General features: G+C 45.8%; 1 pseudogene; it reads left to right on the top strand.

Moving 5' to 3' along the window:
* The first annotated feature begins 30,192 nt into the window (after positions 1 to 30,192).
* On the top strand, positions 30,193 to 30,302 carry LOC130363331 (U2 spliceosomal RNA; annotated as a pseudogene).
* Positions 30,303 to 72,089: the final 41,787 nt, after the last annotated feature.

The raw sequence follows: 72,089 nt of genomic DNA, 5'->3' as shown, positions 1-72,089 counted from the left end.
TTCTTCCCCACCGTTCAATCTCTGGAGAGTGAATCCAGTGGGAATAGTGTCGGGAAAGTTTTCCAATAAAAAAAAAAAAAAAAAGGTTCATTTACAACCTCTCTGTGCCTCATTCTTGTCACATCCCTAGCATTAATTCACTGATACCATCGGAGGAGTTCTCCATAAAGTATTCCTCCATGGATGAGGCCATAGAGGTAATTATCCATTTAGGGAAAGGTTCCTACTTGTCTAAGGCCAACATTACAGACAACTTCAAGTTACTCCCCATCAAACCCAGTCTATGGCAGTGGCACGGCATCAAGTGGGAGGGTCAGTATTATTCGCTAGCAAACTGACATTTGGCTCCAAAAGTAGCCCCTGGATATTTGACCAGTTTGCTCAGCACTTAGATTACCTTTTTGGGGTTATGCTTAGATACAGTGAAGATGCAAGCTAGCCTCCCGCAAGATAAACTGATCAGGACTGCCATCCACAAGGCAGTAGTCTCCCAGTTGTCCACCAAGGTCGAGCTGCAGTCGCTCCTCGGCATGCTCAAATTTGCTGTTAGGATAATTCCTCAAGGTAGATCATTCGTGTCTGACTACTGCAAGTACTACCCTCAGCCCCTGATCAAGACAGCACGGTGCAACTAGATAGAGTAGCGCTAGCTGACTTAGCCATGTGGGACAATTTCTTGTCCCATTGGAATAGGATATCACTATTCACACCCAGGGCCTCACAACAGTCTCTGTGTGTTCACACCGACGCGGCTTCCACCACAAGCTTGACGGCGATCTATCACTCTCACTGGATGGACAGTGCCTGGCCTAGGGAGGTAGGTTATTTTCTTTACCAATAATGCTGCCGTTGCAGATATCTTGAATAGCGGACGGTCCACCTCCAGAGAGATCATGTCCTTTGTCAGACGATTCATTTGGTTGTCTTTGATTCATAAATTTCATTTTTTCGTTAGTGGGCACAACAATGTAGGGGCAGACGCTTTATCTTGGCTTAACATTGATCATTTCTTCCAGGTGTGTCCAGAGTCCGATACCGTTTCCACTCCCACTCCTCAACTCAGTTCCTTGATGATGGATTGACGCGACACATAACCAGTGCCAAATCGCTCATCTCACAGTCACTTTCAGTTAACACTCTCAAGACATACAATACAGCATGGAGGTTGTTTACAAAATTCCAACAGTCACACCCCCAGCAGAAACTTGGCAACATGAAATACCTACTCGCCTTTGTTGCTTTCTGCCATTCAAACCTCAGACTCTCTCACAATATGATAAAACTGTATCTCTCAGGTATCCAGCTCTTTCAGTCCCTAGAGTGCCCAGATAATCCTTCATTATTCTCCTTTCCTCCCATTCGGGCTAACCTCAAAGGAATTAGCAAAACCAACAAAGCTACAAGCACCACACGTCAACCAGTATCCAGGCAGCTGTTCAAATCCCTGTCACAGGCTTTGTCGGGCTTGCCCTTTGGCCTCATGCTCAGCCTACTGTTAAAAACGGACATGTATTTAGCATACTATGGCTTTCACAGGCTATGGCTTGTTGGCCTTCTTACGGAAATCACAGATCGTGTGGCACAATACCTTTTACATCTTAACACTGTATTCTTCTAAAACGCTCACACCAGGGAATGTTGACCAGGTTAAATATTTCCCCACTGGCAACGCCTGGTGTCCTGTTGTCGTAATTAGAGAATGGTTGGACGTCATTGACAATATGGTACCTAATTCTCCTTTGTTTTCTGTGTCAGGAGTACCATGGAGTACTGCAGTGTTTATGAAACATATCCGCGTGTTGTTGAAAAATATGGGGGTCAATCCGATGTCCATCTCCGGCCACTCCTTTAGAATCAGAGCAGCATCAGCAGCTTCTAAAAATAACACACCAGTTCACATCATCAAGAAATATGGCAGGTGGAGATCCTCATGTTACTCCTGATACATTACAGACCCCCATTACGAAATGTCGTTGGCTTTTAAACTTTTGGTCACATGATTTTATGCTACTCATGTAATAAAACTCCCTGGTTCACAACTTAATGTTGTCTTTGCCTTCTTTTAAGGTATATCTGTCGCACCAGTTATGGCACAACTCAAGCTGCTTAGTTTAGGTAAGGTAGGCTCAAGCTTCAGTTCTGATAGTTGTCCTGACTATATATATATATATATATATATATATATATATATATATATATATATATATATGTATATCTTATAACATTGGTTACAAATGTGCATATTTTTTGGTGAAAAATGCTTTATTCTTCTTACCACTAGGGGTCCGTCCACTGTTCAGAACACTATCTGGTCCTCTTGGCTGAGACAAAATACAGGTTTTGTGGACCGGACAAGCAGGGCTCTGTACACTGAGGACAAGCAGGGCTCTGTGTGGTGGCCCAGTATGGGAGCTGTTACCCTGTATCCTTGCTGCCCTGTCTGGCAGCCTCCCTGCAGTGTCTCCTGGGCCCCCTTACACCTCTCCCCTCATGTACATATGTTTTGCCATTTATTATGCTGTAAAGTGTGTAGAGAAGTGTTAAAACTTTAAGAAATGTTCCTTGATCTTCAGTTGTCATGTGAGTTATCATGTGATTGTTACCCAGGAGGTATCAGTGACCAGGTAACTTAAGGGTGACCAATGGGATCCCACCAGAGTCTCCCCCATAAAAGCCCTGGGAGAAGTCTCTTCTCTCTCTTTCTGCTAAGCTGAGGTCCAGTGAAGTCGAGTCTAGAAGTGTGTCTGGAGTCATAGGAGGCCTCAAGTCAAGTCTGCAGCCACAAGCTACAAATCTACAAGTAAGCCAAAGTCACAGCATTGTCGGTCACAAGTCAAGTCATCTGTCAAGTCAGCATGGCCTGCACTAAATTGTTCCGTTCTACTAAAAGTCCCAGCAAGCCCTTAATGTCTCTGAAGTCACTGGTCACCTCCGTGGGACTGGCTACACTGTATAGTCTGTACTATCTGTCACTCAGTAAAGCTACCGTTGAATGTAAGTTGGTGTCGGAGTCATTATTGCCCCCGTGCCTAGCCCAGGATCCAGCGGTATACCTTCGGGTTGTATTGAGGATAAACCACGCCCTGGCGTCACAAATACAATGGGTTAATGCCATCTGCCCCTAGGGTAATTCAATCTGCCCTGCATCACACCCCATACCACAACTTTTGGCGTCACAAACAGGTTGCGGGTGTGCGTCTTATGCGACAAGTCCTCCCCCAGTCTGAACTGTGTCCAGTCTTGTCAGAAAATCGCATGCCGATGTGAATAAAATTTGCACCAGAAAAGTATGCAGGACTTTACCAGTGAAAAGTGTTTTACCCAAGGAGCTTGTTAAATAGAGGGGGAGGTGAAGAAAAGACTGTTATCTGCTACTGTGAACTGTGTGAATTGTATAGAGGTGGTACCTGAAATGGTTAATTTGGTTCGGTGTTTCCCTCAAGCCCGAGTGGTCGCAGCTTCACCCCGTCAGTCTCCAGTGGTGTTGCCTCTTCAGTGCTGCGAGGAGGAACCAAAGAGCCGACCCTGTGTTGCACCAGGGAAGATTTTGCCGACCGAACCAAAAGTTCCCTGGGCGCAGCCATATTGGAAGCTCCGGCTGCTGCACTCATCTCTGCTGTTATCTGTCAAGCACCCGCTGCAGGGCAGACTCTGCAAACATCAACGACTGTCAGTATCAAGTCTCCGGTGCCAGTAGCTATCAGTATTAAACCATTAGTGCCCTCAAGTCTGGTCACGAGATGAATTACAACCGGGTACCTGCAAAGTAGAGGGGGAGCATCCATTACAGTACCCCCATCAGTCAAGTCAAAGCCGCTGTCGTGCTACAGTAAGCATCTTAAAGGAGAACGCACCTTATTTCCCTTAAGGCGACAACGCACACAAAGTTAAACAGGATGTCAGATGCCCGCCCTGCCTGCAGTCAACATCAACAGTCCTGGTGTACCAGCATCTGCACCAGTATTCATGGGGAACCCTGTACTCCCCACGTACGATGGAGACCCCTTCACCTTGAGGGATTTCAAAAAAAGGATCCAGAGTTTGTTTGTCTTTTACTCTTTCCCTCCTAACCAACAGGTGCAATTGCTCACAGAACCACTCCAGAGACCAGCGTTAGAGGAAGTCTGCACCTGGCCAGCCTCCGAGAAGGTGACTGTAGAGCAGATCTTTGAAGGACTGTATCAGGTATTTGAGTCACAGTCTCCTTCAGAGGTACGTCTCCGGCTGTATGAAAGGTGACATAAGCCAGGTGAGACCTTGAGATAGTATGTCGTAGCCCTGCAGAATGCCATAGAGACTGTCCAAAAATTAGATGGTATAACTCCTGAGCAGGGCAGCAAGGTGTTAATGGACAGATTCATTGATGGGGTCCTTAATAAGTGGGGCAAAACCCAGCTAAGGATGTTAGCAGTCCAAAACCCCAACATGTCATTCCCCGATTTCAAGACACTGGCTATCCAAGGGGTGGTAGCCAGACCTATACCACCACCGTCACCTGTCCCCGCCATAGTGTCATCTACTTTGCCAGTCGCTGCAGCCTCAGACTTACAGACTGTTAGGCAGGACATTGAACAACTGACTAAGGCTGTAAAGGAGCTCGCCACCCGGCCTGCTCCCTCTGACCGTGGACCGCCATTGCCTAGAAAATCTGCCCCTGCTCCTACCCCCCGCAATCACAGCTACTGCAATCTTCCACTCAATAGAGCCTCAGGGACTCAAAGGCCCTTTTGCCCTTTTTGTAACAAGTCAGGACATTGGAAAATGCAGTGCTGGGATTTAAACGGATTTCCCCTCAGGAAAACAGTCATCAGGTCCAATCCCAGAACGACCTAAATCAGGACTCTCACTTTATGTCGCCTCCTGCCCCTATGTAAAAGTCATTGTAGAAGGTGTACCTTTGGAGGCATTGATAGATACAGGGTCGTAAGTGTCTACCATACCTAAAAAGTGAGTAGTTGCGGGTAATGGGCAACCAGTCCCCAGACATGGATACTGGGAGCCAACCATTCAGTTGGGAAAGCATGTACTTACCGGGCAGGGAGTAACTAATGTGACAGATAAGGGGTCTGCTGAGTTTATATTGGGGATGAACATTATGAGGAATTGTTTCACTGAAATATTAGATGCCTTATATGCCTTTCTTCTCCATGTGTCCCCTTCAGGCCAGCGGGCTGCACAGAACCACTTGAAAGTTCTACAAGTGGAGCGGAAGTTAGGCAACAAGTAAGGTGAAATCTGTACGAGTTCAAGACATAAGGTCGGTGACCTTACAATCCAACACAGTGAACATCATCTGGTGTCGTGCATGTCCCAAAGTCAAGAATAGAGACTATCAGGCCCTGATGGAACCTATGCAACAAGAAGATTATCCTCTTGTATGAGCTGCGAGAAGCCTTGTCACTGTCACCAACGGGAGAGTCCCGGTGCGGTTAGTCAACCTGTCTGATGCTGCTACTGTCTTACCCAAGTACACCCCAGTTGTTCCTCATGGAGTGACATTTTGACAGAATGTTTAGTGACTCGACAGCTGGCAGCCCAAGTGGATGAAGGATCCAGTGAGAGTCCTCCAGAGCCCTGGTGGGCGCAACTCCAAGTTGGAGAAGATACTACCCCGAGGGACCAAGTCAATGGAGTCATAAATGTTGCCAAAAGGTACCATGAAGCTTTTAGCAAACACCCAACAGACTTCGGACATACGTCAATGATTCAGCACAGAATCAAGGAAAGACAGCCCACCTATCAAGGAAATACACCATCCAGTCGCGCCAGGCATATACCAGACTGTGAAGAAGATGCTGGCTGACATGAAAGAGGCGGAAATCATTCAAGAGAGTCAGAGCCCCTGGGCGGCACCACTTGTCCTGGTCAAGAAGAAATACAGAACCATCTGCTTCTGTGTTGACTACAGGAAACTGAACAATGTCACACACAAGAACGCTTATCCTCTGCTAAGGATCAAGAAGTCACTCATGGCCCTCGGGTTGGCTGCCAACTTCTCCACCCTGATATTGGCAAGTGGCCATGGCTGTGGAGGACCGGGAAAAGACTGCCTTCGTGACACCCATGGGACTTTTCGAGTTTAAATGTATGCTGTTTGGGCTATCCAATGTCCCTGCTATGTTCCAGGATTTGAATTTCCAAAGTGTCTTGTTGTACCTGGAAAATATCATTGTGCATTCCAATTCTTACCAGGAACACCTCAGTCATCTGTCAGACGTCTTCCAAGTCCTGATCAAGCATGGGCCAAAGATCAAACTGGCCCTCATGGACGGTGAACCCAGGTCCGAAAAGGTTAAAGAAGACCTATACACCTGGAAGACTCTTGAAGACGAAAGTCAAATCATAGGGGATCTGTTGAACTACCTTCTGGCGAAAAAGGTTCCAACCCGTCTACGCCGGGCCCAGTGTGACTATGAGCTAAAACGGCAAGGAAGTGACTGTTTGTGCACAAAGGACTGTTGTACCGAAATTCTTTGGATCCGGTCTCTGGTGATTGATTTCATCAGATTCTGGTTCCCCGAAGAGACGCGGCAATGGTCCTCAACGCATACCATGATCAGTCGGGACAGTTTGGAGTCCACAAGACCGAAGCTACTGTCAGGTGAAGATTCTATTGGATCAGAATGCGGAGCGACATTGAGAAATGGTGCAGTGAATGTGCAGTCTGTAACGTCATCAAGAATGTGCGCAAGGACACAAGAGCACCCCTCCATTCCATCCAGAGTGAAAGGCCTAACCTGTTGGTAGCGTTAGACCATGTCAAATTGTCTCCTATCCGGTACGGGTATACTTATGTTCTCACCATGGTGGATCACTACTCCAATGGGTTGTCATTATACCTGTTAATAGTGATGAGCGCCATATGCCATATTCGAATTTGCGATATTTTGCGAATATATGGATGAATATTCGTCCTATATTCACGAAATTCTTGGTTATTTTCGCTTTGTGTAAATGCACATGTGGGTATGCGCAAGCGGATAACTATCTACCTATCTATTTATATTATCTATCCATCTATCTATCTCCTAATATTCTTGGTCTATACAGAAGTGATAATGGGTCTATGACATTTTTCATTTTGAATGTCATATTCGTGAATATCATCACTATCTACCTATCTAATTTTAGTGACAATATTCACCGAATATGAGGATATTTGCGAATATTCGCATATTCTCATATTTGTGAATATTCTCTCTCCATTCTAGTCTAGTATAGGAGCCTTCTTTAGACCACAAGCTGGAAGCAGGGAGGGATGAGATCACTGTGATGTGTTTTGTGGGGAAAAAAATTAAGAATATTCGTAATTGCAAATATAGAGCTATATTCGCCATATTCGCGAATATGCGAAATTTGCAATAAATATTCGAATTGCGAATATTCACTCTCAGCACTACCTGTTAAAGATCTCACAGCCAAGATAGCGGCCCAGATGTTCTACTCCAATTGGGTGCAAACCCTTGGGTGTCCTAACGGACCGCGGAACGGCCGTTGAGGCCCAAATCTTCCAAGAGCTGTGTCAATTCCATGCCTGCAAGAAACTCTGGACTACTGCTTACCATCCCCAGGGGAACGGGCTCTGTGAACGCATCAATCAAGTCTTTAAACACATGTTACAAGCAGCTTCTGTGTCAAGACAAGAAGAGTGGCCCCGACTGTTGCCCAAACTATTGGAGATCTATAATAACACAGTCCATTGTTCTACGGGTACACCCCTTTCTACTTGATGATGGGGCGTCATGGGCAGCTGCCTTAAGATCAGACATTTGGGCTCCAAGCTCCATTCAACAACTTTCCGCAAGCCTCCCTGTAATAGGTCTCTGACCACCAGAGAAGAATCCAAGAAGCCAAAGAAATTGTCAGCAAGAAGATGGGCGAGGCTCAACAGAGATAACAAGAGGACTACAACCTTCATGCCTCTGCAAAAAAAAGCCTGGGTATGAGCCACAAGTTCACCGAAATCGAATTAAGCCAAAGGCTGTCTGGACATGCTGGGAGGGGTAGTTTTGCAACAGCTGGAGGCACCCTGGTTGGGAAACACTGACGTAATCTATCATCCATTCATCATCCTTTTTTAAATTGTCACCTACATTTATTTACTTTTCAGAGACAGATTTTTCTAATATATTTTTATTTTCTGTTTTTAGTTCACTATTTTGGGGGCTGACATCTTGCCTGAGCTACTTTCAGCAGCCTTTAGAGATATGCTTTACAGCAAGCTTCCTTGGCATAGGCACAATAGACTGAAGCTGACCCTATTAACTTTTATAGGAGAGTTTTCTAGACATGTTCTGTGACCTGTGCAAAAGTCTTTATGCTGATGAACTGTAACCTTTACCTATTGTGAATGGTTTTATCCCATCTTATCTATAAACTGCTGCCATTTTTACTATAATCCTGCCTGAGGTAAGGAGGAAAAATGTTTACTCTACATAACAAGCTGTATCAGGTTAAAACAAGGCATTGTGGCCAGAATGAAAAATGCGAGATTTAAGGATTAGTTTATCATATAGAGTAGATCAAAGGTCTCCAACCAAGTCCTCAAAGCTCCACCAAATATAAGGATTAGATTTTTTTACATGTTCTATTCAAATGGAGTAACTAAAAAAAAAAAAAATTATTAAAAAAACAGAATGTTGTTGGGCTTTGAGGACTGAGCTGAGGACCACTGATAGTAAATAGTAAAGTGGTAAATTAAAAAAAATATATATATGATTTATTTAAAAAAAAAAAAAGTCATTTTCTTATGACAAAGTCTCTTAAAATCAGGTTGTGAATGTTATTTTTTTTAAAACAGTCTGATGGCTACCCACTATATATTTAAAAAAACAATGTTGCACACAAGTTTCAGCTTGTGCTGTGTACGGCGGGGCATCTCTCCACTATTCATAACATGACAGGGATAATTCCTGCTCTCTGCATAGTGACGTCATATCACAGATCATTCAATACCATTTCTCTTAGACGTCTCTATGTCCAGATATTTGATTTTATAGCAAATCTCTTTAGTTATTGTTGTGGCAATTCAACCAACGTAGGTGCCCTCATAATTTTAAAAAATAGAAGAAAAATAAAGTTAGAAAATAAAAACTGTTCAGAAAATAAGAGCTTTGTTCAGTACTGTATGTAACTTAAAAATAGTAAAAAACAAACAAACAAACAAACAATAAAGGGGTTTCATTACCTTCAAAAAACATTGACCACCTTAAGGGTCTATTCACACGTACAGTATTCTGCGCAGATTTGATGCGCAGGTTTTTCTGCTGCTGATGTAAACTCAATGACTGAACACAGCTTCAAATCCCGGGTATCAAATCTGCGCAGAATACTGTATGTGTGAATAGACCCTAAAGGGGTATTCTGGCTTTATACATCTTATCCCCTATCCAAAGGATAGAGGATAAGATGTATGATCGCAGGGGTCCCGCCGCTGGGGACCCCCGTGATCTCGGTGCAGCCCTTGGCATTCTATGCCAGGCGTTACCTCCGGGACAGAGATGTGACATCATGGCCATGCTCCTAGTGATGTCACGTCCCCTCCATTCATGTCTATGGGAAGGGGCATGACGGACGTCAGGTCCCCTCCCATAGATATGAATGGAGGGAGCGTGGCGTGACATAACTAGGGGTGTAGCTGTGACATCACGTCCCCGTCTTGGAGGCAGCGCCCGGCACAGAATGCCAGGGGCTGCACCGAGATCATGGGGGGCCCCAGCAGTTGATAGGGTATAAGACGTATAAAGCCGGAATACCCCTTTAACTGCTAACTTCTTTATGGTCGGGTAAGGGAAAGAAACTCTTACAACTCTTAGAAAATACCCAGGATAGGAGATTTAATGGTTAAGAGACATTGAAAGCTTATGGACCCATACAGTTCTGTTATGCTAAGTATGAAAGATGTTGTGTGCTTTTTACAATCTCTTTCTGTGCCTCAAAATCAAATAGTCTGTACATTTCCAACAAACTTTGCATAAATCAATAGTACAAGCTAATGTAAGAAGTTTTAAAATATATCTTAGAAGAGAAAAAGGCATCCTTCTGCATTCCCAGCTACTTTCCTCCTCCTATTCCTTAACCCTTTATTCAAAAACTGGTAAAATCTGTCTGAGGGCGAATCAGCTCATTGAAAAATCAAGTGACAGCTACCCATGGAAGTCTATGGAAAGAGGAGGGAGAAGGGGTGGAAAGAGACAAAGATACAGAGACCGGACTGTAGTTTGTAGTGGGTGATTTATCTTACCCCAGTGCTGGATTCACAGCTTACACTGCTAATTTCTGCTCCATATTGTCCTCCATGCTGTAGTTGCTGATTTTAAGGGAGCACTATAAAGATATAAAGGAGTAAGATCTTCTGTGTCTGTGTGCAGTGTATGGGAGACATCTGAGCAGCTAGTATACACACAGTAGCTCAGGGATAACTGACAATGACACACAACAGGGTAATCTGCAGTGGATCCGGACAGCAAGCTTTCAATTCCAATGCAATGCTACTACAGGTAAAATGAAGAATTACACAATTTCTGTATACATCAGTCTAAACCAAAAATATTTACAGAATGGTAACTGTAATATAAATAAATTATATAGTGGGAGATTAGCTCTGCAGAACCAGTGAAATAGTGGCAAAGATAGCAGCCAGAGTCAGGGACACAGATGTAATGTTTAAACAGGGCTTCTCCGTCTCTTTTAGTAACAAAACACATACAGCCTTCATGCTTTAAATAAATCGCGCTCGTCCAGTGCTAACTACACAGAACACTTCCATATCTGTAAAGATGACTTTCTACCAGCTCCCAACACAACAATCAACAAAAGTGCTACTCTCACAGGTTATAAAGGTCCCTATTCGAGGCTGCAAACCCCTGGATTCAAACTCTCATCAGTTGTGTAAGTTCCTCACAGCTTAGCAACTATATAACCCCGAGGGGTTAGTTAGAACCTCTGTAGTACATGTGTCACAAATAAAACATAACTTTTAATGTGTATTTTTCTAACAAATAAATAAAAGGTGAGAAACACATGTTTAAAAGCACATTCCATTTGTTTCACTACCGCTTTCTTAGAAATATCAATCCCGGGTCTTCTCGGATTATACCACCAATGGTTAATATGGTATAATCCAAGAAGACCCGGGATTGATATTTCTAAGTGGTAGTGACACAAATGGAATGTGCTTTTAAACATGTGTTTCTTACCTTTTATTTATTTGTTAGAAAAATACACATTAAAAGTTATGTTTTATTTGTGACACATGAACTACAGAGGTTCTATCTAACCCCTCGGGATATATTGTTGCTAGGTTATATACCTCTATGTGTCATTTGGGCTATTATAGTAGCATGGTTCCTCACAGCCTCACCTGCAGACTGACTCTCACCTAGTTTCAAAGCCCAGTGTCAAGCTGTCTTCAGCACCTGTGATGATCTGAACTAGTCTGAAAACTTGGAGTGACCCAGGATAGGAATGAATGACCCGCTACCAAACCAACCTTTCATCCCTTAAAAATTCAAGTCCAATAACAGGACTTACTAAAGTCCCTTCCAAGTTGCGTCTCCCCAGGGATTGTAACTCTTTCTAGATTTACCACATCTCACCCAGCTTTGTCTGGCTTAGTTATGGACTTCCTGAACCCTGGCATCCTCATTGACAGGTACCTTGGGGAAATATAGAGATCACCATTGACCATTCCTGTCACTTATATGATATGTATATATATATATATATATATATATATATATATATATATATATATATATATATATATATATATATATATATATATATACAGTGGGGGGGGGGGGGGAAGTATTTAGTCAGCCACCAATTGTGCAAGTTCTCCCACTTAAAAAGATGAGCGAGGCCTGTCATTTTCATCATAAGTATACCTCAACTATGAGAGACATAATGAGAAAAGAAAATCCACAAGGTTTTCATACACTGTTGCTGGTATTTTGGCCCATTCCTCCATGCAGATCTCCTCTAGAGCAGTGATGTTTTGGGGCTGTCACTGGGCAACACGGACTTTCAACTCTCTCCAAAGGTTTTCTATAGGGTTGAGATCTGGAGACTGGCTAGGCCACTCCAGGACCTTGAAATGCTTCTTATGAAGCCACTCCTTTGTTGCCCGGGTGGTGTATTTGGGATCATTGTCATGCTGAAAGACCCAGCCACGTTTCATCTTCAATGCCCTTGCTGATGGAAGGAGGTTTTCCCTCAAAATCTCACGATACATTGCCTCATTCATTTTTTTCCTTTACACGGATCAGTCGTCCTGGTCCCTTAGCAGAAAAACAGCCCCAAAGCATGATGTTTCCACCCCCATGCTTCACAGTAGGTATGGTGTTTTTTGGATGCAACTCAGCATTCTTTCTCCTCCAAACACGACGACTTGAGTTTTTACCAAAAAGTTCTACTTTGGTTTTATCTGACCATATGTCATTCTTCCAATCCTCTTCTGGATCATCCAAATGTTCTCTAGCAAACTTCAGACGGGCCCAGACATGTACTGGCTTAAGCAGGGGGACACGCCCGACACTGCATGATTTGAGTGTCTGATGGCGTAGTGTTTTACTGATGGTAGCCTTTGTCCCAGCTCTCTGCAGGTCATTCACTAGGACTCCCGTGTGGGTCTAGGATTTTTGCTCGCCGTTCTTGTGATCATTTTGACACCACGGGGTGAGATCTTGCGTGGAGCCCCAGATCGAGGGAGATTATCAGTGGTGTTGTATGTCTTCCATTTTCTAATAATTGCTCCCACAGTTGATTTCTTCACACCAAGCTGCTTGCCTATTGCAGATTCATGCTTCCCAGCCTGGGGCAGTTCTACAATTTTGTTTCTGGTGTCCTTCGACAGCTCTTTGCTCTTGGCCATAGTAGAGTTTGGAGTGTGACTGTTTGAGGTTGTGGACAGGTGTCTTTTATACTGATAACAAGTTCATACAGGTGCCATTAATACAGGTAATGAGTGGAGGGCAGAGGAGACTCTTAAAGGCGGAGAACTTGCACAATTGGTGGCTGACTAAATACTTTTTTGCCCCACTGTACATAATTTAGTTTTCATCATAATTATAGAAGGATTGGCTGCAATTGATTGAAAACGAGATTGTACCTACAGCTCTGAAGGATGACAGAACATGTCTATGGATTCTCATCACTTTCCTTGGGACAGTACAATATAAATGATAATGATGATGTTACTAATGGTCGTTGTCTCTCATGAATAGTCCCATCATCCTCCATATCTTTATCAAGAGCATTTTCATAAGCAAAATGATCCTGACCGTCCTTCTCATCATCATTATTGCCGTATTCATCATCATTATCGTCACAATTATCCCCATTATCATCAGCACAGTCATTTATTTCCGGCTCTGTATCATAGACCGTCTACTAGAAGACCAGAATAAACTCGAGAACATTTTTTTTATACTATACATGAAATGGCTTATGTGAGATTCTATTTGTCTTGATTTTGTAATATAGTGTTACCTTTAGCTGTAGTGAATCCTTGTGGTATAGCCGGTTTAGGACTGGGGGGCCTAGTACACCTAGTCACATGAAAATACTAATTGGTTTAGCCCTTTTTAGGTTTTTAGGATGCACCAAAAAACATCTCAAACTGACTGTGATTTCTCCCCATCCCCTATGAAATCCATATACTCTCATAAAGCCAAGGCTGTCTTTATTAGAAATTTAGAAATTCAAATTTGGAAACTGAAATTGTGCTGATGTAGCAGAGCTGAAACTGTCATTTAGTTTCCATACATACTTCAAAGATGTGTGTGTAGAACCTTTAGCATTCCTAAGGCAGTATTTCTCAACCAGGGTGCCTCCAGGTGTTGCAAAACTACAACTCCCAGCATGCCTGGACAGCCAAAGGCTGTCCAGGCATGCTGGGAGTTGTAGTTTTGCAACATCTGGAGGCACTCTGGTTGGGAAACACTGGCCTAAGGCATCAATACTCATGGTCAGGAACTGTTCATCAGCAGACATCGTCAAGGGAGGGTGTTTATTTTTATATATCTTTCATATTTTTGCCTTATATCCGTTGTGCCTTATACCTTTTTATGTCTTTTGTCCTTTGGGATAACTGAATTCCGAATGTAAATGTCCATGATCTTCCCTTGAAGACATTAGAAATGTTATAGATTAAATAGATTCTAAGCAATTCATATTCACTCTTTTGGGATTGTTTTGGGACATTCGCTTGTACAAGAGCAGGGACTTCTATTAAAGACAGGAGTCCCTGCTCCTGTACTCTGACTAGACATGTGCAGAAGAAAAATGTTTTTTTTTTTTTTTCGTTTCGTTTTTTATAAAATTTTCGGTTCAGTAATATTTTCAGTTTTGATTTTCAGATACGTTCGGTATTCGGGTGTCCAGGTTTCATTTTTTTTCGGATACATTTGGTATTCGGGTTTCCGGGGCTCATTTTTTTCAGATACATTCGGTATTCGGGTGTCTGGGTTTGATTTTTTTCCGATACATTCATATTCGGGTGGGTTTGATTTTTCGTATACATTTGGTATTCGGGTACATTTGGGTAAATCTTTTTAAGCAGGGGACCATTATCGGGAGTGTGTGCAGAGGATAAGATGGTAGCCGCAGAGATTGGAACATTGGAAGACAGGTAAGATAATATCATTTTATGTGATTTATATTAATACATAATGTAACGTTGAATGAATGAATGCTGTATGAATGATTGATGTGTTTGATCGATGTGTTTGATTGTCGGGTGATTTATGTATAACATGATGTTATACATAAATCACCCGACAATCAAACGCATCGATCAAACTGTTGCAAAACTACAACACCCACCCAGCATGCGGCTGTCTGGGCATGCTGGGAGTTGTAGTTTTGCAACAGCTGGAGGCACACTTTGACAAACACACGCATTTGCGCAATTCATTTTCAAATTCCGCTGGCTTTTGTCAGAAATGGGTAATTATGAATATGTAAATTTCGACAGGACATAAAGACTGGGAACTGGGAAGTTAATAGGTTAGTTTTTTTCTCAAAAACTGTTTGTCTGTTTTGGGGCATTTGCTGTGCAGCTTACAGTTGATCGAATAGACTAGATCAGCTGATCATACCGCTCAGCTTTTAAGGGATACCCACCCCTAGACATCTTATCCCCCACGGGCCCGCCCCCTCATGGCGTCACGACCCGCCCACTTAATGCAAATCTATTGGAGGAGGCGTGATGGCTGCCACGCCTCCTCCCATAGACTTGTATTTAGCGGGGCGGGCCGTGACATCATGAGGGGGCGGACCCATTATGTTACGATGCTCCGGCCCCTGTATCGCCCGTCATTACGCACAGAGCGAGTTTGCTCTGTGCAGTGATAACAGCGGGGGTCTGCAGCCAAGATCGCGAGGGACGTGGAGGACCTCCGCGATCAGACATCTTATCCCCTATCCTTTGGATAAGGGATAAGATCTCTAGCAGTGGAGTGCCCCTTTAAGCTGGTTTGGAGGAGGAGCTTCTGATAGGTTAGCCTTATCTTACAGTTCCTTGGCTTTTGCAGTGTGGTGCAGATTATAGTGTATGTTTTATGTGTTTAAACGCAACATTCTTTGTCGCCAAACTGTGGCCCTCCAGATATTGCAAAACTACAACTCCCAGCATGCCCAGACAGCCATTGGCCAGTGTTCAGTGTTCTAGCACCTTGTTCTAGGTTAGTTTTGTTCCTTGTCCAGCTGGTTCTTGGTTTATTCTTGTGTTGTCCTTGTATCTGTATCTTGAACAAGTTTTTGTTTATCCCAGGTAAGTTTGGTAACTGAGCCCCTTTGATCAGTACTTCTTGGCCTTGATTTTTTTTTATCTCTGGGTCCTAGTGTCTAACTGTTGTTTTAAGGGCAATTTATCAGGTTAGAGTTTTAATCGGGGATATTTGCTGGGTCAGTGAAGGTCATTGGTATCTGGTGTTAGGGTCAGGAACACATCTAGAGAAAGATTTTAGCTAGTTAGGGTCAGTTTGTGCAGTTTGTTCCCATTTGTCATCTGTCTTCTTCAGTCCCTCATGGCAAGTTTCATCATTATTTGTCCTCTCATAATTTGATTTCTGTCTTCTATGGTAAGTATTTATTGATATTTGTTACCTATTTGCATTGATAAATGCTCTCATTAGGATTCATTTTAGGAACTACCTGGTGGTCTTACAATTTGCTTCTACTGTAAGTCCTGGGGGCATCTGAATACTGGAAGGACCAAGGGAAGGAGACTAGTATAGGTGAATTGCAAGAACAAGACTGCAAATAAGGATTCCTGAGCACAGTCAAGCCTACTCATGGCTGAAAGTAAAACTTAACATTGCATTCATGGTGAAACTTGTGAAATAAAATATTAAATTGATGGGTATTTTATCTTTCGATTTAAAAAGTTTCCATAGCAACACTCAACTTCTCTATCATTATTACAATGCATATTGTTACGATACACAAAACGGCTAAACATTTTAGAGTTGTAAAGTGTAATTATTTCATGCCCGGCAAATTCTCCACAGCTAGCATTAATTTTATTTCTGTCAATAATTTAATACATAAATTTCCATCTAAATGGGAATGTGTGTGGAAATGAATGAATTAATGAGAATATTGGTCAAAGCTCTAAGCAGTAATGGACAGTACAGTCTCTCTGCATCCTCTCCAAGTAGCTAGAGGCATAATAAGTGGTCTGCAGGGGAGTCAAGTGTTGCATAAGAGAGGGAATTATAGAAGAAAATTCTGTCTTTTTATACACAATGCAGATTACTATCTTAATTGTTTATCATTTGATACGTTTAGGGTTAATTTACGCAACGGAATATGCGAGCGATATATGGTTTTCCAATTTTGGTGCTGTAGGGGTATTTCGGCCAAATACATCTTATCCCCTATTCAAAGGATGGGGATAAGATGTCTGATTGCCGGGGGCCCGCCGCTGGGACCCCACCCCACCCAATCTCCATGCAGCACCCATATTCTATGCGGGGCTGCGTCTCCAGTCTCGGAAACCCTTTTTTTTTTTTCCGGGACTGGAGATGTGACGTCACACCATGCCCCCTCGTGATGTCCCCGCCACGCCCCCTCCATTCATGTCTATGAAAGGGGGCGTGACAGCCATCATCCCCCCTCCCATAGACATGAATGGAGGGGGAGTGGCGTGACGTCATGTCTCAAGTCCCAGAAACAAAGATGTTTCCAAGACTGGAGACGCAGCCCTGCATAGAATGCATGGAGATCGTGGAGGGTCCCAGCGGTGGGCCCTTGGTGATCAGACATACTTGGCAAGAATACCCCTTTATAGTAAAGAAAAGAACCCCCAATTCACCATCCAGAGAGTGATTGGAAACCATAAAGGATATTTTATTGTAAAAACAATCACAACACGTTTCAGGACTTTGGAGCCCCTTCATCAGATGAAAGTGTGTGTATCACCTAACAAAGGGACACCAAAGCCCTGAAACGTGTTGTTTTTGGTTTTACAATAAAATATCCTTTACGATTTACAATCACTCTCTGCTTGGTGGATTATGTTATACTACTGGGTTCTTTTCTTTACTTCATATTGCTGTATTTCTTGGTCTTCTTGCCCATACCCTAAGGATGCATTCACATCACGATCTTGCTACAGTTCCTGTATACTGTTTTGTATAGGAAAACCGTATACAACCATATGTAAGACCTTATACATATGAGATGTTTCTATATTTACCACAAGCTACATTGGAGATGTTCTCTGAATTGAGGAGAATAGAGCTGTCTGGGCCTGCTGGGAGATGTAGTTTTCCTACAGTTGGAGGTTGGGAAACATTCTATACGAGACCCTCTTCAACACAACCTACATACAGTCTGTTCTCTCCACAACCGAAGCACTAAACACAAGACTCCTCTCCATGGAGCATGAAATGAGGAGACTATGGGGGAGATTTATCAAAACCTGTGCAGAGGAAAAGTTGCCCAGTTGCCCATAGCAACCAATCAGCTCGCTTCTTTCAGTTTTAACAAGGCCTCTGCAAAATGAAAGAAGCGATCTGATTGGTTGCTATAGGCAACTGGGCATTTTTTCCTCTGAACAGGTTTTGATAAATCTTCCCCTATATGTTGTTACACGGGTCCATAGGACTACCGTATTTTTCGCCCTATAGGACGCACCGGCGTATAAGACGCACCCTATTTTTAGGTGCAAAATCTAAAAAGTTAAAGAGTTTGAACCCAATAGTGGTCTTCAACCTGCGGACCTCCAGATGTTGCAAAACTACAACTCCCAGCATGCCCGGACAGCCGTTGGCTGTCCGGGCATGCTGGTAGTTGTAGTTTTGCAACATCTGGAGGTCCGCAGGTTGAAGACCATTGGTATAGGAGGTAGTACTCACGTGTCCCCGCCGCTCCGGACCCGTCACCGCTGCCCTGGATGTCGCTCCATCGCTGTCGCCGTGTCCCCGTCGCTCTGCTGCCGGCCTGCTGCTGAACGTCTCCGCCGGCTGGGTATCCTCGCTCTCTGTCGCCGTCGTCACGTCGTTACGCACGTACGCGACGACGTGATGACGAGGAAGGAGAGCGCCGGCCATACAGGGGATCCCTGAACGGAGAAGACACCGAGGAGGCAGGTAAGGTCCCTCCCGGTGTCCTGTAAGCACTAACCCGGCTATTCAGTCGGGCTGTTCGGGACCGCCGCGGTGAACAGCCGGGTTAGTGTCACTTTCCCTTCAGATGCAGCAGTCAGCTTTGATCGCCGCGTCTGAAGGGTTAATACAGGGCATCACCACGATCGGTGATGTCCTGTATTAGCCGTGGGTCCCGGCCGTTGATGGCCGCAGGGACCGCCGCGATAGGGGTGTAATCGCCATATAAGACGTACCGACTTTTCCCCCCCAGTTTTGGGGAAGAAAAAGTGCGTCTTATACGGCGAAAAATACGGTATATATTTTAGGATGCTCACCCAAGCTAACCAGTCACTTAATTATCCGTTTTCCAGAGCGTTCCATTCTGCATTATCCGCGCCCAGCATTATTTCAACAAGACTTAGAAGACGTCCTGCCATTTGTCATATAGCCAGTGTGAACTTGAGCTGTTTTTTGCTCTCATTATCTCTTTGTATGTGGCATTTAACAAGTGTTCAGCACAGTGACTGGGAATCCGGACAGGTTGTGATGAATTTTAATTAGACAGCGAATTATGCGCAAATGTTCTAGTGCTCCAACTATTAAGACCACATATGCCCGGTCTCTTCTCCGACCGCTGAGCCTTATCACATTATAGGTGTATGACTGCAGCCTGATGGTGTTCATTAGGAGTTAAGTGAAATGAGTTTGATATTTTTTTATTGCTCTTAACACTGTGAACTTTATGTAAAGAATGATTATACTTCCAGTCTAAAAAGGCCTGGGTATTAAATATGCATCTTTAATATAGAATATATTAAGAGCCGCCACTATTGACTTTTGACCCTTATTAGCAAGAAAACAAGGCTAAATGACAAGTACCATAAGTCCTACCAGTCAGGTCTTCAAACATCAGAACATCTGAAGCTACTAATTGTGAGAGATACCCCCAATGCTGTTTAACCCTTTAAGGATACAGCCAATTAGGGACAGTGGTCGGGGCTAGACTCAGGTCTACAATGATCCCTACCCCGGATGTGAAAGCCTTAAAGGGGTACTCCGGTGCTAAGACATCTTATCCCCTATCCAAAGGATAGGGAATAATATGCCTGATCGCTGGGGTCCCGCCGCTGGGGACCCCCGTGATCTTTCACGCAGCACCCCGTTACCATCAGCCCCCGGAGCATGTTCACTCCGGGTCTGATGACTGCCGATCACGGGGCCTGAGTATTGTGATGTCATGGCTCCACCCCCGTGTGATATCACGCTCCACCCCCTCAATGCAGGGCCTATGGGAGGGGGCATGACAGCTGTCACACCCCCTCCCATAGGCTTGCATTGAGGGGGCAGAGCATGACGTAACACGGGGGCGGAGCCATGACATCACAATACTCAGGCCCCGTGATCGGCAGTCATCAGACCCGGAGTGAACATGCTCCGGGGGCTGATGGATAGGGGATAACATGTCTTAGCGCCGGAGTACCCCTTTAAGTTCCTTTTACAAGGGCAACCTACCATTCCTAGGAACGCACAGTCCTAAAACTTGGTCCTTGTAAAAGTGTTAGTGATCAGCCGACGAAAGAACAAGATCTTCTTTATTGGCTGATTGGATCTTTAGTGCGGCCATTTAAATTATTGCTATTGGCCGCACATTTTCCACAGTAAATAATTTATTGGGCTGATAGATTAAACAAGTGGTGCAAAGTCTCAGTAAACAAATGTCAATCAGCAAGACTGCCGCCCTTTGCCTGCCTCCCACTGAGCACTGTTATAGGGCCCTTAGAGCCATGCAGTTAAGGGGAACATTCTGATGATTCAAGCCCCCTTTCCCATGATTCACCACCGCAGAGCTTGAGTCACTTCACCCTCAGCCTCATATTTACACCCCCTACACCTAATTCAGGTCTCTTGGCCTTATGCTTACCCTCAGCCTGATATTCATACCCAGTGAGTCTGACTAACACCCCCCTAAGCCCGATTCACACCTCTTGAGCCTGATTCACACCCTAAGCCTCATTTACCAAACTCCACAGCCCCCCCCCCCCCACAGAGCCTAATTCACTTTCTCTTAGCATCATGTTTCCATCATTTGATCCTGATTCCCATCCTCTCAGCCTTATATGAATACCCCCTGAGTCTGGTTTACACCTCTTTTTTTTTTTTTTTGCTTATCTGACTAGTCAGGGAAAACTTAAGATGTTTAAGATGTAGTCCACCCTGGACACTTTTGTGGTGGCCCAGTACGTGAGATGTTATCCCGTGCTCCTGCTGTCCTGTCAGGCAGCCTCCTTCAGTGTCCCCGAGGCCCCCTGCACTTGTTGCCCCATTTTAAATTTGTTTTACCATGTAGTGTACAAAATGTAATGTTGCTTTAAGAGTTATACCATGTGATATGTCATGTGATTGTTACCCAGGAGGTACCAGTGACCAGGTGATCCCAAGAGTGACCTATGGGCTCCCTGCTAGTCTCCCCCATATAAGCCCTGGGTGGAGCTTCTGTCTCTTTGAGCTCTGCTCTTCTGCAGAGGTCCAGTGCAGTCTTGTCTAGTGTGTGTGTCCAGAGTGTTGGAGACCTCAAAGTCCAGTCCTGCAGCCACCATCAAGTCAAGTAAGATAAAGTCAAAGCTCTATGAGTTAAGTCAAGTCAGTCTGTCAAGTCAGTCCCTGTCATCTGTCAAGTCAGCGTGGTCTGCATTCATTTGTTCAGTCCTACTACAAGTCCCAGCAAGCCCTTAAGGTCTCTGCGTCACTGGTCACCTCCTTGGGCCCTGGCTGAACTGTATAGACTTTACCATCTGTCTACCCTCAGTAAAGCTCCCGTTGTCCGTAACTTGGCGTCAGAGTCTTTATTGTCCCCCGTGCCTAGACCAGGATCCAGCGGTATACCTTTGGGTGGTTATAGGCTAAACCACGTCCTGGCATCAAGAATACAAGGGGTTAATGCCGTCTGTCCCTAGGGTAACAACATCTTTCCTTCACAACACACCTCGCGACCACACTTTTATGTATATATATTTTTAAATAAAGCAGGAAAACCGCTATATTTATACCTCGCTGAGTGCTGGACTCTTTTCCTTGAGTGGATGTTCTCCTCCTGGGTTCCTCCCTCTTGGAAGAGTGAAGATAGTCAACCAAATAATAAAATCCTTATTTCTCAGGACAGAGGGGGCAGCAACAAAATAAAAACATTGTTGGGATCAGGTCACCCGAGACTAACAATAATTGACTTTATTTACCTCTACATCTATGTAGGTGGTTTTGAGCCTGACACCTGACACCAGAAAGCAGTGTAACCACTATATTAAGAAATATCAGCAAAAATTACCGTATTTTTCGCCCTATAGGACGCACCGGCATATAAGACGCACCCAATTTTAAAGGTGCAAAATCTAGAAAAAAAAGATTCTGCACCCAACAGTGATCTTTGACCTGCGGACCTCCAGATGTTGCAAAACTACAACTCCCAGCATGCCCGGACAGCCAACGGCTGTCCGGGCATGCTGGGAGTTGTAGTTTTGCAACATCTGGAGGTCCGCAAGTTGAAGACCACTGGATAGGAGGTAGCACTCACGTGTCCCCGCCGCTCCGGACCCGTCACCGCTGCCCTGGATGTCGCCCTCCATCGCTGTCGCCGCGTCCCTGGGGTGTCCCCGACGCTCCAGACGTCTTCTTCCCCGGGATCCACGCTCTCCATCTCTGTCATCACGTCGCCGTCATCACGTCGCTACGCACGCCGCTCCTATTGGATGACGGGACGGCATGCGCGACGACGTGATGACAACGACGGAGAGCGCCGGCCATGCAGGGGATCCCGTCACGGAGCAGACACGGAGGAGGCAGGTAAGGTCCCTCCCGCTGTCCTGTAAGCTGTTCGGGACGCCGCAATTTCAGCTTTGATTGCCGCATCTGAAGGGTTAATACAGGGCATCACCGCGATCGGTGATATTCTGGATTAGCCGCGGATCCCGGCCGTTGATGGCCACAGGGACCGACCCGATAGGTGTGTATTCGCCGTATAAGACGCACCAACTTTCCCCCCCTGGGGAAGAAAAAGTGCGTCTTATACGGCGAAAAATACGGTATGTTGAGAGGTGTGATTTTTGTTTTTTTCCTCTTCCTGGTAAATAAAATATTCTTTAGCTTTGTTGTAATGTCGCAGCTATAACAACAGACATTTGTATGCACTCAGAGATAAGGCAATAAAGCCGCCATCCAGTAATTGAAATTAATGCTAATGTACATTCATATTGGCAGAGAACGATTATGATTAAAAGAAATCCCACCTGTTACACAATGTAATTAGACAAGTTCCACATATTCAGATGGGGCTGGGTGGATGAATAAATGTTCATGATCAGTCATTACTACTTCATCAAATAGTGTAACCTTGTCACGATCTGATACCAAAGAGACCTAAAAAGACTAAACTAATACAGGAACAACATAAAAGAGGCCACTAAATATGGAGACGGAGACGCCAAATGTACTATTGCAAGTGTGAACTGAAAGTAAAGTCGTACCCTGGGATTAAATAACTATAATGACAATATTAAAGGGGTTATCCAGGAAAAAACTTTTTTTTATATATCAACTGGCTCCAGAAAGTTAAACAGATTTGTAAATTACTTCTATTAAAAATTTTTAATCCTTTCAGTACTTATGAGCTGCTGAAGTTGAGTTGTCCTTTTCTGCTCTCTGATGACACCTGTCTCGAGAACTGTCCAGAGTAGAAGCAAATCCCCACAGCAAACCTCTTCCACTCTGTGCAGTTCCTGAGTCAAGCAGAGATGTCAGCAGACAGCACTGTTGCCAGAGAGAAAACAACTCAACTTCAGCAGCTGATAATTATTGCAAGGATTAAGATTTTTTAATAGAAGTAATTGACAAATCTGTTTCACTTTCTGGAGCCAGTTGATGTAAAAAAAAGTTTTTTCCTGGAATACCCCTTTAATAATACAGAGCACAAATAATGCTGCAAAATGTATCTACACTTCTTTTGGCCAAGAACATTAAAGGGGTATTATGGGATTTTTGGTTCTCTTTGAATGTAAGACAGGGCAGCAAAGTTAGTCTAGTTACTCATATATGTCCCTTACCTGCATTTGGTGGCTGGTGTCGAATTTCTTTGTCTTTCTTTTCCCCAGAAGTGCATTCTCTGCAGTGTTATCTCGGACCTTTCCCAGTGTGCTGTGTGGCCCGAGACAATACATCCCAAGTCAGGTCCTGAAAGAGGGCTTGGCTGCTTTGTCTGTTGTGTGTGAAGTCGGCCCCCTGATGATGTTACTGGCGCACATGTGCTGGCATTCACCATCACATAGATCCACAGCTTGTGTGTCATGTGATGTCAGGCAAGTCATGTGATCAAAGGGAGCATGGCTGGGCTGCGATGGGTGGAGCAACCCATGTGTGGGATGGAAATAAGTCACTGGAAATTGTAGTCTGAGGGAGGACACAGAAACAGGAAGTAGCCATTTCCCAAAAACAAGCCAGCAGCATTTTTGAGGACACGGACATTTACCACCAACACAAGCACAGATCCTTGGTAAGCATGTCCATTACTACATGACACTTAATTACTATTATGTTGAATAATCCCTTTAAGCAGTGATGCCCAAAATTAACCACAAAATAATTGGATTCATAGATATATATATATATATATATATATATATATATATATATACACATTTATGTAAGTCGTTCCCTTAAGATTAATTTGCTGAATGGAATAGTAAGAGTTTTTAGCATTGATGTTTTCCCCTTTATGTCTTGCTATTTTAGATACAGGAGATGTCTACAAATAACTTCTGGTAATTTTCCACAATTTTTGCTGGTAATTAACATAACACCCTGCCAATCTGCAGTCCTGCTTGATATCTCACAGCACGACATCTAACTTTCTTCAACATGTTGTCGTCACCATTTTGCTTGGCAGCTCTCCCTATTTCTCTATTTTTTCTTCTGCAGATGGTGAACCATTCAGTCTTTATGTTCTTTGTCCAAGAAAAATTGTGTTTTACGGTTCCTGAAAATTTACTTTGGGCATTGCAACAAATATTTAATGTTTTCCCCGAATAAAAAAAATAAATAAAAGTTTTCTTTTTTTAAATTTAGATCTGTTAAACTAAAAAGTAGATGGATGCCGTGAAAACCAAACCCAAAAATAATTTCCAACCACCTAAAAAAAAAATTATATATATATATATATTCCCATAGGGTAAGTTCACACACAGTAAAATGGTAAACATGTACTGATGTATTTTATTTATGCTTTTTTTTTTGGCATTCACAAATTTACAAAATTTGCCAAATGAAGCCAGATACATGAGAGCAGAATCTGGGATACACAAACCTCACATCCACAATATATTACTAGGAGGGATATGTGAGAAATGTATAAGAATAGGAACAAGTTGCAAACTGCAGTTAGTGGATGTGGCACCCTGAGGCTTTTTTTAAGCATAGGGTATCAATAATATATGTAAAAATGTTCTATGTCAAAGATGTTCATGGCCTTTAAAGAGTACCTCTCATGATATTGTAAATATATATAATAATAATAGTTATAATTCTCCCAGGTCACTGCCCCCCATCATGATAAACCATCCCCTGCCTTTATTTTTTTTATTATTTTTTTTAGTTTTCCACCTTGATATTTCCCGAAAATTGCATTTTCTGCTCGCTCTGTCAGATTTACAGAATGGGAAAGGGCGTTACCCAGCAGGCATGACATCATCTGAAGCCATACAGGGGAGAACTTCCTCCCTTACTTTGCTACACACAGCCCAGAGCAGGTCAGTGTGAGATGAGCTATGACTGGCTAAGGCTGCACACACACCCCTCAGCACTCCAGACTGAATTTCCTGATTTTGAATTGCTGCCAGGCCAAAGTCTGTGCAAGAGATAGGGGGAAATGTGCTCTGGCAAGTAGGGAGACACCTAGTGGCAGCTTTTTTAAACACAAATAAAACGTAGAAAACTTGATTTTTTTTAAACAAAGTACAATAGAAAGATTTTTTATTTACCATTAGAAGTACAATAGCAAAAATGTGTTTTAATGATAGTGCCCATTTAAGGGATTAATAAAAAAAAATCTTAATTTAGTATGCAATGTATGTGTAACGTTGTGTATGTTGTACAGTGTAAAATAATGCAATGTGGCCAAGTGTCTATAGGTTTAAAAACTGCCTGTCCCTGACCTACTAAGTCAGTGTTTTCCATACAGTGTGTCTCCAGCTGTTGCAAAGCTACAACTCCTAACTCTGTTGCATAACTATAACTCCCAGCATGCCCGAACAGCCTTTGGATGGGATTAATAGTTTTGCAACAGCTGGAGGTGAGCTGCAGGTTTGCTGATTTTTCTTGTACTCTTTTTTTCTGAATTTCTTTATGCTATATAATGTATAATGTATTGTAATATCTGTTTGGAACAGCGCTGCTTGTATTTGTTAGATTTTTATAATCCAACTCGAATTCCATTTCCCTCCAACTATGAGTGATTATAAATGCAGCAACAAAATTATTGACAGAGAGTTGGGTAGGATGTAAGGAAGAGGAAATAAAAGCTTATTCAGTTCATTACAAATTGCTTAAGGGGGTATAAAATATTAGAAAAACGTAGTTGCTCCCTTGCAGAAATAGCGCCACCCTTGTCCATGTGGTTATGCCTGGTATTTTGTTCCCTTTCAATCAAGTGAATGTGGCTAAATCGCAATGCCCATGCAATAACATTAACCCAGGAACAATTGCGACACTGGTTTGGAAGAAGTAACCATGTTTTTCTAATCTTGAAAAATAAAAAAAACATTTACTACTTAAAGGGGTACTCCAGAGGAAATAAAAGTGTTTTCAAATCAACTGGTGCCAGAAAGTTAGACTGTGGTCAGACTGGAAAGAACTACACAACTTTCTCTGGAGCATACAGCAGCTGATAAGTACTGGAAGGATTAAGATTTTTAAAAAGAAGTAAAATCTGTATAACTTTCTGGCACTGGTTTATTTGAAAATATTTTTTCCTTCGGAAAAGTACTTTAAAGGGGTTGTAGAAAGTTTCCATATGCAGTATTAGAGCATATGAATACTAAAGAGGAGATTCTCCAGCCTGGGATCGGTCTACACCAGTCTTGCAGTGGAGGACATAGCATTACACAAGGTAACCCAACGGTTTCACAAACATGTGTCAACTAATTTTCCGACTCATCATTAAGGAAATCATAGTATAAGAAGAAGCAACACCCCTTCAACCGCACCACCCCTCCCCTGATGTCTGGTGTCGAGGTTTTCTGTACGACGAGCAGTGATCTTCAATAAATCCTAACAAAAATGCAAGATTATCGGTAAGTGCCATGTTTTATTTCTATCTTTGATGAGTTCTACTTCTACTCAATTTAACTCGGTCACCAGAGAGGATTAGTGGCTAAATTGAGACTGAATAGTAGCAAGCCTGTAGTGCCGTGATCACCTTCTATCAGTTAGTGACAATAGATGTGATGCTTGAGTTTAGTTTTTTTTTTTCTCGCTCTTGAACCTGGCAACCAAATAGACTAAGCTTTCTTGATGGAGTCACAGAAATGACTTATTTGGCCCCACTCCAACTAAGTATGGCTGACACAACTTCCCAACTTCCCAGGTAAGTGTAGAGCAGGTGCTACCGGCTTATGATCTTTAAAGAGGACCTTTAGTCTCTTCCAGAAACATTTACCGCCACTATTTACATTTACCGCCACTACTTTACCGCCTCTTGTTCACCAGTTGTTAGTGATGGTAACGTTTGCTCCTGATATGTTAATAAGACTGTTAAATGGACTGTTCAGTCCTCAATGGGGAGATAGCTCATCTTCCTGACCAATTGAGAGCAGTAGTGACTGCCCTATTGACAATCCACAGACTGCAACAATGTTGATAGACCTTCAAGAAGTGATCATCATTGTTCAGACGTCAACAGGGTATGAACCTTCAGAACTGAGCTCTGGTGACCACTCAGTTGACCGTCTATGTCTTCATTAGCAGATCTGATGCCGAAACTCACGGGGGGGACACTTTCTCACTCATATCTAATGGGCAAAAAATATATGGTCAATAATACCAGTTCATGTTTTACATCATACAAACACGGCACTTTTGTATTGTGAGACATTGTGGGTGACCAGGTGACAGAATAAATATTCCCATCATATATAACAGTGTGATTAATTGTAGGAAAACCGTGGTCTATTGTCACGTATGAGCAGAGAATCAGTGAAGTGTCGCAGCCCCTGTCTATTGCATATCCAGCTTAAGCGACACATTTACAACCCATGAAGATAGTCCATACCTAACTAAAGTTTGGGGACATCAACAAACCTCAAAAACACAGTAAAGGGTCAGGGGAAACAGTTAGCGGTAGCAGAGGTATACAAACACATGAACTAATACAGAGGGGAACAAACCAACAGATACATCAAAGTAAACAAGCCGAAGTCAGAACAGAAAGGACTAGAGAGATGGCAAAACAATAAGTGAAGGGTTAACCAGGAAACACAGCCAAAGTCAGAATGCAAGAATACAAGATGCAATACAAATAAGGCTAGTTTCAGAAATTACTTCTTTCACAGGCAAGGTGTATAAGCACACTTCTGGATTATATAGGCAAGCTGCAGGGTATGGACTAAAAGAGCACACAGGATTGGCCAGAGAACAACCAGACAGGAAGGCGTGGCCACAGCAGCCACAAGCTTTGCCAGAAGCTAAAAAGGTTTAACTCTTCGGGCAAAACTGGAGTGAGTCGTTACAGTATCCTTTTCCTTCCGAGGGGCCTCAGCACCCTTAACAACCTGAGAGGGCAAAGGTACTGACTTCTGACCTCTTCCTCAATATCACATTACTCATCCCCCAGATCACAATCCTGCCCTGTATGCTCATTGCTTCTCTCAGATTCAGATACAACATAAACACTTTATACTGGCTTATTAACACCCCCAAATCCCAAATCAGTTTGGACTGTAAACAAGTCAATGCCACCCAGAGGGATATTGCCAGGCTTAGCTTTTTGGGAAGCGAGACAAACCTGTGTGCCCAAGTGGCCCCTGCATTCCTGGATATATCTAGTTGTATATAATTCCTAGTTTACCTGTCTTGTTCACATAAATTATATTTGCTGTTAATCTTGTTTTAGTTCTTAGGCTGTTGTTTGTACGCTATATTCCTGTTACTATGTTTCTCTGATGTCCGTTTTTTGCTACTTTGTATTCCTGCTGCAATTCTGTATTCTTTTTTTTTTATGTGTGTCTCCGACCTGTACAGTACTAGTTTATTATTTTCACTATGATGCCTCTACACCTTAGTTAGCAAAGGGACTGGTGTCCAGTTGCGAGCCGCCATTAGGGCAGTTGTGCAAGTAGGCAGGGCAGCTAAGGGCTCACTCTTCTCTGGCATGACATATCTATTTTTGAAAACCCAAAATGATTCCATGATTGCAAAGGTTTATAATTTATTTCTTGCTATTAGTTCAATCAATGGGTTATAATTTTAGTTTTTTTAATAACACAATAGCTATAAGGATTAAAAAAAAATTCCAGCCAAAAGGCAGCCAACTGTAAACAATATGTACAATCAACAAATTTCGAGAATGTTAGGTCCAAGTCTGTTTGTATCAAAACAATGGGAGAGAATTGAGTTCAGACGGTAATCATTTCATTTTGGAACGATACTTGGAACTTGGATCGATGGTTTTTTGGGACCCAGATGGTCTGGTTAATAAATCTGCCAATTACAATTAGGAATTATTATAAATGTTTAACGGCAAATACACAAAACAGTCCACAGTCTCTTGCCCACCACATCAGTTATTTATGCTAAATTAATTTTAAGAAAACCCGTGTAATCCAATTTATTTGTGTTTTGCCTTGAAGACATGTCCGTGTTTTACATTTCAATAACTAATACATTTTAATAATTACATATGTTTTAATTGAAGCCAAAAATCCTTAAATATGTTTAGCCCCTTCATGCTTATTTCATAAATTGCTTGACAGTTTCCTTAAAGTGGTTATCTAGTGTAGTGGGGGGGGGAGTCAGAACTTTGAGAGTTAGCAGCATTTAAAAAATATAACTTTTACTTACCTCCTCTGCTCCAGGGGTGGCACCGGTGACCCACTCCGGTCCCCAGCTGTGATCCTCTTCCTTCCCGAAATTGTGACGCTTGGGCTTGGAGTGATGATGGGGTCCAGAGTGTCACACTGCCCCTCAGCCAATTACTGGCTGCATCAATATTCCGCTTTGACCAGAGATTGGGGCAGTGAGACACTTCAGGCCCTGGCATCACAATTTAATAAAAGGAAGACAATTGCAGCCACCACTGGAGCACAGGAGGTAAGTAAAAGGCCTTTTTTGATGACACATCCCCCTTAAAAAAGTGAAAACTTTAAAACCACCAATGAAGGATACAGATTTTTAAAAGATTGCCTAACAAGGACTTGATGGACATTTCCATCAGGAGATTCCTAACAAGGTTTCTCCCCAATAGTCGAGGAAAGTCATCGTCCAACATAGCTCTTTTGGCCAGAGTTGTCTACAGAGCAATAATGCCTATTTTATGTGTAATTTATACTGTGTACTCCATAGCACTTCTCGGCCTTTTGGTTAAGATCAAGTGTAGTATCTGTTCTTATCAGTGGTCCTAGTCCAGTCACTGAGAAGTAATGGATGTCTGTGTGAAGAGGACAAGTGTACCGGGGCGTCCTGGGGCTAGTGCCACAATATCAGCTCGATGGCTGCCTTGATGAGACGCGCTCCCTCTGGGTCTGGTCATTTGGCTGGGGGTGTACAGCCAAGGTACACTGGTGGTGACCATGTGGTCCCAGGTCTCACTGGGGATGATCCTTATTGAGTGGCAGCACTGGCACCATAACCTCTTCACCTTAGGCCCTTCACCCTTTTGATTCATGGCCTTCTGGCTAGCATCAGAGACATTTTTATAGCTCTGGCTAGATGTTCAGGCAGTATTGGACTGTACACATGCATTTGCTTATGTTTGTCTTTTTTTTTACAATGCCACTTTTGCATGTTTGTGTGTCACAGGATGATCAGGGTGCAGTAGCCCTTCTGGTTGTCCCTCCTGTCTAGGGGAGGTGTGTATGGCCATTAGGTTGTGCACCTCCCTACTACCCCTCGGTAAAGGTATTCCTGCGCAAAAGTAATTTAGATAAATAACTTGTGCACAGTCATTTCTCATGAAGGTGCCAAGAACTGTAGAAGAACATGGGGTTCATAATCCTAATCGAAACATGGAAGTGCTATGATTTGCTCCTCCGTACAGATAACTCAGATTGAATTCAGAACAAATCAATGAGTTACAATACAGATATATAGACGACATAACCATGAGAAGCAGATTAAGCAAAACTATTGTATACATTGCTATCTACAGAGCAATGGCGTCTGCATGGAAAGCATTGACTACAATCCATGTCATGGCAGTGTTTTTCAAACAGATGTCTCCATCTGATGCAAAACTACAACTCCCAGCATGCTGAGAGTTGTAGTTGTGCAAAAGCTGGAGGAACACTGTTTGGAAACCACTGGTCTATAGTGATAAAACCTCTCATTTTCTTTAATGTTAGTTTTCTTAAATTCAGCTTAACTTGTTTGCAGAACACAACCCCCCAGGCTGTTAGTTATGCGCGGCAATGCTTTGCTTTCAGGATGCACTAAATCAAATGCCTAGAAAGTAATTTAGAAACAATTACATCACAGGAACACCGATTCCTTGATAAATAGCGGCTCCTGAATCAATGCTTGCCTCTCACTGATGAAGTGGCATACATCACACCGTGGTGCTAAACAGCTTACCTTAACCTTTTTCTTCAGGTATTTTACTTCATGTAATGTATAGAAAATCGTTCTTATTAAAGGGGTACTCCGGTAGAAAACTAATTTCTTCAAATCAACTGGTGCCAGAAAGTTATACAGATTTGTAAATTACTTCTATTTAAAAATCTTAATCCTTCCAGTATTTATCAGCTGCTGTATGCTCCAGAGGAAGTTGTATAATTTTTTCCAATCTGGCCACAGTGCTCTCTGCTGACACCTCTGTCCGTGTCAGGAACTGTGCAGAGCAAGGGCAAATCCCTATAGCAAACCTCTCCTTCTCTGTTCAGTTCCTGAGTACCCCTTTAAAGGCAAGGCCTGTAATGGGAGAAACTAAAACTATACAGCGTCCCTCGATTACGGTGAAGCTCTAATAGCAACTACCTGCAGCAGCAAATAGAGGGAGCTCTATGCATATATCTCCTATTGCAGTGGTCTCCAAACTGTGGACCTCCAGATATTGCAAAACAACAACTCACAGCATGCTATGACATCTACAGTTTGGAGAACACAGAATTGGAATACCTCTTCAATAGCAATAATGTCAGTCTGTCACTGTCACCTAGGTTTAGAAGGACCTCCAATACACAGGTGACAGACGGACATCAACCCCAATCATTAACACTACAGACCATATAAGTGGTTACAGCACAGTTACATCCGGTGACTCACGGGTGGATGCACTTTATCCAGAGGAAGAGCCTGGATATTTTATTTCCATCATTTACACTTTCAAAATAAAAGAAAACAAAAAAAATGGCATCTGCAAAAGTTAGGGCACCCTGCAGAATTTATAGCATGCACTGCCCCCTTTGCAAAGCTGAGACCTTCCAGTGGTGTCATGGATTGTTCTCAATCATCATCTGGGAAGACCAGGTGATGTCAATCTCAAAGGTTTTAAATGCCCAGACTCATCTGACCTTGCCCCAACAATCAGCACCATGGGTTCTTGTAAGCAATTGTCTAGAAATCTGAAACTGAAAATAGTTGACGCTCACAAAGCTGGAGAAGGCTATAAGAAGATAGCAAAATGTATTCAGATGTCAATATCTACAGTTCGGAATGTAATTAAGAAATGGCAGTCATCAGGAACAGTGGAAGTTAAAGCAAGATCTGGAAGACCAAGAAAATATCAGACAGAACAGCTTGCAGGATTGTGAAAAAAACTATTCAAAACCCATGTTTGACTGCACAATCCCTCCAGAAAGATCTGGCAGACACTGGAGTTGTGGTACACTATTCAACTATGAAGAGATACTTGTACAAATATGGTCTTCATGGAAGAGTCATCAGAAGAAAACCTCTTCTACGTCGTCACCACAAAAATCAGCATTTGAACTTTGAAAATGAACATATAGACAAGCCTGATGCATTTTGGAAACAAGTTCTGTGGACCGATGAGGTTGAAATTGAACTTTTTGGCCGGAATGAGCAAAGGTACGTTTGGAGAAGAAGGGGAACAGAATTTAATGAAAAGAACCTCTGTCCAACTGTTAAGCATGGGGGTGGATCAATCATGCTTTGGGGTTGTATTGCAGCCAGTGGCACAGGGAACATCTATGGATTACATCAAGAGGCATAAACAGAAGGTTTTGCCATGGCCTTCACAATCTCCTGACCTCAACATAATTGAAAATCTATGGATAGACCTTAAAAGAGCAGTGCGTGACAGACAGCCCAGAAATCTCAAAGAACTGGAAGATTTTTGTAAGGAAGAATGGGCAAAGATACCTCAAACAAGAATTGAAAGACTCTTTGTGGGCTACAAAAAGTGTTTACAAGCTGTGATACTTGCCAAAGGGGGCAGTACAAGATATTAACTCTGCAGGGTGCCAAAACTTTTGCAGACGTTTTTGTTTTCTGTTATTTTGAAAGTGTAAATGATGGAAATAAAATCTAACTTTTGTTGACATATTATAAGAATGTCTAATCTGTAATTTAATGCCTTTTGGATATTTTTCCATCTTTCCTTGGCTTCTTTATGCACATTAATACAAATTTTTACCTGGGGTGCCCAAACTTTTGATCCCCACTGTATATTACATCCAATACAATATCACATCAAACTGACCTTATACTGATGCATGTTATAATTTTCAAGCGATCTACACCAGACCTTTTGGCTGGCGATGTTTAATGTTCTCCCAGGGACGGAAATCAAAGTGATTTAAAATAAAATTCTAAGTGTAAAAAGCAATGAATAAGTTCCACAATCTAAACAAGAAGTCTGTGGACAAGATTAGAAGCTGCCATACATAGACTGCAGCTCTCCGCTAAGCCTCTAAAATTACATTCCAAAGCTCATTTTATGCAAAGAAAGACAAAGTATCAGGAACAAGAGAGGAGAAGCTTTTGTACTTTTTGCTCTTATGCCGCCTCTTAGAAAGTAATAATGGATATTCCTGCAATGGGTTCTGGGTATTTTAGAAGCTTTAGAGGTGCACTTATTCAAGATGTCCCTTTCGCTAAGAGGATTTTAGGTTTGTAAAAATGTACAAATATAATCAGGATGATTACTGCACATTTACAAATGAACGTTCAGCCAACAAAGCTTATGAAAGTGTATGGCCGCCTTTAGGGTTTCTTCACTCTGAGGAATTTCCTTGCTGGATTTCCTCAGTGGATTTCCTCAGTGGAATTGGTGTTAATTTTGATGCCAAAATTAACCCCTAAATTCAAAGTTCCATTGACTAATGCCCTTTTCAGTCAGATTCCTCCATAAGGATGAATCGATGAAGCACTGTCCATAAGAAGTAAGTGAAGTGAAGTTCTACACTTTACCCAGGTTTACCCCAGGAAGATCCTTGTCCAGTTAGCTTGAGAAATTAGGAGTAGCTATATATATTTACCATAGACATTCTCAAGTACAAGTACCAAGCTGTGGAGAAAAATATCTTCTAAAAGCATAGTCTGCAAACAATACAAAATATTAAAGGGACGGTGGCTAGTTTTCAACCGAAACTGTACTATGAAGACTTGTGCAAATTCATTCAACATTCAAAGTATCTGCATTATATTGTACAGCTTCAGTGGCTCAGTAAAGTCTACAGTTATTCACCAAAACCCTGGCTACCAGAAGTATTTTTTTCCTGGGCTTTGTGTTAGGGAAACAACTTCCTTTGAAAAGGACATTGTGGGGTCTACTGAGGAACTTTGGGTAACACCGCTCAGCCAAGGGACACATCAGGGTCTACTACCCTTACCATCAACCCACTTACTACCATACCCTGAGAACAAATTTAAGGGGTAATCCACCCCTAGACATCTTATCCCCTGTCCAAAGGATAGGGGATATGATGTCTGAACGCGGGGGTCCCGCCACTGGGGACCCCGCAATCTCGTCTGCTGCACCTGGCTTTCTTTTAGAGTGTCAGATGCAGCGCCGGAGGCTTGGGACATCACAGCCTCTCCCCGCTCGTGACATCACTACCACACCCCCTTAATGCAAGTCCTATAGACCACGCCCCACATCGCCAGTCATCCAGCACGGAGCAAAGTTTGCTCCGTGTACCGGATGTTTGGGGTGCCGCAGCCGAGTACGCAGGGGGGGGGGTCCCCAGCGGCGGCACCCCCTTTGGATAGAGTATAAGATTTCTAGGGGTGGAGTGCACCTTTAAGACCTTTCATCTCTGTCCTTGATATGTCCATGTACATGTCGACAGATTCCACAACATAGTAAAGAGATTATCATGGTATCATAATGATCTGGCGCTATATAGTAGTACTATCCAAACACAAGATGTCAAAATTATCACTGACCCTGGCATCTGCAGCTTGAACTGGTTGGCAGCAGAGAGTTCCTTGATCCCTGGCTGGCAACGGAGTTTTATTAGATTCATGCCGTTACTCCAGAAGTTGTCAATTACTGCACCGCTGCCCATGGGAGCATCCACACTCACCAGTGCAGCCAATGCACATCCTGCTGATTTTGAGGTAAGTCCAAGTGTGATGAAGGGTTAAACCTCCATTTGCCAAATATACGTCAGGAGGATAAGAGCCGGGAGCTGTTCTAAGCCTTTTCCACTAATAAGTCAAATATGAGGAGAGAAATATCTCCAGAAATAAATGACACATATCACAACTCCGGCAATGTAGAATGTGATGAAGTAATCACTTTGGACTCTTCAGACGGTCTTTGAAAACATTTTAGTCTTTTTAAAGCAAAAAAATACAAAACAGATAAATACTTAGCAATTGTGCCACACAGCAAAATGTAACATAAAAAAGTTTAGACTGGAGGTTTTAGGAAAAACCTTTTCCCCAGCCGACTGATTACCTGGATAAGAGATGAAATAAGAAGCAATAAAAGGTTTATAGAGAAAGTTCTGGCAAGTTCGGAGCACATTGTTATAAGGTAAATGGTTCCTACAAGGCTTCAGATAACGCAAAAAGAGATTATTGTAAAATGTGTAACTTTAAGATAGAACAACACACCAACTAATACAAGGTATCAACATTATCTTGTACGCTTTTTTTTAAATGAAATGTATTTTTAAGTGTACTTATACTTTATTCAAGAGGAAAATCCAGCTACCATGGTGCAAGTACAATAAAACTTAACGTTTACAAAGGATAGGTAATTTAACCCTTACTCGCCTCCATTTGCCAGGGTCGGTGTTTTTGTTTAAAGTCCCATACAAGTCTATCGGAAATATATGCATAACTTCCAAACGGCTGGAGATATTTCGATAATACTTGGTCACATGTTACTTATATATCCACTTAAAATATAGGATAGTTAATTTAACCCTTAACTACCCCGATTTGTGAGGGTCGGGGTTTTGTTTAGGAGGACAGGATAGGAGGTCTAAATCGGAGGTCGGGATAGGAGGTTGAGATAGGAGGTCGGGATAGGAGGTCAGGATAGGAGGTCGAGATAGGAGGTCAAGATAGGAGGTCGAGATTGGAGGACGAGATAGGAGGAAGGGATATGAGAACGGGATAGGAGGTCGGGATAGGAGGGCAGGATTGGAGGTCGGGATAGGAGGTTGGGATAGGAGGACGGGATAGGAGGATGGGATATGAGGACGTCATATGAGGATAGGATAGGAGGTCAGGATAGGAGGTCGAGATAGGGGGTCGAGATAGGAGGACGGGATAGGAGGATGTGAAAGGAGGATGGGATAGGAGGTCGGGATAGGAGGTCGAGATAGGAGGACGGGATAGGAGGTCGAGATAGGAGGACGGGATAGTAGGACGGGATAGGAGGACGGGATAGGAGGACAGGATAGGAGGTCGGGATAGGAGGATGGGATAGGAGGTCGAGATAGTAGGACGGGATAGGAGGTCGGGATAGGAGGTCGATATAGGACGGGATAGGAGGACGGGGTAGGAGGACTGGATGGGAGGTCGGGATAGGAAGTCGAGATAGGAGGTCGGGATAGGAGGTCGAGATAGGAGGTCGGGATAGGTGGACGGATAGGAGGACGGGATTGGAGGTCGGCATAGGAGGTCGAGATAGGAGGACAGGATAGGAGGACGGGATAGGAGGTTGAGATAGGAGGTCGGGATAGGAGGATGGGATAGGAGGTCGAGATAGAAGGACAGGATATGACGACGGGATAAGAGGTCGAGATAGGAGGATGGGATAGGAGGTCAGAGTATGAGGACGGGATATGGGGTTGGGATATGACAACAATATATGAAGACGGGATATGAAGTCAAAATCTTTCTCTGTGGATTTTCCTCCACAGCAAGGATTAGCAAGGAAAACCCGGGCAACGCCGGGTACTCAGCTAGTTAAAAATAAAATTCTGTGGTAGAAGTGAGGGGTGACATGTCACTTTAAAATCGAAGTGAAATGCCACTTTAAAGTGACATGCCACCACTCACTTCCATCGCAGAATTTTATTTTAAATTGGATGAAGTAAATGTTACGTTTTATTGTACTTGGACCTTGGGAGCTGGATTTTTCGCTTGTTCTCTGTCTGAATGCTATGGGGATAGGCGGATCCCTGCATTCGTACTTCCATAATATCATCCGTCTGTGTGTGGAGTCTCCAAGCGGTGAGCTGATCTATTTCCCTTCTGTACCTGCTATACTTTGTACAGTTACTGATGCAGAGAACCATAGGGGTTGTTTCTAGAATTTGCCATTGTTATGAGTCACATTTTGTTGACTGATCTGTTTTGCTTCTCTAAAGCATTATTGTCAATTTTACATATTTTTTTAAATGTTAAACACTATAATTTAGGGGTCTCGGTGCTGAAGCCCCCACCGATCTCTAGATATAGCCGTAAGGAGCACAATCTGTCCCATTGCAAGACACAGGTTCCATTATAAATCTATGGAACCCATTTCCTGCAATGAGATGAATCGAATGATGCAAGCCAGGAGTGAAGCGCTTCTCATGCTACTGTATATCTCAGAATTGGTGGTGGTCTCAGCACTGAGATGTTGTCTGATCAAAAGCCCCTAGACATTTTATCCACTATCCAAAGGATAGGGGATAAGATGTCTGATCGTGTGGGTCCCGCCACTTGGGACAGCCGCAATCTCTCCTGCAGCACCCCCGTTCATTAGCTCTCCCCCCTTGTGACGTCACTAGATTTATAGGGACAGAAAGTTGATCCAGAGATTTATTCTGATGCCATATTTGGAGTCGGGAAGGAATTTTTATCTCTAGTATGAGTTTTTTTTTTTTTGCCTTCCTCTGGATCAAATCAGTAGGGACTAATTAGAGTTATAGGTTGAACTTGATGGACATTGGTCTTTTTCAACCTTTTTTTATGCCTGCTTCATACTCATTCTGTGTCTTTCAGGAACTACTTGCCTCACTGATGCTTGGGGCCTTGGGCCTTTAATTTTTGGATGTTTAGCAGTAGCTAAATACATGCTTAATGCAAATTTCAACATTGATCTTTAGTGAAGGGGTTATGAAACCCTCTTGGGTACTGCGAATGCTTGCTCCTGACTCATCCTGTGTCTTTCAGGAACTTCTTGCCTCACTGATGCTTGGTGCCTTGGGCCTTTAATTTTTGGATGTTTAGCAGTAGCTAAATACATGTTTAATGCAAATTTCAACATTGATCTTTAGTGAAGGGGTTATGAAACCCTCTTGGGTACTGCAAATGCTTGCTCCTGACTCATCCTGTGTCTTTCAGGAACTTCTTGCCTCACTGATGCTTGGTGCCTTGGGCCTTTAATTTTTGGATGTTTAGCAGTAGCTAAATACATGCTTAATGCAAATTTCAACATTGATCTTTAGTGAAGGGGTTATGAAACCCTCTTGGGTACTGCGAATGACTGCTCCTGACTCATTCTGTGTCTTTCCGGAACTACTTGCCTCCCTGATGCCTCAGACCTTGGGCCTTAAATTTTTTGGATGTTTAGCAGTAGCTAGATATATGGTTAATGCAAATTTCAACATTGATCTTTATATGTAAAGGGTTATGAAACCCTGTTGGGTACAGCGAATGCTTGCTCCTGATTCATCCTGTGTCTTTCAGGAACTTCTTGCCTCACTGATGCTTGGTGCCTTGGGACTTTAATTTGTGTATGTTTAGCAGTAGCTAAATACATGCTTAATGCAAATTTCAACAATGATCTTTAAATTCTCGGCATTCTGTCAGGGCCATGGCCTACCCCGCCGGGGCCGATCCGAGGAACTCACTAAACCATCCAATCGGTAGTAGAGACAGGCGGTGTGTACAAAGGTCAGGGACTTAATGAACCCGAGCTTATGACCCTCACTTAGTTGGAATTCTTCTTTCATGGCAAATAATTGCAATCCCCAATCCCTATCACGAACATGGTTCAGCAGGTTACCTGCATCTGTCGCTTGAAGGATACACACAGGCTGGTCCGTTCAGTGTAGCGCGCGTGCAGCCCCGGACATCTGAGGGAATAACACACCTGTTATTGCTCGATCTCACGATTGATGGTGCAATGTAAGGGGTTATGAAAGCCTCTTGGGTACTGCTGATGCCTCCTCCTGACTGCTCCTGTGTCTTTCAGGAACTACTTGCCTTCATGATGCTTCTGGGCTTGGCCCTTCAATTTTAGGATTTTTGAAATAGATACATACTGACACGATGCCGGCTGGCAGGTAGTGGATCCTCTGTGCCAGAGAGGGATGGCGAGGACCGCGCTAGTAGACCGGTTCTAAGCCACTACAGGTTTTCACCAGAGCCCGCCGCAAAGCGGGATGGTCTTGCTGCGGCGGTAGTGACCAGGTCGTATCCACTAGCAACGGCTCACCTCTCTGGCTGCTGAAGATACTGAAGATAGGCGAGGTACAAGGGAGTAGGCAGTAGCAAGGTCGGACGTAGCAGAAGGTCGGGGGCAGGCGGCAAGGTTCGTAGTCAGGGGAGATAGCAAAAGTACTGGTACACAGGCTATTAAACACACAAGGAACGCTTTCACTGGCACTAAGGCAACAAGATCCGGCAAGGGAGTGCAAGGGAGGAGACTAGATATAGCCAGGGAACAGGTGGGAACCAATTAAGCTAATTGGGCCAGGCACCAATCATTGGTGCACTGGCCCTTTAAGTCTCAGGGAGCTGGCGCGCGCGCGCCCTAGAGAGTGGAGCCGCGCGCGCCAGCACATGACAGCAGGGGACGGGAACGGGTAAGTGACCTGGGATGCGATTCGCGAGCGGGCGCGTCCCGCTGTGCGAATCGCATCCCCAACGGCCATGACAGAGCAGCGCTCCCGGTCAGCGGGACTGACCGGGGAGCTGCAGGGAGAAAGACGCCGTGAGCGCTCCGGGGAGGAGCGGGGACCCGGAGCGCTAGGCGTAACAGTACCCCCCCCCTTAGGTCTCCCCTTCTCTTTTTCGGGTAACTGCCTCCCCTGGGATGAGGACACCGGGAAAGGATGGAGGGATTCCTCAACGGCAGGCAGAACCGCAGGAGTAGGAATGGGGAGAGAGGGCAGAGGGCGAGACCTGGCACGGGGCAGTGTGACACCAGGACGAGGGCCATGAGGGGACACAGAAGCTTGCCTGATGGAACTGGGAGGGGGGAGGGGCATTTCCTGTGGCAGGCAGAGTCCTTAATGACCTTAGGGGGACCGGATACAGGAGGAACCACAGAGTTACGGCAAGGGTTACTGGGAACCGGTTTTAGACAGTTCTTGGAACAAGAGGACCCCCAACTCTTGATCTCCCCAGTGGACCAATCCAGGGTTGGGGAATGAAGTTGAAGCCAGGGAAGTCCAAGGAGAATTTCCGAGGTGCAATTGGGGAGGACCAAAAGTTCAATCCTCTCGTGATGAGATCCGATGCTCATAAGAAGGGGCTCCGTGCGGAAACGTATGGTACAGTCCAACCTGGCTCCGTTGACCGCGGAAATGTGGAGTGGCTTGACAAGACGGGTCACCGGAATACGGAATTTATTCACAAAGGACTCCCGAATAAAATTCCCAGAAGCTCCAGAGTCCAGGCAGGCCACTGCTGAGAGGGGAGAGCTGGCTGAAGTGGAAATCCGAACAGGTACCGTGAGACGTGGAGAAGCCGACTTGGCATCAAGAGACGCCACACCCACGAGAGCTGAGTGCGAGCGTGCGTTTCCCAAACGTGGAGGACGGATTGGGCAATCCACCAAAAAATGTTCAGTACTGGCACAGTACAGACAAAGATTCTCTTCCTTACGGCGATTCCTCTCTTCCAGGGTCAGGCGAGACCGATCCACTTGCATGGCCTCCTCGGCGGGAGGCCTAGGCGCAGATTGCAGTGGAGACTGTGGGAGAGGTGTCCAGAGATCTAAGTCTTTTTCCTGGCGGAGCTCTTGATGCCTCTCAGAAAAACGCATGTCAATGCGAGTGGCTAGATGAATGAGTTCATGCAGGTTAGCAGGAGTCTCTCGTGCGGCCAGAACATCTTTAATGTTGCTGGATAGGCCTTTTTTAAAGGTCGCGCAGAGAGCCTCATTATTCCAGGATAGTTCAGAAGCAAGAGTACGGAATTGTATGGCGTACTCGCCAACGGAGGAATTACCCTGGACCAGGTTCAGCAGGGCAGTCTCAGCAGAAGAGGCTCGGGCAGGTTCCTCAAAGACACTTCGAATTTCCGAGAAGAAGGAGTGAACAGAGGCAGTGACGGGGTCATTGCGGTCCCAGAGCGGTGTGGCCCATGACAGGGCTTTTCCAGACAGAAGGCTGACTACGAAAGCCACCTTAGACCTTTCAGTAGGAAACTGGTCCGACATCATCTCCAGATGCAGGGAACATTGGGAAAGAAAGCCACGGCAAAACTTAGAGTCCCCATCAAATTTATCCGGCAAAGACAGGCGGAGGCTAGGAGTGGCCACTCGCTGCGGAAGGGGTGCAGGAGCTGGCGGAGGAGATGGTTGTTGCTGCTGTAGCTGAGACTGAACTTGCTGTAGCTGTGACTGTTGCTGCTGTTGCTGTGACTGGAGCTGCTGTAGCATGGTGGTCAAGTACGACAGCTGGTGCTCTTGTCGGGCGACCAATGTAGGGAGGTCGGCGGCAGCTGGCAGAGGAACTTCAGCGGGATCCATGGCCGGATCTACTGACACGATGCCGGCTGGCAGGTAGTGGATCCTCTGTGCCAGAGAGGGATGGCGAGGACCGCGCTAGTAGACCGGTTCTAAGCCACTACAGGTTTTCACCAGAGCCCGCCGCAAAGCGGGATGGTCTTGCTGCGGCGGTAGTGACCAGGTCGTATCCACTAGCAACGGCTCACCTCTCTGGCTGCTGAAGATACTGAAGATAGGCGAGGTACAAGGGAGTAGGCAGTAGCAAGGTCGGACGTAGCAGAAGGTCGGGGGCAGGCGGCAAGGTTCGTAGTCAGGGGAGATAGCAAAAGTACTGGTACACAGGCTATTAAACACACAAGGAACGCTTTCACTGGCACTAAGGCAACAAGATCCGGCAAGGGAGTGCAAGGGAGGAGACTAGATATAGCCAGGGAACAGGTGGGAACCAATTAAGCTAATTGGGCCAGGCACCAATCATTGGTGCACTGGCCCTTTAAGTCTCAGGGAGCTGGCGCGCGCGCGCCCTAGAGAGCGGAGCCGCGCGCGCCAGCACATGACAGCAGGGGACGGGAACGGGTAAGTGACCTGGGATGCGATTCGCGAGCGGGCGCGTCCCGCTGTGCGAATCGCATCCCCAACGGCCATGACAGAGCAGCGCTCCCGGTCAGCGGGACTGACCGGGGAGCTGCAGGGAGAAAGACGCCGTGAGCGCTCCGGGGAGGAGCGGGGACCCGGAGCGCTAGGCGTAACACATACATGCTTAATTTAAATTTCAACATTTATGGTGCAATGTATTGGGTTATTAAACCCTCTTGGGTACTGTTTTTTCAAAAGTTTCTGATACTATTTTTGGTAATAAACTTGAATTTTCCAGAGTACTAACCATTACACCATGGAACGCTTGTTGTGTATGATTTTTTTCATTTACATTTTCAAAAATAATACGGAGAGGGATGAACTCTGCTTCTTTATTTCAGAAAAAATTATTTTAGAGAAGAATGTCTTTTGGTGGTCCACCGTCCTGCATTATAGAGTCTTCTGGACTCTTGGATATGCGCTTGTTCTTAAACAAAGGTACAAAAACAAACAATGGCCGGTCAGGGCAATGGAGACGTTGCGCCTACATCTCATGGCCACATGAGCCCTGTGGGTGCTTCTGACATTACGTCCTTTGTTCCCACACGGCAGGGTCCGGGACACAAATTTTGATCTAAATTTGAAAAAATAATTTGACATTTCAATGGTCTCCTCATGCTTCAGCCCATTCCAGGCTGCGTCATTCAGTTAATATATAGGTAGCACCCACTGTCTTAAATTTTCGTAAAAATTTTTCCTCAAAAATGTTTGTTTTTTTTTCGTAGGGATTGTAAAGCTTTGGTGCGTACTCGTGCATCAGCCAACTCCAGGCTGTGTCATTGAGGCAATATATAGGTAGCACCCACTGTCCTAAATTTTCGTAAAAAACTTCCATCAAAAATGTTTGTCTTTTTTCGTAGGGATTGTGAAGCTTTGGTGCGTACTCATGCATCAGCCAACTCCAGGCTGTGTCATTGAGGCAATATATAGGTAGCACACGCTGTCCTAAATTTTCATGAGCATTTTTCATCAAAAATGTTTGTCTTTTTTCTTAGGGATTGTAAAGCTTTTGTGCGTACTCATGCATCAGCCAACTCCAGGCTGTGTCATTGAGGCAATATATAGATAGCACCCACTGTCCTAAATTTCCGTAAAAAATTTCCATAAAAAATGTTTGTCTTTTTTCGTAGGGATTGTGAAGCTTTGGTGTGTACTAATGCATCAGCCAACTCCAGGCTGTGTCATTGAGGCAATATATAGGTAGCACACGCTGTCCTAAATTTTCGTAAAAATTTCCCGTCAAAAATGTTTGTCTTCTTTCTTAGGGATTGTAAAGCTTTTGTGCGTACTCGTGCATCAGCCAACTCCTGGCTGTGTCATTCAGGCAATATATGGTTTACTGATAGCGCTGCTGGGCCTGGGAATTTCAAAATCTCTCATAGGTAGCACCCGCTATCCAAAATCTTTTCAAAAATTTCGAAAAATGTTGTGTTTTTTGGGGGGGATTGTGAAGCCCTATTGTGTACTCATGAATCAGCCAACTCCAGGCTGTGTCATTCAGCCAATATATGGTTTACTGATGCTGCTGCTGGGCCTGCGTCTGGAAATTTCAAATTTTCTCATAGGTAGCCAAAATCTTTTTCAAATATTTCATAAAATGTTGTGTTTTTTGGGGGGATTGTGAAGCCCTGCTGTGTACTCGTGAATCAGCCAACTCCAGACTGTGTCATTCAGGCAATATATGGGTTACTGATGCCGCTGTTGGGCCTGGGTCTGGGAATTTCAAATTTTCTCATAGGTAGCACCCGCTATCCCAAATCTTCGGTTTAAATTTCTTAATTCATCTTTTAACCCCTTAACGACGCAGGACTTATATTTACGTCCTGCGCCGGCTCCCGCAATATGAAGCGGGATCGCGCCGCGATCCCGCATCATATCGCGTCGGTCCCGGTGCTAATCAACGGCCGGGACCCGCGGCTAATACCACACATCGCCGATCGCGGCGATGTGCGGTATTAACCCTTTAGAAGCGGCGGTCAAAGCTGACCGCCGCTTCTAAAGTGAAACTGAAAGTGACCCGGCTCAGTCGGGCTGTTCGGGACCGCCGCGGTGAAATCACGGCGTCCCGAACAGCTGATCGGACACCGGGAGGGCCCTTACCTGCCTCCCCGGTGTCCGATCGAGATCCAGGCAGGAGCAGTCAAGCGCCAATAATGCTGATCACAGGCGTGTTAATACACGCCAGTGATCAGCATAGGAGATCAGTGTGTGCAGTGTTATCGGTCCCTATGGGACCTATAACACTGCAAAAAAAAAGTAAAAAAAAAGTGTTAATAAAGGTCATTTAACCCCTTCCCTAATAAAAGTTTGAATCACCCCCCTTTTCCCATAAAAAAAAATAAAACAGTGTAAAAAAAATTAAAAATAAACATATGTGGTATCTCCGCGTGCGTAAATGTCCGAACTATAAAAATATATCATTAATTAAGCCGTACGGTCAATGGCGTACGCGCAAAAAAATTCCAAAGTCCAAAAAAGCGTATTTTGGTCACTTTTTATACCATTAAAAAATGAATAAAAAGTGATCAAAAAGTCCGATCAAAACAAAAATCATACCGATAAAAACTTCAGATCACGGCGCAAAAAATGAGTCCTCATACCGCCCTGTACGTGGAAAAATAAAAAAGTTATAGGGGTCAGAAGATGACATTTTTAAACGTATACATTTTCCTGCATGTAGTTATGATTTTTTCCAGAAGTGCGACAAAATCAAACCTATATAAGTAGGATATCATTTTAACTGTATGGACCTACAGAATAATGATAAGGTGTAATTTTTACCGAAATATGCACTGCGTAGAAACGGAAGCCCCCAAAAGTTACAAAATGGCGTTTTTTTTTATTTTGTCGCACAATGATTTTTTTTTCCGTTTCGCCGTGCATTTTTGGGTAAAATGACTAATGTCACTGCAAAGTAGAATTGGCGACGCAAAAAATAAGCCATAATATGGATTTTTAGGTGGAAAATTGAAAGGGTTATGATTTTTAAAAGGTAAGGAGGAAAAAACGAAAGTGCAAAAACGGAAAAACCCTGAGTCCTTAAGGGGTTAAACTTAGGGATTGTGAAGGTCTAGTGCCTACTCATGCTGCTGGCAACTCCAGGCTGTGCCATTCATCCACTATATGGTCTCCTCATGCTGCCAACACCTCCATGCTGTGTCAATCAGCCACTATATGGTCTCCTCATGCTGACAACCAGTCCATGCTGTGTCATTAAGCCACTATATAGTGTCCTCATGCTTCAGCTTCATCCAAGCTGTATCATTCAGCCACTATATGGTATCCTCATGCTGCCAACACCTCTACACTGTGTCATTCAGCCACTATATGGTTTCCTAATGCTGCCAACACATCCACGATGTGTCATTCAGCCACTAGATGGTGTCCTCATGCTGCCAACACCTCCACGCTGTGTCCTTCAGCCACTATATGGTCTCCTCATGCTGCCAACACCTCCACACTGTGTCATTCAGCCACTATATGGTCTCCTCATGCTGCCAACACATCCACGATGTGTCATTCAGCCACTATATGGTGTCCTCATGCTGCCAACACCTCCACGCTGTGTCATTCAGCCACTATATGGTGTCCTCATGCTGCCAACACCTCCACACTGTGCCATTCAGCCACTATATGGTCTCCTCATGCTGACAACCTGTCTATGCTGTGTCATTCAGCCACTATATGGTGTCCTCATGCTTTAGCTTCATCCAAGCTGTATCATTCAGCCACTATATGGTGTCTTCATGCTGCCAACACCTCCACGCTGTGTCATTCAGCCACTATATGGTGTCCTCATGCTGCCAACACCTCCATGCTGTGTCATTGAGCCACTATATGGTGTCCTCATGCTGCCAACACCTCCACACTGTGCCATTCAGCCACTATATGGTCTCCTCATGCTGCCAACACCTCCACACTGTGCCATTCAGCCACTATATGGTGTCCTCATGCTGTCAACACTTCCACACTGTGCCATTCAGCCACTATATGGTGTCTTTGTGCTTCAGCTTCATCCAAGCTGTATCATTCAGCCACTATATGGTGTCCTCATGCTGCCAACACCTCCACGCTGTGTCATTCAGCCACTATATGGTGTCCTCATGCTGTCAACACTTCCACACTGTGCCATTCAGCCACTATATGGTGTCTTTGTGCTTCAGCTTCATCCAAGCTGTGTCATTCAGCCACTATATGGTGTCCTCATGCTGCCAACACCTCTATGCTGTGTCATTCAGCCACTATATGGTGTCCTCATGCTGCCAACACCTCCACGCTGTGTCATTTAGCCACTATATGGTGTCCTCATGCTGCCAACACTTCCACACTGTGCCATTCAGCCACTATATGATGTCCTTGTGCTTCAGCTTCATCCAAGCTGTGTCATTCAGCCACTATATGGTGTCCTCATGCTGCCAACACCTCTATGCTGTGTCATTCAGCCACTATATGGTGTCCTCATGCTGCCAACACCTCCACGCTGTGTCATTTAGCCACTATATGGTGTCCTCATGCTGCCAACACCTCCACACTGTGCCATTCAGCCACTATATGGTCTCCTCATGCTGCCAACACCTCCACAATGTGCCATTCAGCCACTATATGGTCTCCTCATGCTGACAACCTGTCCATGCTGTGTCATTCAGCCACTATATGTGTTACGCCGAGCGCTCCGGGTCCCCGCTCCTCCCCGGAGCGCTCGCTACACTCTCCCCGCTGCAGCGCTCCGGTCAGATCCACTGACCCGGGGTGCTGCGATTCCGCTTCCAGCCGGGATGTGATTCGCGATGCGGGTAGCGCCCGCTCGCGATGCGCACCCCGGCTCCCGTACCTGACTCGCTCTCCCTCGGTCCTGTCCCGGCGCGCGCGGCCCCGCTCCCTAGGGCGCGCGCGCGCCGGGTCTTTGCGATTTAAAGGGCCACTGCGCCGCTGATTGGCGCAGTGATTCCAATTAGTGTCTTCACCTGTGCACTTCCCTATATCACCTCACTTCCCCTGCACTTCCTTGCCGGATCTTGTTGCCATCGTGCCAGTGAAAGCGTTCCTTGTGTGTTCCTAGCCTGTGTTCCAGACCTCCTGCCGTTGCCCCTGACTACGATCCTTGCTGCCTGCCCCGACCTTCTGCTACGTCCGACCTTGCTTCTGCCTACTCCCTTGTACCGCGCCTATCTTCAGCAGCCAGAGAGGTGAGCCGTTGCTAGTGGATACGACCTGGTCACTACCGCCGCAGCAAGACCATCCCGCTTTGCGGCGGGCTCTGGTGAAAACCAGTAGTGTCTTAGAACCGGTCCACTAGCACGGTCCTCGCCATCCCTCTCTGGCACAGAGGATCCACCTCCTGCCAGCCGGCATCGTGACAGTAGATCCGGCCATGGATCCCGCTGAAGTTCCTCTGCCAGTTGTCGCTGACCTTACCACGGTGGTCGCCCAGCAGTCACAACAGATAGCGCAACAAGGCCAACAGCTGTCTCAACTGACCGTTATGCTACAGCAGTTACTACCACAGCTTCAGCAGTCATCTCCTCCGCCAGCTCCTGCACCTCCTCCGCAGCGAGTGGCCGCTCCTGGTCTACGCCTATCTTTGCCGGATAAATTTGATGGGGACTCTAAGTTTTGCCGTGGCTTTCTTTCCCAATGTTCCCTGCATCTGGAGATGATGTCGGACCTGTTTCCCACTGAAAGGTCTAAGGTGGCTTTCGTAGTCAGCCTTCTGTCTGGAAAAGCCCTGTCATGGGCCACACCGCTCTGGGACCGCAATGACCCCGTCACTGCCTCTGTACACTCCTTCTTCTCGGAAATCCGAAGTGTCTTTGAGGAACCTGCCCGAGCCTCTTCTGCTGAGACTGCCCTGTTGAACCTGGTCCAGGGTAATTCTTCCGTTGGCGAGTATGCCGTACAATTCCGTACTCTTGCTTCAGAATTATCCTGGAATAATGAGGCCCTCTGCGCGACCTTTAAAAAAGGCCTATCCAGCAACATTAAAGATGTTCTGGCCGCACGAGAAATTCCTGCTAATCTACATGAACTTATTCACCTAGCCACTCGCATTGACATGCGTTTTTCCGAAAGGCGTCAGGAGCTCCGCCAAGATATGGACTCTGTTCGCACGAGGCGTTTCTTCTCCTCGGCTCCTCTCTCCTCTGGTCCCCTGCAATCTGTTCCTGTGCCTCCCGCCGTGGAGGCTATGCAGGTCGACCGGTCTCGCCTGACACCTCAAGAGAGGACACGACGCCGCATGGAGAACCTCTGCCTGTACTGTGCTAGTACCGAACACTTCCTGAGGGATTGTCCTATCCGTCCTCCCCGCCTGGAAAGACGTACGCTGACTCCGCACAAAGGTGAGACAGTCCTTGATGTCTACTCTGCTTCTCCACGTCTTACTGTGCCTGTGCGGATGTCTGCCTCTGCCTTCTCCTTCTCTACTGTGGCCTTCTTGGACTCTGGATCTGCAGGAAATTTTATTTTGGCCTCTCTCGTCAACAGGTTCAACATCCCAGTGACCAGTCTCGCCAGACCCCTTTACATCAATTGTGTAAACAATGAAAGATTGGACTGTACCATACGTTTCCGCACGGAGCCCCTTCTTATGAGCATCGGATCTCATCATGAGAGGATTGAACTTTTGGTCCTCCCCAATTGCACCTCGGAAATTCTCCTTGGACTTCCCTGGCTTCAACTTCATTCCCCAACCCTGGATTGGTCCACTGGGGAGATCAAGAGTTGGGGGCCCTCTTGTTCCAAGGACTGTCTAAAACCGGTTCCCAGTAACCCTTGCCGTGACTCTGTGGTTCCTCCAGTAACCGGTCTCCCTAAGGCCTATATGGACTTCGCGGATGTTTTCTGCAAAAAACAAGCTGAGACTCTACCTCCTCACAGGCCTTATGATTGTCCTATCGACCTCCTCCCGGGCACTACTCCACCCAGGGGCAGAATTTATCCTCTCTCTGCCCCAGAGACTCTTGCCATGTCTGAATACGTCCAGGAAAATTTAAAAAAGGGCTTTATCCGTAAATCCTCCTCTCCTGCCGGAGCCGGATTTTTCTTTGTGTCCAAAAAAGATGGCTCCCTACGTCCTTGCATTGACTACCGCGGTCTTAATAAAATCACGGTTAAGAACCGCTACCCCCTACCCCTCATCTCTGAACTCTTTGATCGCCTCCAAGGTGCCCACATCTTTACTAAATTGGACTTAAGAGGCGCCTATAACCTCATCCGCATCAGAGAGGGGGATGAGTGGAAAACGGCATTTAATACCAGAGATGGACACTTTGAGTATCTGGTCATGCCCTTTGGCCTGTGCAACGCCCCTGCTGTCTTCCAAGACTTTGTTAATGAAATTTTTCGTGATCTGTTATACTCCTGTGTTGTTGTATATCTGGACGATATCCTAATTTTTTCCGCCAATCTAGAAGAACACCGCCAGCATGTCCGTATGGTTCTTCAGAGACTTCGTGACAATCAACTCTATGCCAAAATTGAGAAATGTCTGTTTGAATGCCAATCTCTTCCTTTTCTAGGATATTTGGTCTCTGGCCAGGGACTACAAATGGATCCAGACAAACTCTCTGCCGTCTTAGATTGGCCACGCCCCTCCGGACTCCGTGCTATCCAACGCTTTTTGGGGTTCGCCAATTATTACAGGCAATTTATTCCACATTTTTCTACCGTTGTGGCTCCTATCGTGGCTTTAACCAAAAAAAATGCCAATCCCAAGTCTTGGCCTCCTCAAGCGGAAGACGCCTTTAAACGACTCAAGTCTGCCTTTTCTTCAGCTCCCGTGCTCTCCAGACCTGACCCTTCCAAACCCTTCCTATTGGAGGTTGATGCCTCCTCAGTGGGAGCTGGAGCTGTTCTTCTACAAAAAAATTCTTCCGGGCATGCTGTCACTTGTGGTTTTTTTTCTAGGACCTTCTCTCCGGCGGAGAGGAACTACTCCATCGGGGATCGAGAGATTCTAGCCATTAAATTAGCACTTGAGGAATGGAGGCATCTGCTGGAGGGATCAAGATTTCCAGTTATTATTTACACCGACCACAAGAACCTCTCCTACCTCCAGTCTGCCCAACGGCTGAATCCTCGCCAGGCCCGGTGGTCTCTGTTCTTTGCCCGATTTAATTTTGAGATTCACTTTCGTCCTGCCGATAAGAACATTAGGGCCGATGCTCTCTCTCGTTCCTCGGATGCCTCAGAAGTTGAACTTTCTCCGCAACACATCATTCCACCTGACTGCCTGATCTCCACTTCCCCTGCCTCCATCAGGCAAACTCCTCCAGGAAAGACCTTTGTTTCTCCACGCCAACGCCTCGGAATCCTCAAATGGGGTCACTCCTCCCATCTCGCAGGTCATGTGGGCATCAAGAAATCTGTGCAACTCATCTCCCGCTTCTATTGGTGGCCGACTCTGGAGACGGATGTTGTGGACTTTGTGCGAGCCTGCACTATCTGTGCCCGGGATAAGACTCCTCGCCAGAAGCCCGCTGGTTTTCTTCATCCCCTGCCTGTCCCCGAACAGCCTTGGTCTCTGATTGGTATGGATTTTATTACTGATTTACCCCCTTCCCGTGGCAACACTGTTATTTGGGTGGTCGTTGATCGATTCTCCAAAATGGCACATTTCATCCCTCTTCCTGGTCTTCCTTCAGCGCCTCAGTTGGCTAAACAATTTTTTGTACACATTTTTCGTCTTCACGGGTTGCCTACGCAGATCGTCTCGGATAGAGGCGTCCAATTCGTGTCTAAATTCTGGAGGGCTCTCTGTAAACAACTCAAGATTAAATTAAATTTTTCTTCTGCATATCATCCCCAGTCCAATGGACAAGTAGAAAGAATTAACCAGGTCTTGGGTGATTATTTGCGACATTTTGTTTCCTCCCGCCAGGATGACTGGGCAGATCTCCTTCCATGGGCCGAATTCTCGTATAACTTCAGAGTCTCTGAATCTTCCTCCAAATCCCCATTTTTCGTGGTGTACGGCCGTCACCCTCTTCCCCCCCTCCCTACCCCCTTGCCCTCTGGTCTGCCCGCTGTGGATGAAATTTCTCGTGACCTTTCCATCATATGGAGAGAGACCCAAAATTCTCTCTTACAGGCTTCATCACGCATGAAGAAGTTCGCGGATAAGAAAAGAAGAGCTCCTCCCGTTTTTTCCCCTGGAGACAAGGTATGGCTCTCCGCTAAATATGTCCGCTTCCGTGTCCCTAGCTACAAGTTGGGACCACGCTATCTTGGTCCTTTCAAAATTTTGTGTCAAATTAATCCTGTCTCTTACAAACTTCTTCTTCCTCCTTCTCTTCGTATCCCTAATGCCTTTCACGTCTCTCTTCTTAAACCACTCATCCTCAACCGTTTTTCTCCCAAATCTGTTCCTCCCACTCCTGTTTCCGGCTCCTCGGACATCTTCTCTGTCAAAGAAATCTTAGCTTCTAAAAAGGTCAGAGGGAAAACTTTTTTTTTAGTGGACTGGGAAGGTTGTGGTCCTGAAGAGAGATCCTGGGAACCTGAGGACAACATCCTAGACAAAAGTCTGCTCCTCAGGTTCTCAGGCTCTAAGAAGAGGGGGAGACCCAAGGGGGGGGGTACTGTTACGCCGAGCGCTCCGGGTCCCCGCTCCTCCCCGGAGCGCTCGCTACACTCTCCCCGCTGCAGCGCTCCGGTCAGATCCACTGACCCAGGGCGCTGCGATTCCGCTTCCAGCCGGGATGCGATTCGCGATGCGGGTAGCGCCCGCTCGCGATGCGCACCCCGGCTCCCGTACCTGACTCGCTCTCCCTCGGTCCTGTCCCGGCGCGCGCGGCCCCGCTCCCTAGGGCGCGCGCGCGCCGGGTCTTTGCGATTTAAAGGGCCACTGCGCCGCTGATTGGCGCAGTGATTCCAATTAGTGTCTTCACCTGTGCACTTCCCTATATCACCTCACTTCCCCTGCACTTCCTTGCCGGATCTTGTTGCCATCGTGCCAGTGAAAGCGTTCCTTGTGTGTTCCTAGCCTGTGTTCCAGACCTCCTGCCGTTGCCCCTGACTACGATCCTTGCTGCCTGCCCCGACCTTCTGCTACGTCCGACCTTGCTTCTGCCTACTCCCTTGTACCGCGCCTATCTTCAGCAGCCAGAGAGGTGAGCCGTTGCTAGTGGATACGACCTGGTCACTACCGCCGCAGCAAGACCATCCCGCTTTGCGGCGGGCTCTGGTGAAAACCAGTAGTGTCTTAGAACCGGTCCACTAGCACGGTCCTCGCCATCCCTCTCTGGCACAGAGGATCCACCTCCTGCCAGCCGGCATCGTGACAATATGGTGTCCTCATGCTGCTAACACCTCCACGCTGTGTCCTTCAGCCACTATATTGTGTCCTCGTGTTGCCAACACCTCCACAATGTGCCATTCAGCCACTATATGGTCTCCTCATGCTGCCAACACATCCACGCTGTGTCATTCAGCCACTATATGGTGTCCTGATGCTGCCAACACATCCACGCTGTGCCATTCAGCCACTATATGGTGTCCTCATGCTTCAACTTCATCCAAGCTGTGTCATTCAGCCACTATATGGTGTCCTCATGCTGCCAACACCTCCACGCTATGTAATTCAGTCACTATATGGTCTCCTGACACTGATGCCACCACCAGGCTCTGTCATTGTGCTGCTGTGCGGCAGTGATTCTAAGAGCGATGCCGGTAATCTGCATGTTATTCTGAATAACAGTATTATTTCACTACCCCAGCACACTCCATATGCGTTTTAGAACACAGCAAAGTGTTCTATACCCCTATAGAGGCTGTATGTAGGCTAGAAATAGCCTTTTTTTTAATAGCGATTCGCCGCAAAAAAATTCAAAACAAAACAAACTTTTTCGGAAAATTCGGCGAATCGGCCGAATCGAATTTTTGAAAAGTTCGCTCATCTCTACAAAGTACATTAGAAAGATATTTTTATTTACCATAAGAAGTGCAATAGCAAAATTTTGTGTTAATGAGAGTGCCCATTTAAAAAATGGGAAAAGGAGGATGATTCAAACTTGTAATAGGGAAGGGGCTTAGACACATTTATTAACATCCTTTTTCTATATTTTATTCACTATTTTATAGTTCCCATAGAGGACTCTTACGTGTAATCTTACGATTGCATAAACAATGTTGTCAGAGCTATGGTACAACATTATTCAGTGTATACAATCGAAAGATTACAAGTAATAGTTACCTATTACTCCAGTACTCTCGGCTTATCGGGACCCTGCGATTTTGTTGCGGTGGTCCCGTTCAGCTCCCCTAAGCTACTGGCATCGTTATTTTATTGTTTTAATCAAATTTGTTTGCACTGCTAAAAGGGTTAATGCCTTATCTGCAACCTCCTACAACAGCCATGGGTCCTGGCTGCTGATCGCAACCAGGACCCACCGGATATGAAGCGCGCTCAGCTCATACAGCTGGTGTGGGACTAGGGCGTACATGGACACCCGGTTTTCTTAAGGAGTATGTAGTCCGAGCTAGCCATGCCCCTCTCCATTCAAGTTGAATGACTTATGCAATGAATTTGTGTTTTTTTGACTCAAAATAATTACCAATGATACTGTATAGATATATTACTTTATTGATCTTATAAAGCCATCAAGTACAAAGTCCTTTCCTTAGGTTTTCTACTATTGTGCTGTATTTTGACAGCAGTTTCCTATAATCTTCACAATATGCAGTAAGGAATCTTTGCTGGCTCCACTGTTAGGATAGATATCAATAGTCTACATTCCTACATTTCTATATAGATAGAATAAATTGCGGCCCCTTCATAGGTTCAGAGAATCCTATAAATGTAAAGTAAGACATCAAACAGACTCCTGGGAAGGAGAGAAGAAAGGAAGCTCAGAAGGTGGAAAATTCTCTATATAGAAGAAAGTAGGCAGCGAGCTGAGCAGATACTATACCTCCTATTATTTCTATTATTTCTGTAACATAAGACAATTTTCAATTCTGAGAAAATAACGTTTTTAAGAGAACACTCCAGATATAACTGATAAAGTGTTATGCCTACAGCAGATCCTAAAGGGGTAGAGCAGTGTTTTCCTACCAGTGTGCCTCCAGCTGTTGCAAAACTACAACTCCCAGCATGCCCGGACAGCCTTTGGCTGTCCGGGCATACAGGGAGTTGTAGTTTTGCAACAGCTGGAGGCACCCTGGTTGAGAAACACTGGGGTAGAGGGTGAGTCTAGTGGGCCAGCTCAGAGCAGTGACTTCTGCACTCTCCTGGGCAGAATGTATACATTGTATAGCTCCTGCCCAACAAGAAGAGTTAAAGGGGTTATCCACCATAAGGTGACTTTAGTACTTACCTGAAGGAGAGTAATGGACAGGCTTAGAAAGGATTTGTGCTTGTCTTGGGTTTAAATGGCTGTTTTGTGAGTCCACCATAACTCTTTTTTCTATTTGTGAAATGGCTATTTCCTGTTGGAGTTCCCTCCCTCCAACTACAGGTCCCAGGATTCCTTGTTTGTAAGTGTAAGGTAACCTTTTTTTTACCTCCTACACATCATTCACCCCACCCATTGCAGTACATCTGAGTTTCCCTTGCATGCTATGCTTTGCTGTTAACAAGAATTCCCTGCAGCCCTGCGGAGAAGGATCTTCTTCCCACCCAGCGGTCTCTACACCCATTGAAGCAGACAGGCTCCCTTTCAACACCTGACTAGTGATGTAATGTCTCAGGCTGCACTGCAATGTGGGGAATCCGGAGACTACACTCATTTGGTATGCTGTTAAAAATAAACATCAGGACAAAGATCACATAAGAAGAGACCATGATCACACACAGGTACAGACACTATATTATGAACTACACTAATTTTACAGCCCCTGTAGCATAGTCAAATGAATAAATGAAAAATAAATAAATCCTGGAATACCCCTTTAAATGAAAACTCTGGCTGAAAATATTCTAGTAGGGGCATTAATAGAGTGATGCTAAAAAGCCCCCCTGCTCCCCATTTTACCATGTGGCTCGTTCCACTGCTATTCACGGGGCTCCGGTCCCAGTGGGGTTGATGTGTGAAGCAGAAGTCACTTTTTCTTATATAGCCTCACCCTGTTAATGCCTCTTATAGAATAATATTTTCAGCCAGAGTTTCCGTTTAACTCTTTAGGGACACTATAGTGTGATGTCTATACATAGCTGGATAGTGTCTTCCACTGCCGGGCTAAGCCCTCTGAGCATCACTAGTTAAGCTCTTCTGATAGTATACAGCCATGTACTGTATATAGATGGCAGTATACTGTAGACCAGTGATTCCTAATCGGGGCGGCACTGCCCAGGGCGCCACAGGATTTTGCTGTCAAAATTGTATTTTTAATTTTTTTTGTCAATTTCCTGCCTCTGCCTGTGACTCACAGCGCTGCAGGGGGGAGGGGGGGGGGGGTTGGGAAGGGAAGTATGTGTGAGCTTTGCTGTGGTGTGCACACAGCGTCCCCCTGCATTCCCCAGCGTCCCCTTCCCCTGTCACACATGTTCACCCCCCAGTCCACCCCTCTAACCACCCCCCAGTCTATATCTGTCACCCATGCCCACCCCCTATTTCACTCCTCTGTCCCTTTGTCACTCCTGTCCACCCCTCTTTTAACTGCTTGTCCACTCCCCTGTCATCCATGTCCACCTTGGCCATCCCCCAATCCACCTGTCACCCATGTTCACACCCCATTGTCCACCACTCTGACCACATCCTTGTCACCCAAGTTCACCCCTCAGTCCCTTTGTCACCCCTGTCCACCCCTGTTGCGTCCTTGTCACTCCTGTCCACCCCTGTCACCCCGACTCCCCGTCACCCATATACACTCTTCTACATCCCTCTGTCATCCATGTACATCCCTGTCACTCATGTACACCCCCCTACGCCCCCTGTCACCCATGTACATCCCACTACACCACTCTGCCACCCATGTACACTCCTCTACACCCATCTGTCACCCATGTACACCCCTCTGCCACCCATGTACACTCCTCTACACCCCTCTGCCACCCATGTACACTTTTGTACACCCCTCTGTCACCCATGTACAACCGTCACCCATGTACACCCCCTATGCCCTCTGTCACCCATGTACACCCCTCTGCCACCCATGTACACTCCTCTATACCCCTCTGCAACCCATGTACACTCCTTTACACCCCTCTGTCACCCATGTACACACCTCTGTCTTCCTTGTACACCCCTCTGTCTCCCGTATACACCCCAGTGTCTCACATGTACACTCCTCTACACCCCTCTGTCACTCCTCTATCACCAATGTACACCCCTCTACACTCCTCTGTCACCCCTGTACACTCCTCTACAAACCTGTCACCCAAGTGCACCTTTCTACACCCCTCTGTTACCCGTTTATACCTATTCACCCCTGTATTCCTCTTCACTTGTAAAAGGGGTATCTGGAGGCTGATGCTGGTAAAGTGCGGAGGGGTGCCCCGTGAAAAATCTTTTTTTCAAGGGGTGCCCCGAAAAAGGTTTGGAAACACTGCTGTGGACAGTCATGGGCCTCCACTCACCCACCTGGCTCCTGTCTTTACGTGAATCCTCTGAAGCCCCTCCTCTGGTGACATCATGGTTACCTGAGGCAGGACTGCAGATTACAGAACAGATTGTACAGCAACCAATATGAGTAAGTAAGGCTTTTTTTTCTTTCTTTTTATTTTTTTTATTTTTGAGTATTTTGTGTACTAACCATTTTTTGTGTTTTCTTTTCATCTCGTTTCAGATATATGTATGCAAAGGATTACATCAGATCCAGTGGACTCTGCTGATGACCAGCTTTATTTCTTTTCTTTTTTTTTCAATAAAATGGCTAATGAAGGTTGTGTGTGGGTGTGGGGGTGTTTTTTGTGTAATAATCTTATCTTATCTTTTTTTTTTTTAAGTCTTTTTATTTGTACTTTAATTTACAGGCTTATTAGTGGAAGCAGTCTAATAGATGCCCCGCACATCCTATGCCAGCAGGATGTAGGATTATACACCAGGTCCTGACTGGTGTGGGCTGGGCTACCTTATGTTAAACGTTTGAAGCATTTTCATGTCGACATCTTCACGTAAAAATATGCCAGCAAGAAAATGCCTACTCCCCTCATGTTAGATTCGCCGGCCAATCCACCTTCATACTCAATTATTAAGGGGACAGACAGGGCAATCTGTCACAAAGACCGGGATCGCCGAACAGTGTGTTGTCTGCCTGGCGCACGAGTTCGGCACATCGCGGATCGGGTTCACAGGTTGTTGGGCGGGGCTGGAGAGGACCCAGCAGTCATGGTACATATTGGCACCAATGACAAAGTAAGAGGTAGGTGGAGTGTCCTTAAAAATGATTTCAGGGACTTAGGCCGCAAGCTTAAGGCAAGGACCTCCAAGGTAGTCTTTTCTGAAATACTACCACTACCACGAGCCGCACCAGAGAGGCAGCGGGAGATCAGGGAGGTAAACAAGTGGCTCAGAAGCTGGTGTAGGAAGAAAGGGTTTGGGTTCATGGAGAACTGGGCTGACTTCGCTGTCGGTTACCGGCTCTACCGTAGGGACGGGCTGCACCTCAATGGGGAGGGTGCAGCTTTGCTTGGGGAGAAGATGGCTAGAAGGGTGGAGGAGTGTTTAAACTAGGGACTTGGGGGGAGGGAACCTACAGCAAAGAGGGGGAAGATAGTGTAGATAGAGAGGTGGGAATTATAAATGTACCTGGGGGTGAAGCGGAGGGAGGGGTTAGAATAGTTAACAGGAATAGGCTTCATAGGAAAATAAAACTTACACCCTTGAATCCCATTAACCCCAATAACATAAAGGATGGAAATGTAAAGTGTATGTTCACAAATGCCAGAAGCCTAGCAAATAAAATGGGGGAGCTTGAGGCCTTGATACTGGAGGAACATATTGATATAGTTGGGGTCACTGAGACATGGCTGGACTCCTCGCATGACTGGGCTGTCAATCTGCAGGGGTTTACATTGTTTCGCAAGGATAGAATGAACAGAAAAGGTGGTGGAGTCTGTCTGTATGTAAGAAGTGGTATGAAAGTCAGTGTGAACGATGCCATAGTGTGTGATGATTCTGAGGATGTGGAATCATTGTGGGTAGAATTACAAAAGGAGGGAAATACTGAAAAAATTGTATTTGGTGTAATCTACAGACCCCCTAATATCACTGAAGAGATAGAAGTTCGGCTTCATAAACAAATAGAGAGGGCCGCCCGGGCAGGTACAGTGGTAATAATGGGAGATTTTAACTATCCAGATATAGATTGGGGTCCGGGGTTGGCTAAAACTACAAAGGGGCGACAATTCCTAAATTTATTGCAGGATAATTTTATGGGCCAGTTTGTGGAGGACCCAACAAGAAGTGATGCCTTGTTGGATCTGATCATTTCCAACAACGCAGAGCTGGTTGGTAATGTAACTGTGCGGGAAAACCTTGGTAATAGCGACCACAATATAGTTACTTTTGACTTAAAATGTAGAAAACAAAGACAGGCGGGGAAGGCAAAAACATATAACTTTAAAAAGGCAAATTTCCCTGGGCTGAGGGCTGCACTACAGGACATAGACTGGGGGGAGGTGTTGTCAAATACTGATACAGAAGGTAAATGGGACATCTTTAAATCAACTCTAAATAACTATACATCTAAATATATACCAAAGGGGAACAAATATAAACGATTAAAACTAAATCCTACATGGCTGACACATGATGTTAAAAGAGCAATAAACAACAAAAAAATAGCCTTCAAAAAATACAAATCTGATGGGTCAGCTATAACATTTAAACAGTACAAAGAGCTTAATAAAATCTGTAAAAACGTAATAAAAACAGCAAAAATTCAAAATGAGAGACAGGTGGCCAAAGAAAGCAAAACTAATCCTAAATATTTTTTTAGATATATAAATGCAAAAAAACCAAGGACAGAGCATGTAGGACCCCTTAATAATGATAATGGGGAGGTTGTCACAGGCGATCAAGAGAAGGCGGAGCTACTGAATGGGTTCTTTAGTTCTGTATACACTATGGAAGAAGGAGCTGACATTGGCCAGGTCAGTACTGGTAACACATCATGTAATGTACTGAACTGGCTTAATGTAGAGATGGTACAAGGTAAGTTAAGTGATATAAATGTAAGCAAATCCCCAGGACCGGATGGACTACACCCAAGAGTTCTTAGAGAGGTAAGTTCAGTAATATCTGTACCCTTGTTCATGATATTTAGAGATTCTCTGGTGTCTGGTATTGTGCCAAGGGACTGGCGCAAGGCGAATGTGGTGGCAATCTTCAAAAAGGGCTCTAGGTCTTCCCCAGGAAACTATAGACCGGTAAGTTTAACGTGCATTGTGGGTAAATTGTTTGAAGGACTTATAAGGGATTACATACAGGAATACATAGGGGATAATTGTATTATAAGTGATAGCCAGCATGGGTTTACTAAGGATAGAAGTTGTCAAACCAATCTAATTTGCTTTTATGAAGAGGTGAGTAGAAGCCTTGACAGAGGAATGGCTGTGGATATAGTGTTTCTGGATTTTGCTAAAGCATTTGATACTGTCCCTCATAGACGTCTGACAGGTAAGTTAAGGTCTTTGGGATTGGAAACTTTAGTTTGTAACTGGATTGAACACTGGCTCATGGATCGTACCCAGAGAGTGGTGGTCAATGATTCGTACTCTGATTGGTCCCCGGTTATTAGAGGTGTACCCCAAGGTTCAGTACTGGGACCGCTGTTGTTTAATTTATTTATCAATGATATAGAGGATGGTATTAACAGCTCTGTTTCTATCTTTGCAGATGACACCAAGCTTTGCAGCACAGTACAGTCTATAGAGGATGTGCATAAGTTACAAGATGACTTGGATAGACTAAGTGTCTGGGCATCCACTTGGCAAATGAGGTTCAATGTGGATAAATGTAAAGTTATGCATCTGGGTACTAATAACCTGCATGCATCGTATGTCTTAGGGGGGATTAAACTGGCAGAGTCACTGGTAGAGAAGGATCTGGGTGTACTTGTAGATCACAGACTACAGAATAGCATGCAATGTCAGGCTGCTGCTTCCAAAGCCGGCAGGATATTGTCATGTATCAAAAGAGGCATGGACTCAAGGGACAGGGACATAATACTCCCCCTTTATAAATCATTGGTACGGCCTTACCTGGAATATGCTGTTAAGTTTTGGGCACCTGTCCATAAAAGGGACACTGCGGAGTTGGAAAGGGTGCAGAGACGCGCGACTAAACTAATATGGGGCATGGAACATCTGAGCTATGAGGAGCGATTAAAGGAGTTATAATTGTTTAGTCTTGAGAAGAGACGTTTAAGGGGGGATATGATAAACGTTTATAAGTATATTAATGGCCCATACAAAAAATATGGAGAAAAACTGTTCCAGGTTAAACCCCCCCAAAGGACGAGGGGGCACTCCCTCCGTCTGGAGAAGAAAAAGTTTAGTCTCAAGGGGCGACACGCCTTCTTTACCGTGAGGACTGTGAATTTATGGAACGGTCTACCTCAGGAACTGGTCACAGCAGGAACAATTAACAGCTTTAAAACAGGATTAGATACATTCCTGGAACAAAATAAGATTAATGCTTATGAAGAAATATAAAATCTCATCCCTTCCCTAATATCACGCCACACCCCTACCCCTTAATTCCCTGGTTGAACTTGATGGACATATATCTTTTTTCGACAGTACTAACTATGTAACTATATGTAACTATGTAACTATGTAACTATGTAACTATGAAACTGCACAGGTGCAGAATTTAAAGGAGTACTCCAGTGGGAAAAAATTTTTTTAAATCAACTGGTGGCAGAAAGTTATACAGATTTGTAAATTACTAATACATAAAAACCTTAATCCTATACACACATTATCTTTGATGGCGGTTGATCTTCTCATTACTACCCTTAAAGTTAAGGGTTTCAACACCCCTGAAAAGCGCGCTCAGACACTTTACTCTTTGCACAAACAAAAATCCCATATTGTAGCACTACAGGAGACACACTTTAAGGAAGGACACCTCCCGGTTATGCCCACAAGAACCTACGACAAATGGCTGCATAGTGTTAACCCTGAGTTAAGGTCCAAGGGGGTGTCCTTAGCCTTCCACAAATCTCTCCCCATCACTATACAATCGACTCAGATCGACAAGGACGCTAGGTTTGTCTTTGCCAACTGCCTCCTCGCAGGACGTCATCTGACGGTGGCTTCCTTATACGCTCCGAATCACAACCAAATCTCCTTCTGATGAGGACTTTAGAGAAACTCTCTTCCTTTGCCACCAGCCAGATACTCCTGTGCGGAGACTTCAATCTTCCCCTCTTCCCTCAAGCGGACACCTCACCACGGTGGTCGCCCAGCAGTCGCAACAGATAGCGCAACAAGGCCACCAGCTGCCTCAACTGACCGTGATGCTACAGCAGCTACTACCACAGTTCATATATCTCACTGTTACGCCGAGCGCTCCGGGTCCCCGCTCCTCCCCGGAGCGCTCGCTACATCCTCGCAATTGCAGCGCCCCGGTCAGACCCGCTGACCGGGTGCGTTGCGATACCTCTCCCAGCCGGGATGCGATTCGCGATGCGGGAGGCGCCCGCTCGCGATGCGCATCCCGGCTCCCGTACCTGACTTGCTCTCCGTCGGTCTTGTCCCGGCGCGCGCGGCCCCGCTCCCTAGGGCGCGCGCGCGCCGGGTCTCTGCAATTTAAAGGGCCACTGCGCCACTGATTGGCGCAGTTAGCCTAATTAGTGTGTTCACCTGTGCACTCCCTATTTATACCTCACTTCCCCTGCACTCCCTCGCCGGATCTTGTTGCCATCGTGCCAGTGAAAGCGTTTCCTAGTGTGTTCCTAGCCTGTGTTCCAGACCTCCTGCCGTTGCCCCTGACTACGATCCTTGCTGCCTGCCCCGACCTTCTGCTACGTCCGACCTTGCTCTTGTCTACTCCCTTGTACCGCGCCTATCTTCAGCAGTCAGAGAGGTTGAGCCGTTGCTGGTGGATACAACCTGGTTGCTACCGCCGCTGCAAGACCATCCCGCTTTGCGGCGGGCTCTGGTGAATACCAGTAGCAACTTAGAACCGGTCCACCAGCACGGTCCTCGCCAATCCCTCTCTGGCACAGAGGATCCACCACCTGCCAGCCGAATCGTGACAGTAGATCCGGCCATGGATCCCGCTGAAGTCCCACTGCCAGTTGTCGCCGACCTCACCACGGTGGTCGCCCAGCAGTCGCAACAGATAGCGCAACAAGGCCACCAGCTGCCTCAACTGACCGTGATGCTACAGCAGCTACTACCACAGCTTCAGCAATCATCTCCTCCGCCAGCTCCTGCACCTCCTCCGCAGCGAGTGGCCGCTTCCGGCCTACAATTATCCTTGCCGGATAAATTTGATGGGGACTCTAAGTTTTGCCGTGGCTTTCTTTCGCAATGTTCCCTGCACTTGGAGATGATGTCGAACCAGTTTCCTACTGAAAGGTCTAAGGTGGCTTTCGTAGTCAGCCTTCTGTCTGGGAAAGCTCTGTCATGGGCCACACCGCTCTGGGACCGCAATGACCCCGTCACTGCCTCTGTACACTCCTTCTTCACGGAGATTCGAAGTGTCTTTGAGGAACCTGCCCGAGCCTCTTCTGCTGAGACTGCCCTGCTTAACCTGGTCCAGGGTAATTCTTCTGTTGGCGAGTAAGCCATCCAATTCCGTACTCTTGCCTCCGAATTATCCTGGAATAATGAGGCCCTCTGCGCGACCTTTAAAAAAGGCCTATCCAGCAACATTAAAGATGTTCTGGCCGCACGAGAAATTCCTGCTAACCTGCATGAACTTATTCATCTGGCCACCCGCATTGACATGCGTTTTTCCGAAAGGCGTCAGGAGCTCCGCCAGGATATGGACTTTGTTCGCTCAAGGCATTTTTTCTCCCCGACTCCTCTCTCCTCTGGTCCTCTGCAATCCGTTCCTGTGCCTCCCGCCGTGGAGGCTATGCAAGTTGACCGGTCTCGCTTGACACCTCAAGAGAGGACACGACGCCGCATGGAGAATCTGTGCCTGTACTGTGCCGGTACCGAACACTTCCTGAAGGATTGTCCTATCCGTCCTCCCCGCCTGGGAAGACGTACGCTGACTCCGCACAAAGGTGAGGCAGTTCTCGATGTCAACTCTGCTTCTCCACGCCTTACTGTGCCTGTGCGAATATCTTCCTCTACCTTCTCCTTCTCTGCTATGGCCTTCTTGGATTCCGGATCTGCAGGAAATTTTATTTTGGCCTCTCTCATCAACAGGTTCAACATCCCAGTGACCAGTCTCGCCAGACCCCTCTACATCAATTGTGTTAACAATGAAAGATTGGACTGTACCGTGCGTTACCGCACGGAACCTCTCCTAATGTGCATCGGACCTCATCACGAAAAAATTGAGTTTTTGGTCCTCTCCAACTGCACTTCCGAAATTCTTCTTGGATTACCGTGGCTTCAACGCCATTCCCCAACCCTTGATTGGTCCACAGGAGAAATCAAGAGCTGGGGTACCTCTTGTTTCAAGGACTGTCTTAAACCGGTTCCCTGTACTCCCTGCCGTGACCCTGTGGTTCCCCCTGTAACCGGTCTTCCTAAGGCTTATATGGACTATGCTGACGTGTTTTGCAAAAAGCAAGCTGAGACTTTACCTCCTCACAGGCCTTATGACTGTCCTATTGACCTCCTCCCGGGTACTACTCCACCCCGGGGCAGAATTTATCCTCTGTCTGCTCCAGAGACTCTTGCTATGTCTGAATACATCCAGGAAAATTTAAAAAAGGGGTTTATCCACAAATCCTCCTCTCCTGCCGGAGCTGGATTTTTCTTTGTGTCCAAAAAAGGTGGCTCCCTACGTCCTTGCATTGATTACCGCGGACTTAATAAAATCACGGTAAAGAACCGCTACCCCCTACCTCTTATCTCAGAACTCTTTGATCGCCTTCAAGGTGCCCACATCTTTACCAAACTGGACTTAAGAGGTGCTTATAATCTCATCCGCATCAGGGAGGGGGACGAATGGAAGACTGCATTTAACACCAGAGATGGACACTTTGAGTATCTGGTCATGCCCTTTGGCCTGTGCAACGCCCCTGCCGTCTTCCAAGACTTTGTTAATGAAATTTTTCGTGATCTCTTATATTCCTGTGTTGTGGTTTATCTGGACGATATTCTGATTTTTTCTGCCAACTTAGAAGAACACCGCCAACATGTCCGCATGGTTCTTCAGAGACTTCGAGACAATCAACTTTATGCCAAAATGGAGAAATGTCTGTTTGAATGCCAATCTCTTCCTTTCCTAGGATACTTGGTCTCTGGCCAGGGATTACAAATGGACCCAGACAAACTCTCTGCCGTCTTAGATTGGCCACGCCCCTCCGGACTCCGTGCTATCCAACGTTTTTTGGGGTTCGCCAATTATTACAGACAATTTATTCCACACTTTTCCACTATTGTGGCTCCTATCGTGGCTTTAACCAAGAAAAATGCCAATCCCAAGTCCTGGTCTCCCCAAGCGGAAGACGCATTTAAACGTCTCAAGTCTGCCTTTTCTTCTGCTCCCGTGCTCTCCAGACCTGACCCATCTAAACCCTTCCTATTGGAGGTAGATGCCTCCTCAGTGGGAGCTGGAGCTGTCCTTCTACAAAAAAATCCTTCCGGGCACGCTGTTACTTGTGGTTTTTTTTCTAGGACCTTCTCTCCGGCGGAGAGGAACTACTCCATCGGGGATCGAGAATTACTGGCCATTAAATTGGCGCTTGAGGAATGGAGGCATCTGCTGGAGGGATCAAAATTTCCTGTTATCATATACACCGATCACAAGAATCTCTCCTATCTCCAGTCTGCCCAACGGCTGAACCCTCGCCAGGCCAGGTGGTCGTTGTTCTTTGCCCGTTTTAACTTTGAAATTCACTTTCGCCCTGCCGACAAGAACATTAGGGCCGATGCCCTCTCTCGTTCCTCGGATGCCTCGGAAGTAGAGGTCTCTTCGCAACACATCATTCCTCCTGACTGTCTGATCTCCACTTCTCCAGCCTCCATCAGGCAAACTCCTCCAGGGAAGACCTTCGTTTCTCCACGCCAACGTCTCGGGATTCTCAAATGGGGTCACTCCTCCCACCTTGCAGGCCATGCGGGCATCAAAAAGTCCTTGCAACTCATCTCTCGTTTCTATTGGTGGCCGACTCTGGAGACGGATGTTGTTGATTTTGTGCGGGCCTGTACTGTCTGTGCCCAGGATAAGACTCCTCGCCAGAAGCCTGCTGGTCTCCTTCATCCTCTGCCTGTCCCCGAACAGCCTTGGTCACTGATTGGTATGGACTTTATTACAGACTTACCCCCATCCCGTGGCAACACTGTTGTTTGGGTGGTCGTTGATGGATTTTTCAAGATGGCACATTTTATTCCTCTTCCTGGTCTTCCTTCAGCGCCTCAGTTGGCAAAACAATTTTTTGTACACATTTTTCGTCTTCACGGCTTGCCCACGCAGATCGTCTCGGATAGAGGCGCCCAATTCGTGTCTAAATTCTGGAGGGCCCTCTGTAAACAGCTCAAGATTAAATTAAACTTCTCTTCTTCTTATCATCCCCAATCCAATGGGCAAGTAGAAAGAATTAACCAGGTCCTGGGTGACTATTTACGGCATTTTGTTTCCTCCCGCCAGGATGACTGGGCAGATCTTCTACCATGGGCCGAATTCTCATACAACTTCAGAGTCTCAGAATCTTCTGCTAAGTCCCCATTTTTCGTGGTGTACGGCCGTCACCCTCTTCCCCCCCTCCCTACTCCCTTGCCCTCTGGTTTGCCCGCTGTGGATGAAGTGACTCGTGATCTTTCCACCATATGGAAAGAGACCCAAAATTCTCTTTTACAGGCTTCATCCCGCATGAAAAGGTTTACCGATAAGAAAATAAGAACTCCCCCCATTTTTGCGCCCGGAGACAAGGTATGGCTCTCCGCTAAATATGTCCGCTTTCGTGTCCCCAGTTACAAACTGGGACCACGCTATCTTGGTCCTTTCAAAGTCTTGTGCCAGATTAATCCTGTCTTTTACAAACTCCTTCTTCCTCCTTCTCTCCGTATTCCCAATGCCTTCCATGTCTCTCTCCTTAAACCACTCATCATTAACCGCTTCTCTCCCAAACTTGTTTCTCCCACTCCTGTTTCCGGCTCTTCTGACGTCTTCTCCGTGAAGGAGATTCTGGCCTCCAAAACGGTCAGAGGGAAAAAATTCTTCTTGGTGGATTGGGAAGGCTGTGGTCCAGAAGAGAGATCCTGGGAACCTGAGGACAACATCCTAGACAAAAGTCTTGTCCTCAGGTTCTCAGGCTCCAAGAAGAGGGGGAGACCCAAGGGGGGGGTACTGTTACGCCGAGCGCTCCGGGTCCCCGCTCCTCCCCGGAGCGCTCGCTACATCCTCGCAATTGCAGCGCCCCGGTCAGACCCGCTGACCGGGTGCGCTGCGATACCTCTCCCAGCCGGGATGCGATTCGCGATGCGGGAGGCGCCCGCTCGCGATGCGCATCCCGGCTCCCGTACCTGACTCGCTCTCCGTCGGTCTTGCCCCGGCGCGCGCGGCCCCGCTCCCTAGGGCGCGCGCGCGCCGGGTCTCTGCAATTTAAAGGGCCACTGCGCCACTGATTGGCGCAGTTAGCCTAATTAGTGTGTTCACCTGTGCACTCCCTATTTATACCTCACTTCCCCTGCACTCCCTCGCCGGATCTTGTTGCCATCGTGCCAGTGAAAGCGTTTCCTAGTGTGTTCCTAGCCTGTGTTCCAGACCTCCTGCCGTTGCCCCTGACTACGATCCTTGCTGCCTGCCCCGACCTTCTGCTACGTCCGACCTTGCTCTTGTCTACTCCCTTGTACCGCGCCTATCTTCAGCAGTCAGAGAGGTTGAGCCGTTGCTGGTGGATACGACCTGGTTGCTACCGCCGCTGCAAGACCATCCCGCTTTGCGGCGGGCTCTGGTGAATACCAGTAGCAACTTAGAACCGGTCCACCAGCACGGTCCTCGCCAATTCCTCTCTGGCACAGAGGATCCACCACCTGCCAGCCGAATCGTGACACCCACATTGTAAACTTAGGGCCCTTAGACATAAACTACATCTACTACAATTAACAGATGCTTGGAGAGCCTTCCACCCGCAAGGCCGTGATTATACTTTTTTCTCCCACCCCAGACAATCCTACAGTAGAATAGACAAAATTTTTTGCTCACACTCTCTACTCCCCTCCTTTAGTAAGATAGTGATTGGGGTTGTTTCCATGTCCGACCATGCTCCAGTTCAGGGTACGTTTACTCTCCCGACCTTGGCCAAGCCCCATGCTACTTGGAAACTCAACGAAACTTTACTCTCTGATGCTCTCTGAGTTTAGGAGTTGAAATCGACTGTCCCCCTGTTTATCCGAGATCACTTAACAGATCCGACTTCACCACTGATTCAGTGGGAAGCGCTGAAGTGTGTCTTAAGAGGTGTTTTGATGAAGCATGGGGCTAGGTTGAAGAGGGAAGCTTCAGCTAAATTGGCATCACTGTACCAAGATCTTCACTCGCTAGATACAAGATCTTCACTCGCTACAATACAGTATCTGCAAAATTCGACTTACTGTGAACTCATAAGGGTCAGGAGTGAACTCTTAGAGTTGCTCAATAAAAAGCACCACCACTATAGACAATTGACGGGCAAGCTCTACTACGAATGAAGTAACAAATCAGGGAGACTATTAGCGAGGGCTCTTAGGGCCAAACGATCAAACCTTTTTGTCCCTTCTATTCAACCCCGTGCGGGCGCCCCCACCCACCTCACGTCGGAAATATTGGAGACTTTCAGGAAATACTATATAGACCTATATAATCTTCCTAAGCCATCTGCACTCATTCCCCACACCGATACCCAGCCTTCATTAAAAGCCTACTTAGACGAAACAGCACTGCCCACCCTCACTGCCGACTCTATCTCGGACTTGGAGGCCCCGTTCACCCCTGAGGAGCTTCACCATGCAATATCAGCCCTACCTGCTGGCAAATGCCTATACTGCCAAATTTTACAAGTCTCTCAGGGATGATCTGACCCCCACTCTCCTGCGGACTTTCAACAACGTCTCGTCTTCCTCCTCGATCCCCTCGGCCTTCCTTGAAGCCTATACCACGGTCATCCCAAAAGACGGAAAGGATCCGCTACAGTGCTCTAGCTTCCGACCCATTTCGCTCCTCAATACTGATACGAAGCTTTTCGCAAAACTACTAGCGAATAGGCTAGCGCCCTTTATGGACTCCCTTATCCATCCGGACCAGGTGGGCTTCATCCGTGGTAGGGAGGCGAGAGACAACACCCTACGGGCTTTCACTGCAGTTCACTTCGCACGACAGCGAAATACTCCTTTGTTCTTGCTCTCTCTAGATGCGGAGAAAGCCTTTGACCGGATGGACTGAGAGTTCCTGGAATCGACATTGAGACAAATTGGCCTGGATCCTTTAAAGCTCTCCAGAACCCTGGCGCTCTATTCCTCCCCTCAGGCTAGAATCAGAATAAATGGTCAGCTGTCAGCCCCGTTTCGCATTCGCAAAGGTACGAGGCAAGGATGCCCCTTATCTCCACTCCTCTACGTTCTCTGCATGGAGCACTTGCTCAATGCCATACGCTCGAACCCTGATATCAGGGGCCTCTCCTTGCCATCGTACGGCTGCAAATGTTCGGCGTTTGCTGATGACATCCTTCTATTCCTTTCCTCCCCGATTACCACCCTTCCTTCACTCCTTTCCACAATAAGACGATACTCTGACTTTAGTAACTATAAACTAAACCCATCCAAGAGCGAAGCTTTGAACGTCACACTACCCTCCCATTTGGTCACCCACATCTTGAACACCTATCCCTTCAAATGGCAGAGAACTTCATTGAAATATCTTGGTGTCCTTGTCACTAGTGATTTAGCGAACACCTTCCAAATGAATTTCCCCCCTCTGCTCCAAACCCTAAGATCCGATCTGACTAAATGGGACAAAAAAAACTTCTCATGGATAGGCAGAGTAAATATATTTAAGATGAACGTTCTCCCCCGCCTACTTTATCTGTTCGCTTGTATCCCTTGCCACATCCCCTGCACATTTTTTAAGGCCCTCTCCACTATGCAGTCAGAGTTTGTATGGAATAGGAAACATCCCCGACTAGCGAGGTCTGTCTTATATAGACGCAAGAGAGAAGGTGGACTCGCACTGCCAGACTGTCTTTCATACTACACAGCGGTCATTTTGGCACGAATACTTGACTGCTTTCATAGTCGGTCCACTAAACAATGGGTCATTTTTGAGAACATTATAAGTGGCATAGACATTAGGTCTATCTTGTGGACCAGAAATCTGCTTTCTCTCTCGCGTCTATTGGACCGTCTCCCCCCCGGTGACACTGTCCATATTGAGAGCACACCAGACCTACTTTAGAAACACTCTTCACTACTTCCCGGATGTTCCCTTAATGCCCCTATTCAGCAACGTGTCCTTTCCCCCAGCACTCGCGTCCAATGCCTTCTTGACACATAAGAAATCAGATCATACACTCTTCACTTCACTCCTATAGCCCGCTGGCCTGAAATCCCTATCGGAAATCCTAGGCGACACACTACCCTCTGTCCTGCACAGATTCCAATATAACCAACTGACTCCCTTTTATAATGCCAATAAAACCTTCCTACGTCTTCACAGGCAATTGACCCCATTCGAGTCGCTCTGTTCGGCTTCCGCTCCTGTCTCGCATGCGATTGGAACACTCTATGCTCTGATCTTGGGAGAGAACTCTGTCTCCCCCCTGCCGTTTCGTGCGGCATGGGAGAGGGAACTGCAATGTGCCATTCCGGATGAGGACTGGTCTCGGGCCCTGCTTTCATGCCACAAATCTAGTATCTCTTGCAAAGCACAGGAAACTAATTATAAGATTCTCACAAGGTGGTATAGAGTGCCATCACTTTTGGCGCTCATGTACCCGCAAGTTCCTGATGCATGCTGGAGGTGCGGACGCTCAAAAGGGACAATGTCACATATCTGGGCTACGTGCCCTACCTTACATACGTTTTGGACGCAGGTACTGGCCACTATAAACAGACTGACTTCCCTTTGTATCGACATAGACCCACTACCTCTCCTCCTCTCCATATTTCCTCGCACATGCTCCCGCGCGTCGACCACTTTAGCCCACCATTTACTTGTGGCTGCAAGGACAGTGATCCCACACCTCTGGAAGTCCCCACACCCCCCAAACTACTCCTCCTGGCTGAAGGATGTAACCTACATTAATAAGATGGAGGAGCTCCAGGCAGATTCTGTTCGGCAGCTGGATAAATATTATGCGATTTGGACACCTTGGCTATCCTATATAGCATCACATGAGTTCACTAGTGACAATTTAGTACTGGCCGCGAACTCACTAAATCCCCCTCATTCAACACCGCACTCGCTCACTAACGATTGAAGTTCCCTGCTTGGACAGGTGGGGTGGTCCCGTCCGATGAGGTAAGACTTTGACTAGCTGTACGCTTTCCCTACCACCTCCCCCCCCTTCTCCCCCTCCTACCCCTCCTATTCTTTTCCTTCTTTCCTTTTCTCTCCCTCTTCTTTTCTCACTTTCCCGCCTACTGCTATTTCTCTTATGCCTCTCTCATCTTTTACCTCTCTCGCCTTGATGTCTTACTGTTCGTTATAGTATTGAATCCTCTGTTGCGGTTGTAGGATTACTGTTTGGCAATGTGCCCAGCTGGACATTTATTGATCCTATTTTCTGGAGTTTTGGCAATGCATGAGACTTAGTTTATTATACTGGTCAGGCCCACTAGGGGTCCGGACCGTCTTACATATTTTTTGTAGTATTGACTCCTTCCACCTGACAAGTGATGATGTTTCTGGTATTGTATTGTTTATTGCTTATTACCTGTAATGTGGTAAACTTTAAATAAACCTTTAATTTGGGGGGAAAAAAAAAACCTTAATCCTTTCAGTACTTATCAGCTGCTCTATGCTCCAGAGAAAGTTGTGTAGTTCTTTTCTGTCTGATCACAGTGCTCTCTGCTGACACCTCTGTCTGTATCAGGCACTGTCCAGATCAGAAGAGGTTTGCTATGAGGATTTGCTCGTGTTCTAAACAGTTCCTGATATGGACAGAAGTGTCAGCAGAGAGCGCCGTGGTCAGACAGAAAAAAAAACTACTTCTGTTACAGTGAGCGCTCCGGTTCCCTCCTCTGGATCAGAGCACTCGCTGCCTCTTCCCTAGTCTGCGGCTTCCCTGCGCGCTGACCGGGAGCCCAGGGTTTCCTCCGTCGGAGATTCGGTTAGTGTGGCGGCCGGTCCCCGCACACACGCCGCATCCCGTGCCCACTTACCCGCGGTCCCATCCCCTTGCACTGTCTCTTCCTCCCGGCGCGTGCAGTCCCGCTCCTTAGGGCTCACGGGCCGGCTTCATGAAATTTAAAGGGCCAGCGCACCATTGATTGGTGCCTGGCCCTTACTGTCCTATAAAAGTCTCCAGCCCCTTCCTGCCCTCTCCGGATCTTTGTGCCTAGTGCCTCAGAGAAAGCGTTC

The sequence above is a fragment of the Hyla sarda genome, chromosome 3, assembly GCF_029499605.1.
Source record: "Hyla sarda isolate aHylSar1 chromosome 3, aHylSar1.hap1, whole genome shotgun sequence".
Classification (NCBI taxonomy): domain Eukaryota; kingdom Metazoa; phylum Chordata; class Amphibia; order Anura; family Hylidae; genus Hyla; species Hyla sarda.
This window is presented reverse-complemented; position numbering and strand designations above follow the sequence as displayed.